This window comes from Panthera tigris, chromosome B2 (assembly GCF_018350195.1).
Source record: "Panthera tigris isolate Pti1 chromosome B2, P.tigris_Pti1_mat1.1, whole genome shotgun sequence".
NCBI classification, from domain to species: Eukaryota; Metazoa; Chordata; class Mammalia; order Carnivora; family Felidae; genus Panthera; species Panthera tigris.
In genome coordinates, this window is record NC_056664.1 from 70,001,667 (window position 1) to 70,073,755 (window position 72,089).

The following is a 72,089-nucleotide window of genomic DNA, read 5'->3' on the forward strand; positions in this document are numbered from 1 at the left end:
TAAATTTTTACCAATTACTAACATAATGGCATGAAATGCGATTTCAATGTGACTACAATTTATAGTTCCCTAATTATGGGTAATATTGAATTCTTATATTTTTGCCTGTTTTTGTTTCTATTCTATAAATTGCCCATTTTTCTATTTGGTTTTTGGTGTTCTCATATCGCTTTATAGAAATTAAAGATATTTTCAAGATTCTAAATTTGACATAATTTTTATTTTAATTGTTAAAATACACACCAATTTGTGGAAAACACAAATTTGAGACAACATGAATGGACCCTGAGGGCATTATGTGAAGTAAAACAAGCCAGACAGAGAAAGACAAATACCATGTAATCTCATTTATATGTGAAATCTAAAAAAAAAAAAAATCAAACTCAGAAAACAGATTGCTCATTGCCAGACAGGGAATTGGGAGGTTGGAGAAGTGAGTGAATGGGTCAAAGGGTACAAATTTCCAGTTATAAAATAAATAAGTGTTGGGGAGATAATGTACAGCATGGTGACAATAGTTAACAATCCTACATTGCATATTTGAAAGTTCTAAGTTCTATAAGAGCAGATCTTAAAATTTCTCATCCCAAGAAAAAAAATTCTGTAAGTATGTGTGGTGATGAATGATAACTAGACTTATTATAGTGATCATTTCCAAATTGCACAAATATCAAATCATTACGTTGTACACCTGAAATCAATATGTTTCATATCTACTATACCTCAATAAAAAAGATAAAATAAAAATATGTGTACAGAAAAAAAAGACTTAATGGTTTTCCAGTTCTCTCCAAACTTAAATCAAAATCTACTTTGCTGAAGAAAAATATATTTACTTTCTTTTCTCCATGATTTGAAAAACTCTGCTAAAGATAATTAAAGCTAACTGCACCTAATACTTTTTAGCAAATCAACTTGTCATATTGCAGTTTTTCTGAAATAAAAATGGTATGTAGTGCTTAGCATAATTAAGTTAGCTGAGGAACTGATGAATAGATGTAGCATGATCATATCTGTAATCATTTTTTTTTTTTTTTTTTTTTACCAAAGTCAAAATGCATATTCTTGCTCTGGCTTCAAAGAAAAAGCAACATCAATTGAAAATATTTTCAAACCATAACAAATTTTAGATTTTAATTTTAACAGAAATGGCATATACTTATTTGTCCAAGAAGTATTTAATCGCACATCTACTTTTGGTCAAGCATTGTACGAGGCAAAAAGCAGTCAACAGGATAGACATAGCTGTTACCACAGCATGTGAGTCTTACCATGTTTACGGACACAGGAGTATCAAGCAGGTGAATTATTCTATCTCCCTCCAGCTATTATATTATTTCTCTGCTGCCTTTGAAAGCAAAAATTCTCAAAAAAGTTGTTCATACTGTCCCCATATGTGTTTTCCATCCCCTGTTGAGGCTATTCTAATGAAGCTTTTATCTGCTATTTCAAATATGTTAGGACCTCCAATGACCTCCAGAGGGCTACACAATTGTATTCCCAGATGGGAATACACATCTGATCAATTCCCAGGTGACACCTTGCCTCGCCTATTAGCATGCCACGCAGCTAATCCTTCCCATCTTCTTAAAATACTCATTTACTTGGCTTCTCATCACTGCTCTTCTGGTTTTCCTCCCTGCCTAGTGCTTCCTCATTCTCTCAAAACTTAAATGCTGGAATTACCCAGAGCTGAGTCATCCAACTTCTGTTTGTTTGTTGTTGTTGTTGTTTTCATCCTGCAGATGGCTTTAAATATCATCTATATATTGATAATTCCCCTATTTGTATCTCTATCCTGGGCTTTTCCCTTTGGTTCCAGAATTGTATATACAGGTTCCAATTCAAAATCTCTATTTGGGTGTCCCATATCTCAACATGTCCAAAATCTGTATTCCCCCTAGTCATAGACCCTCTCCCTATGCTCCTCTATAGTCTTCCCATACTCAGGCCAGACCCTTGATTCATCATAGGCTGCTTTGTTTCTTTAACACCCTATATTCAATCTCTCATTTAATCCTGCGGGCTAAGTCTTCTAAATGTATCCATAATTTGACCACTTATCACTACCTTTCCTGCTACTACCCAGATCCCCACCATCGTCTGATCTGGTTTCTTTTAATTACTTTCTAACTAATTTCCCCTCTAACTCTACCTCCTACAAGAGAGCCTGTTGAAACTAAAATCTCTCCTGTGGCTTTAGTGTCTCAGAGTGAAAGCCAAAGTCTTTTTTTTTTTTTGATTTTTTATTTTTTAATATATGAAATTTACTGTCAAATTGGTTTCCATACAACACCCAGTGCTCATCCCAAAAGGTGCCCTCCTCAATACCCATCACCCACCCTGCCCTCCCTCCCACCCCCCATCAACCCTCAGTTTGTTCTCAGTTTTTAACAGTCTCTTATGCTTTGGCTCTCTCCCACTCTAACCTCTTTTTTTTTTTCCCTTCCCCTCCCCCATGGGTTTCTGTTACGTTTCTCAGGATCCACATAAGAGTGAAACCATATGGTATCTGTCTTTCTCTGTATGGCTTATTTCACTTAGCATCACACTCTCCAGTTCCATCCACGTTGCTACAAAAGGCCATATTTCATTCTTTATCATTGCCATGTAGTATTCCATTGTGTATATAAACCACAATTTCTTTATCCATTCATCAGTTGATGGACATTTAGGCTCTTTCCATAATTTGGCTATTGTTGAGAGTGCCGCTATAAACATTGGGGTACAAGTGCCCCTATGCATCAGTACTCCTGTATCCCTTGGATAAATTCCTAGCAGTGCTATTTCTGGGTCATAGGGTAGGTCTATTTTTAATTTTCTGAGGAACCTCCACACTGCTTTCCAGAGCGGCTGCACCAATTTGCATTCCCACCAACAGTGCAAGAGGGTTCCCGTTTCTCCACATCCTCTCCAGCATCTATAGTCTCCTGATTTGTTCATTTTGGCCACTCTGACTGGCGTGAGGTGATATCTGAGTGTGGTTTTGATTTGTATTTCCCTGATAAGGAGCGACGTTTTGCATCTTTTCATGTGCCTGTTGGCCATCCGGATGTCTTCTTTAGAGAAGTGTCTATTCATGTTTTCTGCCCATTTCTTCACTGGGTTATTTGTTTTTCGGGTGTGGAGTTTGATGAGCTCTTTATAGATTTTGGATACTAGCCCTTTGTCCGATATGTCATTTGCAAATATCTTTTCCCATTCCGTTGGTTGCCTTTTAGTTTTGTTGGTTGTTTCCTTTGGTGTGCAGAAGCTTTTTATCTTCATAAGGTCCAAGTAGTTCATTTTTGCTTTTAATTCCCTTGCTTTTGGGGATGTGCCGAGTAAGAGATTGCTACGGCTGAGGTCAGAGAGGTCTTTTCCTGCTTTCTCCTCTAAGGTTTTGATGGTTTCCTGTCTCACATTCAGGTCCTTTATCCATTTTGAGTTTATTTTTGTGAATGGTGTGAGAAAGTGGTCTAGTTTCAACCTTCTGCATGTTGCTGTCCAGTTCTCCCAGCACCATTTGTTAAAGAGACTGTCTTTTTTCCATTGGATGTTCTTTCCTGCTTTGTCAAAGATGAGTTGGCCATACGTTTGTGGGTCTAGTTCTGGGGTTTCTATTCTATTCCATTGGTCTGTGTGTCTGTTTTTATGCCAATACCATGCTGTCTTGTTGATGACAGCTTTGTAGTAGAGGCTAAAGTCTGGGATTGTGATGCCTCCTGCTTTGGTCTTCTTCTTCAAAATTACTTTGGCTATTCGGGGCCTTTTGTGGTTCCATATGAATTTTAGGATTGCTTGTTCTAGTTTCGAGAAGAATGTTGGTGCAATTTTGATTGGGATTGCATTGAATGTGTAGATAGCTTTGGGTAGTATTGACATTTTGACAATATTTATTTTTCCAATCCATGAGCAGGGAATGTCTTTCCATTTCTTTATATCTTCTTCAATTACCTGCATAAGCTTTCTATAGTTTTCAGCATACAGATCTTTTACATCGTTGGTTAGATTTATTCCTAGGTATTTTATGCTTCTTGGTGCAATTGTGAATGGGATCAGTTTCTTCATTTGTCTTTCTGTTGCTTCATTGTTAGTGTATAAGAATGCAACTGATTTCTGCACGTTGATTTTGTATCCTGCAACTTTGCTGAATTCATGTATCAGTTCTAGCAGACTTTTGGTGGAGTCTATCGGATTTTCCATGTATAATATCATGTCATCTGCAAAAAGCGAAAGCTTGACTTCATCTTTGCCAATTTTGATGCCTTTGATTTCCTTTTGTTGTCTGATTGCTGATGCTAGAACTTCCAGCACTATGTTAAACAACAGCGGTGAGAGTGGGCATCCCTGTCGTGTTCCTGATCTCAGGGAAAAAGCTCTCAGTTTTTCCCCGTTGAGGATGATGTTAGCTGTGGGCTTTTCATAAATGGCTTTTATGATCTTTAAGTATGTTCCTTCTATCCCGACTTTCTCGAGGGTTTTTATTAAGATAGGGTGCTGGATTTTGTCAAAGGCCTTTTCTGCATCGATTGACAGGATCATATGGTTCTTTTTTTTTTTGTTAATGTGATGTATCACGTTGATTGATTTGCGAATGTTGAACCAGCCCTGCATCCCAGGAATGAATCCCACTTGATCATGGTGAATAATTCTTTTTATATGCTGTTGAATTCGATTTGCTAGTATCTTATTGAGAATTTTTGCATCCATATTTATCAGAGATATTGGCCTGTAGTTCTCTTTTTTTACTGGGTCTCTGGTTTAGGAATCAAAGTAATACTGGCTTCATAGAATGAGTCTGGAAGTTTTCCTTCCCTTTCTATTTCTTGGAATAGCTTGAGAAGGATAGGTATTATCTCTGCTTTAAACGTCTGGTAGAACTCCCCTGGGAAGCCATCTGGTCCTGGACTCTTATTTGTTGGGAGATTTTTGATAACCGATTCAATTTCTTCGCTGGTTATGGGTCTGTTCAAGCTTTCTATTTCCTCCTGATTGAGTTTTGGAAGAGTGTGGGTGTTTAGGAATTTGTTCATTTCTTCCAGGTTGTCCAATTTGTTGGCATATAATTTTTCATAGTATTCCCTGATAATTGTTTGTATCTCTGAGGGATTGGTTGTAATAATTCCATTTTCATTCATGATTTTATCTATTTGGGTCATCTCCCTTTTCTTTTTGAGAAGCCTGGCTAGAGGTTTGTCAATTTTGTTTATTTTTTCAAAAAACCAACTCTTGGTTTCGTTGATCTGCTCTACAGTTTTTTTAGATTCTATATTGTTTATTTCTGCTCTGATCTTTATTATTTCTCTTCTTCTGCTGGGTTTAGGCTGCCTTTGCTGTTCTGCTTCTATTTCCTTTAGGTGTGCTGTTAGATTTTGTATTTGGGATTTTTCTTGTTTCTTGAGATAGGCCTAGACTGCAATGTATTTTCCTCTCAGGACTGCCTTCGCTGCGTCCCAAAGCGTTTGGATTGTTGTATTTTCATTTTCGTTTGTTTCCATATATTTTTTAATTTCTTCTCTAATTGCCTGGTTGACCCACTCATTTGTTAGTAGGGTGTTCTTTAACCTCCATGCTTTTGGAGGTTTTCCAGACTTTTTCCTGTGGTTGATTTCAAGCTTCATAGCATTGTGGTCTGAAAGTATGCATGGTATAATTTCAATTCTTGTAAACTTATGAAGGGCTGTTTTGTGACCCAGTATGTGATCTATCTTGGAGAATGTTCCATGTGCACTCGAGAAGAAAGTATATTCTGTTGCTTTGGGATGCAGAGTTCTAAATATATCTGTCAAGTCCATCTGATCCAATGTATCATTCAGGGCCCTTGTTTCTTTATTGACTGTGTGTCTAGATGATCTATCCATTTCTGTAAGTGGGGTGTTAAAGTCCCCTGCAATGACCACATTCTTATCAATAAGGTTGCTTATGTTTATGAGTAATTGTTCTATATATCTGGGGGCTCCGGTATTCGGTGCATAGACATTTATAATTGTTAGCTCTTCCTGATGGATAGACCCTGTAATTATTATATAATGCCCTTCTTCATCTCTTGTTACAGCCTTTAATTTAAAGTCTAGTTTGTCTGATATAAGTATGGCTACTCCAGCTTTCTTTTGGAAAAGCCAAAGTCTTTAAAGTAGCAAGTTTTAGCCTCATTCAATCTTTAGCTAAGAGCAGTGGCCTACCTTGAGTGCTCAGTTCAGCTCCACAAAAAACATCCACGTGATCTTCCAGGAGGTGGCAGAGATCGCCCTCAGCAGCCTCAGTTACAATGTCCAGCTATACAGCTTTTACGTGGTGACCTGACTGCTTGGGGCCTCCCTGCTCTAACCCTGCAGCAGCACAGAAAGGAGTGAGGTGACCTTCTGCTGAGTTGGCTGGGCTGTACACAGTCCCTGGGCTGTGACCACGGACCTGCACCCGGAACAGATGGGCACCACCGAGGACACACCCTGGACCCGGGGTCCAGGATCCTTGGACTGCAGAGAAACCCCTCTGGGAAGGGGGTTTCCGACCCCATCTGCCCTGTGAGGAGGGAGCCCCCTAGAATCACTATGACTCCCAGCTCCCAGCCCAGAACATCCCAGAGCTGCCTGGGCAGCCCAGCATCACCTTGTGGCTGTTCTTGAGACTACACCTTCAGAATCCTGTGTTCCTATGACCATCTGCCCCTTCCCCCCACCAATCTGTGTGACAACTGTATAAACTAAAATGACATCACTCGTCAAAAGAAATCCCAAAAAAGTCTCTGACTTCTCCCTTACTACCCCTTCCCTTGTTCGCTCTGCTCCAGCCACACTGGGCACCTTGCTGTTCCGAGAAAACTTTCAGAACATTATTGCTTCAAGGTGTTCACACTTGCTGTTTCCTCTGACCTGATCGCTTTTCCCAGTTATGCTCAGCTCAGGGCCAACCCCTCATTTACTTATAGATTCTCCTCTAAAACATCTAATGCATGAGGACTTACCTGGACCTCCATATAAAGGAGCCCCATCTAGTATTTTCTTGGCTCTCTCATCTCCCTAATCCTGGTTCATGTTTCCTCACACTGAGTTTAATTGTATGAAGTACTATGTACTTGTTTACTTCTTGTCTGCCCTCCAATCCCACTATACTAGATACAAACTTCACAAGAATTGAGATCATGTCTGTTGTGTTCACTACTGCATCCTTAGGGTCTAAAACAGGGATTAGAACTAGGCACTCAAATAATTGTTGAATGATTGATTGAGTGAATTTACAAAAGGAATTATAAAGTGCTATAGAAGCATAAAACACAGGGATCTAACATAGGCTGGAGAAGCAAGAAAAGATTTTTTTAGGAATCTGAAAACCAAATGCTAAAAAGACAAGTAGGTGTTTGCCAGGAAAAGGAAGAGGAAGGGAAGAGCTCATCCACAAAGGGAACAACATTGCCAAGCCCTCAAGTCTGTTTATTCAACAAATATTTATTAAATACCTAAAATGTACCAGGCTGTGTTATAGGCATGTGGGACATAAGGAGTAAAGGGGAAAGTGCATATACAAATAAATACAGGCATATGGTCATTTAATAAAAAAGCTATGAAAACAAATTATCCTAGGATAGAGAATAAAGAATGATGGGAATAGGGAAAGAAGACTAGAAATTTGAGGAAGTGCAATTTGGGTAGAGACTGAAGGAAGTTTTCCCTAATAAGAAGGAATAATTTACCTCCCGATAAGTTATTATTGGAGGACAAAGCAAAAAACACAAAGTACAAATCTATTATATCTTTATTTATTATTACCTTATTAATCTATCAGGTACTGAGAACTTTCTTTTAAAAACCTTTTACCTTTGGTGGGTTTATCAACACAATGGTTCAGTCAATTTTTACTTTCTATATTTCGAGACTATATTAGGTACATTTAAGCTTATAAGTGGTTTATATTCCTGCTGACTTTAATATTTTCTTTCTATATATGCTCCCTTTTTATGCTTAGTTGATTTTGGATTTTAAAATTCTTTTACAACTCTTCTTTTTTACTGCTATAATAGAAATACTACATGTTACTTCTTTTCTTTGAGCAATTTCTTGACATTTAATATGTACATATTTTACTTAAAGCTCAAAGTTAATGAAAATCTCAATTTTCTTCTTGGCAATACAAGGGCTTTAATTCAAAATTTGCCTTACTATTCAAATAATTTAGTTCTCTAGCTTTTATCCCCTAGGTTATTCAAAAATACTATTTTTATACAAAAATATTTAGTTAGAAATAACCACAAGTGTATCCATTTTTTGGTTTACCACTCCTTGCTCTCAGTGCTAACTTTTGGATTTGTCTTTTCCCTGAAGTACAATCTTGAAATATCCTTCAGCAAGGAAGAGTCTAGTAGAAACAAACTCTCTTCACATTTTTATGAAAATATATTTATTTCTTTCTTATTAAGTGAAACTGTTGGTGCAAAATGAACAAACCTTTTTTGAAATTTTAAAGAGAAAGGACAAGAGTTTCATTTGAACTTGAGGTAGAACAGTTCAAAGGTGTGGAACAGAGGTGGAACAGCTGCTCCAGATACATAATCTTCACAAAGAAGAGACAGCTCCAGAGAAGGAAGGCTTAATAGAGGGTTATATATGTTTTCTGTTACATCAAGAATTACAAATCATCATGACAGAAGACATTCCAGAAAATTACAAACTTCATCTTATGCTTTTGGTATGTACAAGGTTGCAGGCTTCAGAGGTATGAGACTTTAGGAGGTTTTTACTCTTATCTTTAGTTTGAAATGTTTCTGTTAGGTTATTTGCTAATGAAATAGATGTAAAGTGTATGCTCCGGGCAGAAATACAGCCCATGCTTTGAAGTTTGGTTAAGTCATTCTGACCTTGGCAAAAGTAAAAGTGTAGTTTCCCTGGGAGCCCAGAAGCACAGCCCACAACCATTAAAAGTTGAAATTTTTCTTTATTAAAAGTTCAATTAGGTATAGGATTAAGACTAAGTTATTTTTATTCTCAGTACTTTGATCACATTATTCCTCTTATTGTGACATATTTTACTGTTAAAATCAGATGTCATTCCACTTATTGTTCCTTTGTAGATGATTTGATTTTTCTTTCTCTTCTTAAATACTTGCATGAAACATCTCTTTGATTTTGATATACATAAACATGTTTCTATAGGTCCATTATTTTAAATTTATCTCACTGTAGGTTTTATTATGTTTCTTGAATCTGGGTATTCTGTGTCTTCTATCAATTCTGGATAATACTCATTTATATATTTAACCACTAGCTTTTTCCATTTCTACTCCTGTAAATAATAAGACATAGCATTGGCTCTTATATTCTGCCCACTCTGTCTACTAACCTTTTTTCTACATTAATCCACTTTGTATTTCTTCCCTGTTTCTAGAGAATTTCTTCATATATAAGATCCAGTTCACTAGCTTTCTCTTAACTTGTATCTAATTTTCTGCTTACTAATTCCACTGAGCTTTTAATTTGCATTATTTTTATTTCTGAACAATATATTTAGTTCTCTAAAATAAATTCCAGATAAATTTTGTTAGTCTCGCCCTCCTTGACCATATTTTCAATTCCTTTTTATTTGTTTAAATGTTTTAATAATATTTTATATTTTAAATTTGATACATCCCAATTATTTAAATCATGCTTTTTCCAGCTATGCTATTTATTGTTTCTATTAACTCTTGCTAATGGTGGACTATTTTCTCATCTTTTTGTGATTTGAAGTATAAAACTGATATGTTTATGACCTTAAAGTATGAGAACCAAGAGCGGTCTGAGCTGAGTAGAGATTTCTTCAAGGGGGATATGAGTTAGCTTTTGCCAGGCATAACAGCTTTATGGAAGTAGGGCCACTCTGACTGTATTTCTTAGAGTGAGATTTTCTGGGTCAAATGGGACAAAGTTTTGCTTTCCTCCTTGGAGCCAAGTCCAGCAAAGACCAGTTCCAATGTTATGTCCCTTTGTTATTTGGCGAATGTCTTTTTCAGTTTCACTAAGTTGTAGATTTTTGATGTAAACATCATTACAGGTCCCCTTCCCCTCTTCTGCTGGGGCCAAAGGTTATTTGTTTTTTCTCATGTACTCTTCAAAGACCTTAAGACCCAAAGATCTAAGGTCCTGGTATAGCCAAATGTCCTCAAGACACCCCAGTGTTCCGCTTGTGATTTTTAAACTATTTTGTAGTTGCCCACTTCTTTTTTATTAAGGGTTTTCTTCCTTTCTTTTAGGCACAAATTTATAATTTAAAAGTTGTATGTTGTATTTTTTCAACCTGTTGGTGTTTTGTAATGGGGAAATTAAAAAAAATTTAATGTTAATTTATTTTTGAGAGAGAGAGAGAAGCAGAGAGAGGGAGACACAGAATCCGAACAGAGCCCAACACTGGGCTCAAGCTCACAAACACGGGGCTCAAGCTCAGATCAGGACCTGAGCTGAGTCAGATGCTTAATCGACTGAGCCACCCCGGCACTCCGTGGAATGGGAAAATTTTTAAAGTGAATTGCTGGAAACATAAACCTATAACCTTGTCTATACATGACACAAAGTTACAGATTGAAGTTACTTACAGCGACCATCGTGGAAATCTATTCTTTTCCAGTGCAAAATAGAGGAAAGATTATGCTCCTATGCCTGACAGTGTACTCTGCTCTTCTCTTTTCTCTCTTGGCATAAAAGATAAGGAACAAAGTCATTATGTAATTAAATTACTTTACAACAAACATTTACCTAATCGATGTATTCCATGTATATCAATCAACAGAACTAGGACATAAATATTGTGAATTTTTAACATATTTGATTTGAAAAATAAGCAAATGTAAATTAATGCCAATTTTACTTCTGTTTTGGATTTCAGAAATCAAGTCTCCAAAAGAATATCCAGCAGACTAACTCCGTGGAGACTCTCTCCTCCATGCAAAATTCATAAACGTTAAAAAAACCACCTCTGCCCTTGGTTATTTTCAATTAATATATTTCAACACTTTGCCAAGATAAATGATGACAAGTATTTTTCCCTTGTTTACAGGGAGAGAGAAGATAACCTCATATGATTTTTCTTCAAGAGAAAGAAAGTATTTCCATCAAACAAGTTTTGTTACTTTTAATCAAAATGACAGGATGAACACTCTTGACAGCTAATGATTGACAAGACAAGTCTCAGAGATATGACAGGGATCTGCTACTCTACATTACTTTTGTTGCACATCTCAATGTAAGGTCATTTCTCTTCTTTTTCAGATATGGATTATAATTTCATTACCTAATAAAACTAAGCAAAAATCATTCAAAACATGTTGCTACTCTTCTGTTTGCCTTAACGACGAAATAAAACATTAGAAGAGTTTTTATTTCTTTGTTGAGATAGTAAAAAATACACACAATATAATCAAGTGGAGTACTTTCTGTTTTTCTAGTGTAACGTAAAGAGAAGTAAAATCTGATCTACCTTAACCTGTGTTGCAGAGATCAACATGAAATAGCATGATGAAATAGAAATGTAATAGACTTAGACATTTACTCCTGGCTCTGCTATTCACTACTTAGGTGTCCTGGGAAAATACTGAACCTGTTACTACCTGAAGTTCCTCAATTATAAAAATTATTTTAAAAAGTTAAAATACCAAACTGATAGAATTGTGGTGAGAGTTGACTAGATAAATCACCTGGAAGGTAGACTCTTATCAGTTACCTTTTTCTATGAAAGGTGTTTACGGAGGGCAAAACATAAACACACATACACATACACATATACATGCGAATGTGTATTTATGCATATGGGTTTATGTATTCATATATGTATATATCTTTGTGGATATGTTTGTGTATGTATATATCCAGGAAGCATTTCACAAAGAAATGTTCAGTGACTCATGACATAATTAATGAACAAAAAATTGGAATAACTTGTAAGTCCCTGAATAAATCATTCCTTGGGGGAAAGGATGCTCACCCTGTTCAGAAGGATAGGGTGTTCACTAGGGTTAGGGAGAAATGACTTCAGTTCTGATGAAAATTAGAAAACACACTTACCACAATCAAGGCAAAATCTGGACTCCAAAAAGAATGGGGGAGGGGTGGAATGGAGAAAAGAAGAACCACAGGTGTTATTATTTGCAGTATAATTAAGCCTTCACAAATCATAGTTCAGATGGCAATTTGTGATTGAGGATTATTTGAAAGCATCTCAACTGCAATGATCATTAAGGTATACTCTATCATCAATCTATTTAACAATCTATATCTGGAAGAGTTTTTAACTGGAGACTTTATAAAATAGCAGAAGCATGTATTTAATATGCCTGTGGAATAGGAACTATATATACACTGTTCAATATTAATAGGATGAGTTAAACATAATTACATAGAACACACTACAAAGCATATCAATGATGCTTTTTTTAAATGATGCTTTGATATAAGCATCTCACTCTTCCTCTCATGAAACATATAAAAATACCTATGTCATGAGTTCAAATGCACACAGGAGCCATGCAGGTATCGTAAGTATATAAATGGGATGAATATTAGATAATAGAAAGTGACATAATAAGCTGGAAGTATTAATGCCACACTAAAGCATTTACATTCAAGTTTTTGAAACCTGTGCTAACTAAACAAACCAGTGTTGGGTGACATTTGGTAGAGGACCACCAATTGTTAGCCTGCTTTATTCAAACAGGGCTAGATTCTCCTGTTCAACTGATCTTCCCACATCCAACCTTTTTCTTGCCATAAGCTATCTTCTTTTGAAATGGTCACTCCTTTTATCCAAATCATTTGTGACTAACTGCAGGTGAATGAAGTTTTCAGTTGAATTAAGTTTGCTATTATGTAGAATCTTTCTTTTAACAGCCACAGTTATTTACCAATTGTGCACAATTTCTATCTCTTTCTGCAGTCTTTTTCTGGAGACACTTAACTGGCTGTCTCCATGCGTCCTTTCTGACTTTTCTCAGTGCTAGCAACACCAGAACCATTCTCTTTATAAAAGAAACAAAGAACTTCCCTGATTTGGCAATAACTCTACCCCATACAAGCCTTTCCACCCCCATCCTTTTCACAGAACTGTTCATAATGCACTGCTTTGGTTTACCACTGGTATACATTCTTGCTGACCATAGTGGACTGAAGTTTCAATAATATAGAGCTCGGTCTTCTAGGTAAGGCTCCTCTTGCTAAAATATATAGTCCTACATGAAAGTATGTATTTTCTTAGACATGTGAGAAAAAAGATAACTTGATTTGACAATGGAGGACTAGACTGTGGAGGACCTGAGTATAAAAGTTTGTCAGGGTTTATAAGGTGATTGGGAAATATTGCTGTGGTTTATTGTAGGATTTAAAATACTAACACTCTGGACTTCTGCAAGAGGGCAGCCTATGAAAATCCTGAAATCACCTCCTCCCACAGACACACCAAATATACCGCTACATATGAATAATTCCCTTTGAAAAAGATCTGAAAACTAGATGAACTGCTTCTCCACAATAAAGGATAAAAACCACATAGAGATGGGATAGGAGAGCCAGCACCAGTATCACAAAAACAAAAACAAAAACAAAAACAAAAAACAAAAAAAAAAACCTACCCCTGATACACAATAGTGAGGGATTTCACCAAGACGGTGCAAGAAGTTGGTGCCCCACACTGGATATCCCACACCCTGGGATCTGTACCAGACAGGTGAACCCCTAAAAAGTGTGGTTTGAAAAACTAATGGGGCTGATGTCGGAGTAATCCAACATGTTATAGAAAACTGACATTCCTCTTTCAAAGGAATCTTGTGCACCTCACTTGTCCAAGAATCAATGAAGAAGCAGCAGTTTGAAAAGTGCCTAGACTATTTGTTAAGGAGATTCATTTACTAATCTAAAATCATCTTGTGGAGGGGTGGGGGACAGTTGAAACTCCCCAGAGACAGAGATGCTGGCAGACATAATTTTTGCGCTCTCCACCTACCCTACTAGTACCGGTGTGAACTTGAACATACTAATAATGTGAGGAGTGGAATTTTCAAGCCACTGGGATATCAAAGGATGAGATTTCTCTCAGTCTCTGGGTAGCAAGAGAAGAGCGCTAAGCTAAGGGACAAGTAAGAACCCCCACAAAGTAACCAGGGCTGTTTATCTGTGCTAAGAGCATTTCTAACGTCAGGCTGTCTGCAAGGTATGTCTTAGAAGTTACTTTACTCATATTTAAAAAGTTCCTTTTACTAATTCAAAAAGCAAAACAACTCAAGTAATTCTCTCACAAACCAACACCAATTTATATGCTGCTAGTAATACTATGCAGCTGGAAGAAACAGCAACCCTGGGGACCAAAAGAACTTCAGGATGTTTTGTCTAAATGCCAGTTAGTTTTCCATGTTGAGCTAGTATCTAGAGACCAAGTTAAGAACCAAGGCTAACATTTCAAATACAATCTCAGTAATTTTTTTCCAATCCTTTTTTATTGTTTCCACATTTTTAATGTTATTTAGAGATATACAAAGCTGAAATTGCTCTCAAATTGACTAAAAAAATTGTTCCAAAAGTTTTACATTTTTTTCAAAAAGTGCAATTTAAATGTATATATCTCTATCTTGGCATAATCATGATAGGCTTATACACAGAGATTAAATCAAAAATGAAAATCTAACTTTGGGTGGAAACAGCCCCCAAAGTCACAAAGACATATACTACAGCTTTGCCTGTTTTTCATAGGCACTAAAGCTTCCAACAATGCTGTGCATTTCCAGGGTTTCTTCTTCTTCTTTCTTTAAATATTCTTTTAATGTTTATTTATTTTTGAGAGAGAGAGACAGACATACAGACAGAGCATGGATGAGGGAGGGGCAGAGAGAGAGGGAGACACAGAATCAGAAGCAGGCTCTAGGCTCCGAGCTGTCAGCATAGAGTCTAATGCAGGGCTTGAATTCATAAGCTGGGAGATCATGACCTGAGCCAAAGTTGGATGCCCAACTGACTAAGCCACCCAGGTGCCCCTCTCCCTCTTCTTGAAAGGTGCTGATATTTTTTGGATTGTATTTCTTTTAGACAGAGACTAAAAAGCAGCATAGTTGTTCATTTATTCATTTACTTATTCCTAATTTCCACCCATCTTTTTTGAGCTCTCACTAAATGCCAGGCACAGTGCTGGAGATACCAATATAGAAAGGACAACCTGCCTCAGAGAGTAGAAAACCTCTCCTTCCTGATTTCTCTTTTATGCCATACCGTGAAAAAGAAGCAGGGTTTGTTTTTTCCCCTCTTTCTTTCTTTCTTTCTTTCTTTCTTTCTTTCTTTCTTTTTCTTTCTTTTTTTCTGTCATTTTTCTTTTTTTTTCCTCTCTCTTCTTATTAATTCATTTTTGGTCATTCAACAAATATTAGAAACCAACAATGTACTAGACACTATGTAAGGCACCGAGTCACCTGCAGCATAAAATCAAGTCCCAGCTTTCCCGAGGATTTTGGGTTCAGGAGGATACTAGAACACACAGGGGATCAAGTGGCTAGCACAATTATATACTAGATTATCACTATAAAAGAGTTAGCTGTATTAGAGAATAATGAGGGTCCTAATTTGAATAGTCTGGTGAAGGTTGGTCTCATGAGATATTTTGCCTGAGATCGTGTGTGTGTGTGTGTGCATGTGGGTATGTGCTTATTGAAGTATAGTTGACACACAATGCTACATTCATTTCAGATGTACAATATAGTGATTCTACACGTCTATATGTTATGCTACTCTTACCACTGGTGCAGCTACTGTCTGTAGGTTAAGATTTGAAAAAAGAGACAGATCCATCTTTGGAAAGGATGTAGGAATAACTAGTCAATTTTTCCAGGCAGAAGAACAGGCAGCTACAAAGGCACTAAGCATGGAAACAATTTGGCATGTTTAAGAACCTAAAAGGGGAGAACAGTTGAAGCATAGTGGCCCAATGGGCAGTTTCAGAAGGAGGCAAAGACCAGATCATGTAAAAAGACATGTAGGCTACTGTAAGAAAGATAGATTTTGTTCTAATCAATGTGAAGCCACAAAACAGGTTCAAGCATGAAGTCAATTACAGTTATTAGCAATAAGAATACAAAAATACTAATAGTTTACATTTTCATATCACTTCTCACATAGTGGTAAGACAAAGAAAGGCAAGATACTGCTGATCCATTTCTTTGGATAATATATAACCATAATACTAACCCAAAAGATAATGTTTTGAGAAAGTGGAAGGAGGTTCCGACACATTTCTTTTAATATTTACAAACATATAGATTGATTTTAATTCTTTTTAAATGTGCAGAGCTCATGGCTGGTCAACAGTGTCCAAGATGACAGTACTTGTAAGTGTGATTGTATTGTTACTACAAGGACACTGGAAATGTCATAGGAATATAGGATCAGACCTCTCACTTCTTCTTCTTCTTTTTTTAATGTTTATTTATTCTTGAGACAGACAGACTGAGAGAGAGGGAGACAGAGGCAGAGCATGAGCAGGGAAGGAGCAGAGAGACAGAGAAAGAAAGAGGGAGACACAGAATCTAAAGCAGGCTCCAGGATCCAAGCTGTCAGCACAGAGCCCCACACGGGGCTCAAACCCACGAGCCGTGAGGTCATTACCTGAGCCAAAATTGGACGCTTAACCAACAGAGGCACCCCAGACCTCTGACTTCTTAAATCTTCCCCTTACACCTGCTCACTCACAACAGAGCTAAGCACATTGAAGGAGCCTCCTGACTGATCAAAGTTGCCTCTTGACTGGAAAAATAACACCAACAGGAAGACAAGCGGCTGCTAAATTCACTTCTTCAGAAGGTACAGCACACAGCATTTGATCAATTTTGCCTTTGTATGAAGCTAGTGTGGAGAGAGCCCGTAACACTGTACTGTTGATTTTGTCAGATATCAAAAGAACTATATGTTAGAAGAGAGGAATGTAGGAGTACGAGCTAAGGAAATGGGCCTTGGGAGTTTAAAAGAATACAGACTGAATGCCGGATGGGTAGGCACAAGTTATCGCTTTTAAACTCCCTTGGGAATTCTAGTCACAGTTTCACCATAGCTATCCTGAGAAGCTTTGGGCTTTTATTTTGCTGCTATGATCTCTGTGGAATTACTCTTCTCTATTGATAGATACATCAAAATACAATCCTTTCAGGTAAGAATTTAAATGTAGGAAGAACCTTACTGGACAGGGTGTTTGAATGGAAATGAAAACAGTGTATGTTTTTTAACATTCTGCCTTTGTCAAGTTATCAAAACAATCTAAAACCAATATAATTATTCCAGACCTGCAGCACATGGTAATATGTTCCATTTTAACTTTCCGGAAACATTGTAGAAAGGTTATAGCAGGACACAGATCTTTGGAAGCAGGGACCTCTCCACTGCAGCAGTTATTTGGAACTACATTTTCCCTACACAACAAAAACCCAGGTAGATCATAAAACAAGACACACACCCCCATTAAATTCATTGGTGGCCACGTATGTTCTACAGACCAACAAATAATCCTGAAAAATGAGAAAGCAAACCACAAACTACAAATGAAAGGAAAAAACTAAACAGTTACCTATACTTGTGAAATAAATGTACATAATTAGAAGCTTTATTGAAGTTAAGTACTCACCTTACTCTTTGATTATACCTAGAAGAGTAAATATTAAATTTGACCATACCCTAATATGGGCTGCTCAGTAGATTTGCTATGTGGTGTTATATAAGTAAACTGAGATTAAAAATTTTCATGAACACAATGCTAGAAACATATAAAGTCCCCCAAGATGTGTTTGGCGGCTGTATTAAAAGTAAAAACTAGCTTTAGAAATTGCGTCTATGATGTGTCATGGAAAATGCTTTAAAGTAAAAGTTAGAAATTTAGGTTTTTACCTGGATCTTTGACTTCTTTGTTGCACAACATTGGCAAGTTACATAATACATTTATATCACATTGAAAAAAATTTAACGCCATGGGTAAGAATCAAAGTCCTCAGATGTATGTGTTTAAGAAATAGATTTTATATATTTGTCTCCTGTAAGTCAATTTAATTTCTATTTCACTGGATTCATGGAAATTTAGTCTAATTATATTTATATTATATTCATATTAATATTCATATTATATTCCCCCTAGGTTGCACCTAAACTTCAAAAGTCTTACATAGATCAAGTCATGGAGTGTGTGTGTGTTGTGTGTATGTATGTGTGTGTGTGTGTATGATTTGGGGGAGAACGTGATATGGGGCCATGTTTTAGTCCATTTGGGCTGCTATGACACAATACCTTGGAGTGGGTGGATGTAAGTAACAGAACTTTATTTCTCACAGTTCTGAAGGCAGGAAAGTCCAAGGTCAAGGCTCCAGAAGATTTTATGTCTGGTGAAAACCTGCTTTGTGATTTATACATGGCTGTCTTTTGACATAATAGAAGGGGTGTGGGAGCTCTCTTGAGTATTTTTTATAAGGGCACTCATCCTACTCATGAGGGCCCTGCCATCAAGACCTAACCATCTCCCAAAGGCCCCACTTCCAAACGCCATCACATGGGGATATAGGCTTCAGAACATGAACATAGGAGAAACACAAACATTTAGTAGATAGTAAGATACATCAGAATCTTGATGTAAAGTGACCAAAAATTGTCTTTAATTACACGCACTCTTTTCAAAATGTATGTCCCTGTTTACAAGTCTTCCTAGCTTGCTGTAAGACCTCACGTGTTCACATTCATGAGACTATCTCTAGTATACAGGCTGCTGGCCACTTCTATGCCCTTCAAGGCTAGAGTGGAATCATTGCTATGTTGCCAGGCCACACTGGATCAATGGAATTCTGGGCGGCTTCATGATACAGGCCTTTGCTTGTTGATGTCTCATAGCTTCTGAGAGCTCTACCCATACAAATGGAGATCAGGTATCCATTACTATCAGCAACCTCAAATCCAAGCTGCAATTCAGCCTTCTTTGGGACTTAGCCCAAGTCGCAGAGCACAGAAAATCCCCCTCAGGGCCACCAAAATTTGTGCCTCCTGATGCTTTCCCCCTTCTGTACAAAGAGAATTATTGCTCTGCTCTTATTCATGATGCTTTCTTCCTAATGTTTACTCTTTATATTATTTCCATTTCTACTGGCTAGTGAAACAGTCTGAAAGGTACTTTTTCCCCTTATCTTTCTGCTCTTGTATGCCTTTCCTGAAACAATGAGTATATAATGGCCAAACATGAAGCGACTAAGTGATCTCTAAAGACCTTTAGTCTGTATTCAGAGTACAACCAATCTCTTTTTGCTAAATCTGGATAAACTGAAAAAAGAATTTTGGATGAATAGGAAAAGCCATTAAGATGACACAAAGATACTACTTTTTTAAAAAATACAAATAGTAAACTCTGTTATCCTATATAGTTAGTAAATGAGGTATGCTATTTAAGTATAAGTTTCTTCCACTATCCAGAAGTAGACCATTCCTATGAAAACTTATAAGCCAAAAGGGTATAAGGTAAAGTAATTACTACTTCATAAACATGAAAATACTCTTCAGATTTCTTTCAGTTAGTGAAAAATAGGTACCAATGTAGGTCTTTCATAAGAGCAGAGTGGAATGAAGTGAACTTTTGGATAGTGGGGGGAAACCTGTATATAATTTTGTTAATCTACAGTTCACATAATCTTCATAATATATGACTCTCCAATTTGCACAAAATAGATACAATACAGACACAATAAATATTGGTTTATGCAAAGTTTATATTTCTTAGTCACTCAGAGGCAATACAGAATCATCTGACTTTTAAGAATTATATTTAATATGTTACCTGAAACATAAAGAAATATTAGTTAAGTTCAAGTAGAATGACACAATACTTATTCTATAAACCAACTGAGTAATCCAACAACGAAAAATTATATTCATGAGATGTGAGCAATTTGGTTGAAAAGAATTCTATAATTGAATGGATCCACAATACATTGCTTGACACTTTAAAGTAAATAAAACTAGTCAGCCAACTAAAATCCTCTTTGTAAGAAAATTAGGATGCAAATTTGAAAAAATAACTGGAAGTATAGCAAATATGAACAGAAATTGACTTATTAACTCTAAGGAAAGAAAAGTTATACCCCAATCCATAGAGTTGAATAATAAAGTGGCAGAATAGGCCTATAAATCCTCTAGATAAGTTGAGTTTAAATTCATGAATTCTAAACAAACATTCAAAATGTTTAACAGATAACTGTATCCAGTAACATTGCTAGTTAATTATTCCATGAAAAAGCAAGTGTTATTTTTGCTGCACTCGGTCTATCAGTAAACTTGAACCACTACAGGTGTTTGACACTGTGGTAGGCGTCAGAAACACAAATACTCAGGACAAAATCACTTACTTTAAATGGCTGATTAAGAAAAACAATAGTGGTGGCATTCTGGAAAAGATGGTGGAGTAGGAGGACCCTAAGCTCACCTTATCCCACAAATACACCTAGATAACACCCACAGCACTGTACATAACCCAGAAAATGACCTGAAGTCTGGCAGAACAGACTCTCCACAGATAAACATAGAGAAAAGGCCATGTCAAAAATGGTAAAAAGGGCAGGCACACAATTGGGAACCAAACTGATCTGCAAGACTGTCTGCAGGAAGGAGGAACACTGCAAGTATGGTAAAGGGAGATGAGCAGATCCCATACTAGGTACTCCAAACATAGGGGACCTACACAGAGAAGACAAACTCCCACATTTGGGTTTGAACACCAGAGGAGCCTAATTTTTTGAGTCTTTATATACATGGGGTTTAATAGTGGGAAATTAAAAAATCAGGAGCTCAGCTCTGGGAGATCCAGGGGGCAATCAGAAACTGAGTACCCACCCTTAAAATGACAGCATAACAGCAACCCTGATGAGATACAGCATAGAAGCAGCAGTTTGAAAGGTGCCTGGGGTATAAAGGAAGGATATTTATTTACTAATTTCAGACCACGAGAAGGGGCACTGATCTTCAGGAGACTTCTCCAAAGACAAAAGAATTGTTGGGTGCCACTTCTCTCTCCTGACCCCATGCTCTCCTATGGACAAGCACCCTCCAATCCACCCTCATCTGGAGTCCATCCAAAGCAGCATCACAAGGTTGGCAGTGTGCAAATAGCTCCAACAAGGGTCAGCACCACTCCAAAGTGACTCCAGACCTGGGGAGAGGGGAAGATAAACACACATACAAGTTCTACTGTGACCTTGCAGTGGGATGGGGGAATAGAGATGGTCTGACTGCAGGCCCTGCCCACCAACAAAAGCTTCTCAGGGGACAGCTCAGGAAGAGCTCCCTGAGTTCAGTGCCACCACAGTTCTGGCAAACGCTTGGCCTGACCCAACTCAAGCCCAAGGTGGCCTCAGACTGGCCCATTAGCAGTACAGGAAACAAACCCTGCCCACAATAGGCAAAGAGAGCCATTGCAGATGACTGTGCTGAAGGCAAACATGGCTCAGCCACAAGAGTAGGGCATGTGCAACACATATTGGAGACACCCCTGAAGTGCCAGCTTCTGGTGAATAGGAGACATTATACCACAGGGCACTGCAGGACCTCTTCTTCATAAGGCCACCACTTTCAAGAGCAAGAGACCTATTTGACTTTCCTAAAACAAAGAAACAGATACAGAGGGACAAAATGAGGAGACAGAGGAATATGTACCAGATAAAAGAACATGACAAAATCACATCAAGGGACCTAAATAAAATGGAGATAATATGCCTAATAGAGAATTTAAAGTAATGATCATAAAGTTACACACTGAACTTTAGAAAAGAATGGAGGAATTCAGTGAGATGCTCAAGAAATAGAAAATATAAAAAAGAACCAATCATAGATGAAGAACTCAATCACTGAAATTAAAAATATAGTAGATGGAATAAATAGCAGAGTAGAGGAATAAAAAGAAATAGATCAGTAAGTTGGAAGACAGAAAATGGAAAATAATCAAGCTGAACAGGAGAGAGGAAAAAATAATAAAAATAGATAGGGAATTCAGCAACACCATCAATCATAACAACATTGGCATGATAGGGACCCATAAAGGAGAAGAGAGAGAAAAGGAGGCAGAAAATTTATTTTAAGAAATAATAGATGAAAACTTCTCTGATCTGGGGAAGAAAACAGAAATCCAATCTAGGAGGCACAGAAAGCTGCCAACAATATCAACTCAAGGAGGTCTACACCAAGACACATAGTAATTTAATGGCAAGAGGTAATGATAAAGCAGCAAGAGAAAAGAAAACAGTTACATACAAGGAAAACCCATAAGGCTGTTTTCGGCAGAAACTTGGCAGGCCAGAAGGGAGTGGCATGATATCACGATATATTCAAAGTGCTTTAAAAAAAAAAAAAGCCTCCAACCAAGAATACACTATCAAGCAAGGCTATCATTCAGGATAGAAGAAGAGATAAAGAGTTTCTAATACAAACAAAAGTTAAAGGAAATCATCACCCCTAAACCAGCCTTACAAGAAATATTAAAGAGGATTCTTTGAATGGTAAGGAAAGACCATAAGCAGAAGTAGGAAAAGTAGGAAGTACAAACACAGTAAAACTAACTATATCTATAAAAAATTAGTCCAGGGATTCACAAAATAAGAGGATTAAAGTGTGACACCAAATACCTAAAATGTGGGCAGGGGGGAGAGGAATAAAACTTTAGTGCTTTTAAAATGGGTTCAAACTTAAGCAACCGCCAACTTAATTTAGACTGCTATATGCATAAGATGTCATATATAAACCTAATGATAACCACAAATCAAAAACCAGCAATAGATATGCAAAATACAAAGAGAGAGGAGTCCAAGTATAATACTATAGAAAGCCAGCAAGGCTCAAAAGAAGAAAGCAAAAGAAGGTACAGAGAACAGCTACAAAAATACATGGAAGTCAAATAACATGCTTCTAAATAATGAATGGGTCAGTCAATAAATCAAAGAGGAAACTAGAAAATACATGGAGACAAATGAAAGTGAAAACACAACGGTCCTAAATCTTTGAGATGCAGTAAAAGCTTTTCTAAGAGGGAAGTTTATAGCAATGCAGGCCTACCCCAAGAAGCAAGAGAAATCTCAAATAAACAACCTAACCATACACCCAAAGGAGCTAGCAACAGAACAAACACAATACAAAACCAGTAGATGGAAGAAAATAATAAAGATTAGAGCAGAAATAAATGAAATAGAAACTAAAAAAAACAATAGAACAGATCAATGAAACCAGGAGCTGGTTCTTTGAAAAGATAAACCAAATTGATAAAATGTTATCCAGACTCATTGAGAGAGAGAGGACTCAAATTAACAAAATCAGAAATGAAAGGAGAAATAACAAACAACACCACAAAGATACAAAGGATTATAAGAGAAAATTATGAAAAATTTATGCCAAAAATTGGACAAACTAAAAGAAATGGATAAATTCCTAGATACATAATTTCCCAAAACTACATCAAGAAGAAATAGAAAATTTGAACAGACTAAGTAGTAGCAATGAAATTGAATCAGTAATTAAAAAGTTCCCAACAAACAAAAGTCCAGGACGAGATGGCTTCACAGATGAATTCTACCAAACATTTAAAGAAGAATTAATTCTATTCCCCCAAAACTATTATGAAAAAAATAGAAGAGGAAGGGAAGCTTCAAACTCATTTTATGAGACCAGCATTACCCTGATAAGAAAACCAGATAGACTATACCAAAAAGGAGAACTACAGGCCAATATCTCTGATGAACATAGATGCAAAATCCTCAACAAAACATTAACCCAACAAAACATTTAAAAATCTTTCACAAAAAAATAATAACAAATAAAAAATCATTCATCATGATCAAGTGGGATTTATTCCTAAGATGCAAGGGTGGGTCAATATTCACAATTCAATCAACATGATACATTACATCAATAAGAGAAAGTATAAAAACCATTTGATCATTTCAATAGGTGCAGAAAAAGCATTTGACAAATTACAACATCCATTCATGTTACAAACCCTCAACAAAGTAGGTTTAGAGAGAACATATATCAACATAATAAAGGTCATAAATAAAAAAGCCACCAATAACATCAAGCTCAATGGTGAAAAACTGAGAGCTTTTTTCCGAAGATCAAGAACAAGATAAAAATGTCCACTCTCAACACTTTTATTCAACATAGTACTGGAACACCTAGCCACAGCAGTCAGACAACAAAAAGAAATAAAAGGTATCCAAATTGGTAAGGAAGAAGTAAAACTTTCACTATTTGTAGATGACATGATACTATATAAAGAAAACCCTGAAGATTCCACCAAATATCTACTAGAACTGGTAAATGAAGTTAGTAGGTTGTAGGATACAAAATCAATGTACAGAAATCTGTTGCATTTCTATATACTAATAATGAAGCAGCAGAAAGAGAAATTAAGAAAACAATACCATTTATCAAAGAAACCCAAGTATCCTTTGATAGATGAATGAATAAAGAAGATATAAGAGAATATTACCCAGCCCTAAAAGAGAATGAAATCTTGCCATTTGCAACAATGTGAATGGATCTGAGAGTATAATGCTAAGTGAAATAAGTCAGAGAAAGACAAATGTCATATGATTTCACTCATGTCTGGAATTTAAGTAACAAAACAAATGAACAAGGAAAAAAAGAGACAAACAAACCAAAAAAAAAAAAAAAAAAACAACAAAAACCCAGACTCATAAATATAGAGAACAAACTGGTGGTTCAGAGGGGAGGCAGGTGGGGGGATGGTTGAAATAGGTGAAGGGGATTAAGAGCACACTTATTGTGATGATCACTGAGTAATGTACAAAACTATTGAATCATTATATTATATACCTGAAACTAATAATATTGTATGTTAATTATACTGGAATTTAGAAAAAGAAAGAAACTGCTAGTGGCTTACAACACAGTGGTTAGTCCTGTATCCATTCAATACATATTATTACTCTACTTAGTTTGAATCAGACACTAGGCTAAGTGCTATATTAAGGTACCTTCCTCTCCTAAAAGTTAGAGCCACTGGCCTACTAGGAGAGGTAACTTAGAAAATAATTATAATGCATATGCTTAGATAAGGCTCCAAGTTCTATGAGAAATCCAGGAAAGGCACCATTGACTCCATGAAGAGAGTACTTCTAGCTGAGATCTAAAAGAAGCATAGATAGAAGATATCCAAATTAAAAGAAAGAGGAGCATGGGATTTAAAAAACAGACACTTAGTCATCATAAGAAGCTATTTAACATGATAGGAATTTAGAAGGTATGAAAGGAAATGTTCATAATAGGGAATGGGAGTATAAGGGAGATAGATTATGATCAAAATTGAAGTTTGCCACAGCCAGAATAAAGGTCCTCAAAATATGGATGTGCTGATCTCCTGAACCTGTGAATATGTTAAACTGCATGCAGAAGGGATTTTGCAAATACTTAGTAGCTACTGATCTTAAAACGGAAATTCTCCCATTTGGGGTTATCTTGGTAAACCTGATCCAATCACATGAGCCCTTAAAGGCAGAGGACTATCTCTGGCCAGATGAAGAAAAAGGGGGACGACTGCAAGAGTCAATGCATGAGAAGGCCTCAACCAATCATTGTTAATTTTGAAGACAAAGGGGGCCACAAGCCAGGCAATGTGGTTTTAGAAGTTAAGAGCAGCCTTGACTGACAGCCAGCAAGAAAATGGGCACCTCGGTGCCACAACAGTAAGAAACTGATTTCAACTGACAACCGGAATGAACTTGAAATGGATTCTTTCCAAAGCTTCCAGATAGAGCCTAGCATGACTAATACTTTGATTTCCCTCTTGTGAAACCCAAGCAGAGAAACTAACTGAGTCAACCTGGATTTCAGATTTACAGACTGTGAGATAGTACATCTGTGTTGTTTTGAGAAAACTAATACAAGGTTAAAGTGTTAAGTACAGACTAAACTATACAGGCCTTCATATGCCTGATAGGCTATTAGAGAAGTTTTCTTCAAAACACAAAAAGGACTGGATTTTGCATGAAAAGTAAATTTTTCAGCAGTGTTTTGATCTAGTGTCTAGAGTAGACTAGTGTCTAGAGAAGAGGAAAGTAAAATCCTGTACCACAATGTAAGATCCAAAAGGCAGGGATTATTTTCTGTACAATGCTACATCTCCATTCCCTAAAACAGTTCCAGTACTTAACAGGTACTCCAAAAATATTTGCTGTTGAATGAATCATGCTATCCTGTAGTAGAAAGGATCAGTAAATTCGTGGTCAAATTTTGCCTATTGTAATTATGGGCATACTTGGGGAAAGGTGGTCAAAGTCTTCTTTATCTTTACTCACTATGTTCTGCCCACATTCTTTGCATTTTCACTAAAGAAATATTTAGGCAAAAAAGTCACAATAGGTTTAGAAAATAGCACTAAGGTGGCAGTGAATACCGAGATTGAACTTGCCATCTTGTAAAGGGTAAGAAGGACAAGAGATGCATGGTGGGGATTTGGCTTGGCAGGAGGCCCATCTGGAACCAGGACTAAATATACTAGGAAGCTCTCTTAATAAGGATTTCTTTTTATTCCCCTTCTCATAATAGCTACATGTTCTGGATTTCTCACTCCCTAAATGAGGTGAAAATAAAACTACATTTCCAAGTTAGTCTTTAGAGTGAAACATTCCAAATAGACACCATAAAATGCCCTTCGGCAAACAAAAATAAAATAAAAGCCTAGTGAAAGTGGTTACTCAGACTTACTGGTTTAGGCCTTGGTAGTAAAATAAATTCCGTTTTTGGAAAATTATGTTTATCTTGTGTATTTTTCATGTTTTTAACCCTGGCCATTGTTTATATTGCAATTTCCACAAAGGAAAAGATGGAGTAAATCTTCATGCATCTTTACAAACACAGTTCAATACTCTGCACATAATGAATGTTCACGAAATAGTAACATCTCTCCTATTTATTTTAAACAGTAGAAAACTAAAAACTAAAAACAGATCCCTCAGAAATTGGCAACTATACTTTCCCATAGTTATCTTAGATCTAGCTTTTCATTGTCCCATACTCAAAGACAGATAACAAGACAGTTCATTATTTTGATCATTTGATAATTAGTGAATACCTACCATGGGACAAGACACAATGCCACAGGGATGCAGTGATGATCAAATCAGATTTAGTGGGCCCCTGATAATACAGAGTTCACAGTCTACTTGGGGAAACAGGCTTGAATCAAGTAATCACACAAATATATACATCAATAAATTGAGTAACTGTTCTTAATATAAAGAACATTTCTCTTAGAAAAAAAAGATGGAAAATAACGCCAGGCAGATATTATTATGGAGTTCCTTGAAAGCATGACATTTTGGAGGAATTACAAGCTGTTTAGTAATGCTAGTACAGGAGGCTGGATATGCTGAGGAGCTGAAGTTGGAGTTGGAGAAGCAAGCAAGCCAGAACACGTCCTGCTGAGTTCTCTGGACTTTATTCTATAGATGATGAGCACGCCCACTGTCCTGGGCCTTCCCTTTAATAAAGTAATCATTTAAATTTGCCATATAACTTACAAAATTATACACATACAAATTTATATATTAATGAAATATTTACCTAAATAAATAATTGTATTAATAATAATTATGTCCCCTTTCCAGAAAAAATTATTGCACTTATATATTTCAGTTATACACACAGACACATATAGACACTCAGACAGACACGTACAGACACAAAGACACACACATATACGATCAATCTGGAAACTGCCCCCTTTGTTCCAGAACCCAAATTGTATAAATTGCGTAAACATTAAAAGGCAAGATTTTTTTCCATCCCCTTTTAGCCCACTTTTAAACTCAACAGAAAATAAAAAATTTGCCACTCTAATAAATACAAACTAAACATAGTTAAAGACACCAGCTAGAGAACACAAAAGCCATTTCCATTCTGTAGAGAATTACAAAATGTTACATTTTAAATGAGAAAATAAAACTGTTCTTTTATATCAACATAACACTAGAAAATAGAAATAAAGAAGATTTAAATTAGCCTTTGTTATTACAATGGTAATCAATCTTACCCTTTGCTCAAAATAAACAATTTTGATTAAAATATAAACACAATCCAGAGTTTGAATGAAGAAATTTTAGTCCCTGAATTCATAAAATTTCTATCATATTAGTTGCTACTTAGCTGATTTTTTTTTAAGTGGGGAAATATTGTTAGCCATTTTGTTTCATTTGCTTTTACTCTAACTCACTTTATTGTCCATGTAAGCAATACAAAATTGCAGTCTAAATATTTTCTAATAAAATATTTACGTGCTCAAATCACGTAACAGAAATGTGTGGAAGTTTGGGGTGGGGGCGTGTTGGAGAAAGAGGGACTTTTCACTGTTCTAAAATGGAACAGGTATTCTGCATTGGTTAGATAATGTTTCCTCTAATATTCTAAGATATCATCTATAAGGAAGCTGTTAAAGAATAGATTATTGTTTAAGCAAAGATTCATAAAAATGTGGAGCTGAGAGGACCTAAAAGTTGATCCCATCTACATTCTTATTATTCTTTGTGCTTCTTAATTTTTCCCAGACTCACTTGCACTTAGGTTGGAGCCTTGGGACTAGTTATAGTCAGTGGACTATGAACGAAAGTGATCCATTATTTGCCAGCTGAGCTCTTAAGATCTGTGCACTTCTTCCATCTCTCTCTTCTCTTCCTGTAGCTACCTACTAAACCATGGTTCCTCGTGCAACCTGGGTTCCCAAGTGACTAGCAGAGTGCCTTCTGCCATCTTGCATATTGGAAAAAAAAATGTGAGTAAGAAACCACTGTTGAACTACTGAGATTCTGGGGTTTGTCTGCTGTAGTAGTTAACATTATTTAATCCAACAGATATAGCATGAAATGTGCTTTGGTCTAACAAAGCCTAAAATATTTGACATTAACCTGAGATCAAAAGGCAAGGTAACTGATAGCAGCAAAGGAAGATACAATCATGCATAGGCTCTGTATTTGTTAATGCTAACAAAACAGAAGAGAGACCATGTACTATTTAACTTGTAACTGTTAGAGGAGGTCATGGAGAGGACATGATCTTCAGCTGACCTGTGAGCTATACCTGAACAATTGAGGCTCCTCATCCCCTTCCTTGTCCTTGGAATATACTGTTGCCATAGTGGAAGCTGTTCCAAGGACATAGCCTTAAGAGTAAGGTGTTGTTGAAACCATCTTCATGATGTATGTGATTGAACCCAGTTTGGGTCCTTATAAACTTTTAAGATTCTGGCAAGCAGGTGAGGAGATCTGGTCATTTTGTAGCCACCCAAGACAAGCCTTGTGTGTAAGTTTCAGGCTTATTAAAACCTGTCACCGGGGCACCCGGGTGGCTCAGTCGGTTAAGCGTCCGACTTCAGCTCAGGTCACGATCTCGCGGTCCGTGAGTTCGAGCCCCGCGTCAGGCTCTGGGTTGATGGCTCAGAGCCTGGAGCCTGCTTCCGATTCTGTGTCTCCCTCTCTCTGACCCTCCCCCGTTTATGCTCTGTCTCTCTCTGTCTCAAAATAAATAAACGTAAAAAAAAAAAAAAACCTGCCACCTACCAATCTGGAGTGGTCTGCCTCTTGCTTTGGTCTCTCCTTGCCCTCTGCATATCAAGGGGCCGATTTGAGAACCAACAGTAGTTCCAGGGAGAGGATGGTCTATTAATCGGTACTGGCTGTGTTTCATAATATATTATGAGAAAGTTATTGGCATAGGAAGAATTAGCCAGTTTAAAAACAGCAATTTGGGCCTTGCATGATCGGAAAAACTGACAGCTTTCAGATTCTAATAGTAAGAGAACGGATTGAAATTGCCTTTGAGAGATCAAAACCAATATACCTTTTCTACTAAATAAAAAGAAACAGGAAAAGATCAGATTACAGGTGTAGCTGACATATGTTCCAGAGAACTTCAAGTTAGCATCCAATATTTGGGGGAGATTCATGGAATAAGAAAACAAAAAAGTAAAGAAGACTCCAAAATCATAACTCATGGAATTGACTGGAAGCAAATAAATCAGAAGTCTACTGCATTTTCAAAGGGATGCTTATAAGTTTGGACTATAGAACACCTCAGAATGTTCCAGGCTTAAACAGACAAACAAGAAAATACTGTGGGCCTTCAAAGTTATGTGGGAAAAAGTGGTTTTCTTGAGAAATCTTTTTATTGAGCAGAGTTTCCAATTCCTACTTCAGATGAACCAAGAATAATAGAAAAGAAGAAACATCCCAGAAGGCATAGCCAAAGAATAGGAAGAAAAATAGATATAGAAAATCTTCTGGAACATAACAAGAAACTTAATCAAGGAATCTCTGCTACTCAGGGTAAAAGTTCTTAAAATGTCTGTTCAATGGGATTTCAGAATTTCTCACTTGCCACCCGGTTTTCTTTTTTCCCTGTAGGATTTGTTTATTACAGATATCCTGGTCCTATTCCATTGTTAATATATAAAATGAGAAATTAATTCATAGCTAATTGATCCATAAGGAATATTTTTTGTTATCAACTATATTTAATATTTAAATTAATATGTATTTTTTGTAAAATATTAGCTGGTAAACTTTTCTGAGGTTTCAACAAAGGCACTCTATTTAAAAGTCAAAGTTTCTCCTTCAGAGCATGACAAAGATAATGACATCCTCAGAATATAAGTCAGCATGAATGCCCCAGAAGCCCTTCTTAGTTTTACTGCATTTAAAGGCCAGCCATCTGAAATTAGGATGTTAGATTTGAAATCTAAGCCAGGATAGCAGAGTGAATTGATGATATTCACTGAACATAGTTTTTGAAGTCTAATTGTATTAGTTCAAATTCTGTCTCTGACAATAACTAGTACAATCTCTTAAACTTCTCTATGTCCCATTTTCCTCATTTTCTTCCATTTCTTAATATGGAGATAATAGTACTGACACATAGGATTATAAGGATTAAATATGATAATATATAACATATGGTAAATGCTCAATAGTTAGCTTGATTTATACAAAGAATAACTACTATAAATTCTCTTATTGAAAAAGAGAGACAATGGGAGACTTATAGGAGCTTGTCCCACAAGGCACATGTTAGAAATAAAAGCCAGGCCATGGTTCTTTGCTCTACACTCTGGGCCCTTAGTTCTGACCTTCTAGTCCTTCTTTCTTTGTCAGGAAATATAAACTGTGTTTATGGCTGAGTAATATTATCAGTTTAATTCCTGTATGTAAAATGGGGATCCAAATCCTCTTCTTATTCTGTACTGTTTCTGTCCCTTTCCGATCAAGCTAGCAGTGTTTCTGACTGTATAATGCTCTTAAAATTTCTTTGGTCCCTTATGAATCATATTGGGGTTCATTTCATTAGATAAAAGTCACACTCCTGGGCATCTTCAAGATGTTTTCTACCTTAGGCGGAAGCTGAGGCTACGAGAACAAAGCACCATTGTTCAACTGAATAGTTCTCTGAGTTATATCTTTCTGAGGTTTCAACACAGGATGTAATAGTTACATTTATGGATTTGTTTTTAAATCATAATTTCCTGACTTAAAAAAAAAGCATTTATCATCTCTTACAGTTTCTGAGAATCACATATTCAGGGGCAACTCACCTGGATGATTTTGACTAAGTGTCTCTTATGAGGTTTTAGTCAAATGGGGGCCAGAGATACAGTTACCAGAAGCCATGACTGGCTTTGGAAAATCCACTCTCAAGGTAGATCACTCACTCAATCACTTGGCTGGCAAGTTGTTTCTCATTATTATGAAGAAGCCTCAGTTCATTCTCATACATCCCTTTCCATAAGGCTACTTGAATGTCCTTACAATAGGACAGATGGCTTTATCCAGAGTAAATGATCCAAGAGAGGACAAAGTAGAAACTGAAGTATTTTTTATGACCTAGTTTTGAGAATTATACAAAACCAATTCTACAGTATTCTATTTTTCACACAGACCACACACGATTCAAAGCGGGGAGAGTACCACAGCCAGATGCAAATACTAGAACTGGAACATAGGGGGCCATCTTGGAAGCTAGCTCCCACACTGCCTTCTAGTGATAGAAAATAGATATTAAACACAAGAAGTATAAATAAAGTACACAGTATGGTCAAAGATGTTAAGTGCTATGAATGAGAGGAAAGAAAAAAAGACCACAGTTAGGGAATGGAGAGAGCAGTTTGCAGTGATAGTCAGTGTTGGCCTTATTAAAAAGATGATAGTTTTGTAAAGACCTGAAGAAAGGAATTTTATAATGCTGATATTCTAATAATATACTGCCATGTTTTATTTATTTCAAAGGGTATCATATTTTCAAGCACAGAATCAATTTGATGTATTAAGAAAACATATTTCTTATTATGTCTAAGGCTACATACAAAGCTTATAAAAGCCTCTTTCCAAGGATTTGGTGTTCACAGGCCTTGTATAAGAGGATTACAAGTTAGTAGTAAAAGGATTTACAGTGATTCTTAGTGATGTTATTTATCTGTAAATTCTTAACCATTTTTAAAAGTCATTGAGCTATTCCTCTTAAAAAGCAGCATCTAATATTTGAGGCATACAAAACAATGTATTTAACTAATAAAGTATAATAACACTTTATAAGATTTATTATATTTACTTTCTAATATTTACTCATATTTTTGTATATACTGTTTTTCACTCAAATTTACTTTATGTACCATATTCCATTATGTGGAGAGAGCACAATTCATACTTTCTCTGGTCAATAAATACATAGTTCCAGTCATCCTTGCCATTAAAAATAATCATTCTAGGAAAATTCTTAGACAAGCTTTTATTTTTTTTTAATATAATATATTGACAAGTTAGCTAACATACAGTGTATACAGTGTGCTCTTGGATTTGGGAGAAGATTCCCATGATTCATCACTTACATACAACACCCAGTGCTCATCCCAACAAGTGCCCTCCTCAATGCCCATCACCCATTTTCCTGTCTCCCTCTCTCCCTGTCATCAGCCTTTAGTTTGTTCTCTGTATTTAAGAGTTTGTTATGGTTTGTCTCTCTCTCTGTTTGAAACTATTTTTCCCCCTTCTCTTCCCCCATGGTCTTCTGTTAAGTTTCTCAAATTCCACATATGAGTGAAAATATATGATATCTGACTTTGACTGACTTATTTTACTTAGCATTATATCCTCAAGTTCCATCCACATTGTTGCAAATGGCAGGATTTCATTCCTTCTCATTGCCAAGTAGCATTCCACTGTATATATAAATCACATCTTTATCCATTCATCAGTTGATGGATATAATTTGGCTATTGTTGAAAGTGCTGCTATAAACATTGGGGTACATGTGCCCCTATGAATCAGCACTCCTGTATCCTTTAAATAAATTCCTAGTAGTGCTATTGCTGGATTGTAGGGTAATTGTATTTTTAATTTTTTGAGGAAACTTCACACTGTTTTCCAGAGTGGCTGTACCAGTTTGCATTCCCACCAACAATGCAAGAGGGTTCCTGTTTCTCCATATCCTCATCAACATCTGTTGTTTCTTAAGTTGTTAATTTCAGTCACTCTGGCCAGTGTGAGGTGGTATCTCAATGTGGTTTTGATTTGTATTTCCCTGATGATGAGTGATGTTGAGCATCTCTTCATGTGTCTGTTGGCCATCTGAATGTCTTCTTTGGAAAGGCACTAGACAGGCTTTTCTAAGGTAGACATGAAGTAGGTCAAAACACCATTTATAGTAATAATAATAATAATAAAGATAGATACCAGGAACAAATTTAACAAATATTTTACACCTTTCTGTAGACAAATATAAATCCTTATTGAGACAAATAGAGATGTATACCATATTCATCAGTTGACACAAAATTTCAATTCTTTTTAAATTAATGCTCTTTAATTGTAATTTCAATAAAAATCTTACATAGTTTCGAAGAAATTTCACAGCTGATTATAAATTAATTTGAATGTATGAAAAAATAAGAACAGCTAAAAATTCTTTTAAAATATTTATTTAATTAGTTTTGATAGAGAAAGAGAGACTGCGTGCACAGAGATGGGGCAGAAAGGATCCAAAGCAGGCTCCATGCTGACAGCAGAGAGCCTGATGCAGGGCTCAAACTCATGAACCGTGATATCATGACCTGAGCTAAAGTTGGACGCTTAACTGACTGAGCCACCCAGGTGCCCCAACAGCTAAAAAATTCTTAACAAAGAAAACAAGTAAGTTTTGGGAACTTTTCCTATCCAGATACAGTAGAGTTCAAAACCACCTGATTTTCATTATATATAATGATTACTTTTTTCCTTAGGTAGATTTATCATTCTGGAAGAAACAATCAATATCAAATGCATGTCAACATCTTAGTCTCATTGTATATCAAAATTGCAACTAAAAACTATTAAAACTCATTGTTAGTGTGTAAATTTTCCCTTGCTGGGACTAAATAACTACAAAGTAAAATTATTAAATTAATTTTATGTATAGGTTTTAATGATTTTTATCAGGGATATTTGTTTAATTTACAATAATAATTGACTGATGGTATTCTGATAGCATTCCCATAGACTCGTCAGAATCTTTTCTCTGAGGTGACTGTCAGTTTCAAACTGTGTGGTTTGAGAGACCTAAATGTCTTTGATCACATCCCTAAAGGATGTGGGAATAAGAACAAAGCCTAAATTTCCTATACACGGATGCCAGGTCCAACAGGAGCTCTATCACTTCACCTGATACATGCTTTGTTCTCTTCCCACCATAATAGGATCAGAGATTGTACTAAAATATTTTTATTTCTCCTCTAGCCAGGCACAAATTCAATATGGTTGCTTAATAAAATTAATTGTACACACTAATTTATAATAAAGGAAATTTTCAATCAGAATATAGCTTTCAAATATACACAAATGGACATGAAAATGACACATTTTCCATTGGCTTACAGGAAGAACATAATAACTAATGTTCCACTTCACACATTACCCATCTTAAATTTTATAATTTATGGTAGTAATATTTGTTTTTTGCCTCAAAAATGTTTCCCCTTTTTCTTGATTTAATTACTTTTTCTAGGAAGCCTTTATAGGAACTCACTACCCTCTCTTTGTGTGATGCTTTTGTAGTTCCTTATTCCACTAAATTGTTCACATGACTGTTTTTCCTTACAGATTGTAATCTTTTGAGAACAGAGATGGCATCTTATTCATCTGTGTACACAACCAACTGGAAAGTAAAGGGCCTTCCTCACAAGGAATGTCAAATCCTTGAACTGTTATTTCCGCTACCACATCAACCATGATGTGTTTACTTTCACAATCAATTCTTTCACAGCTTCCATCTAGTTTTACTTACAGCCTTTTGAGGGTTGTTTTTCAGAAAATTATTGCATAACCTTTTGTTCACACCAATTTATGATGTCATTGGCCCATGCTACATTTTACTTAATGTTTCTCATATGTCAAGCACAGTGCTAAGTACTAGGTATATAAACATGAAGAAGACATAGCCTACTCTTAAATAATTCAAAGACCAGTCATACAGAATACAAAAACTAATAATTACAGTGCAATACAGTGCTATAACATAGACAGGAACAGAGTGATCTAGAAACACATTTAGTGACTGGTTCTGGCTACTTGAGAACAGATTCAAAGAGCTTAACAGATTGGCAGATGTTGCTACATAAAGAAGAAGGAAGCAAATTTTAGGAAGAATGTATGCAAAGATATGCAATCAAGAAAGGATGAGGCAGGTCTCGTGAATATGGAGCTGCTGTCAATGTTTGGAACACAGGGTATCTGATGTGGAGAGAAGAAATGTTGGGAAGTTGGTCAGTAAACTAGAACAAATCTTAGGGGCCATGTTGTCCTTGCACAGGAGCCATGCTAATCTTCTTTATATTGTTCTAATTTTACTGTATGTGCTGCTGAAGCAAGCACTTAGAAGCAATGTTAAGGAATGTATGTTTTATCTGTGGTAACATAATGCTGGAGGCAGGATGAGGACAGGTTTGGAGGTGAGGAAGTTTGTGGCAGAAGGACCAATCAGGAGGCTTTTAAATCTTCTAGAGAAAACACGAGGTGACCTTTCAAATGGTGGAGGCATTGTGGGGCACAAAGATTAATTTGGTTGATGTTAATGAAATAAACTCAAATGAGCAAAATAGAAAGAAGAATCAGTAGGATAGAGAAGCTAAGGGTGATTCCTTGTTTCTTCTATGAAACACTGAACATGAGAAGAATCTCTCTAGGTTTAAATAATGTTTGGAGTGCCTGGAAGACAAACAGGCAGACATGTCTAGTAGATAAATGCATCTAGAATTCAAGAGTAAATTTGCGACTCACTGATTAGAAGTTTTCCCCTTATATCTGGTAATGAAAACCATGAAAGTAGATCAGATCACCCAAAGTTTAAATGGTAAATAAAAACTAAAGACAGAAAAGAGTAGAACTTGAGTCATCCACCAATATATAAATAGTGACCAGACAGAGGAAAAGGATCCTATGAAGAATCCCAAATAGACTAATCGAAATGATAAGTAGAAGCTGTGAGAGAATAGGAAATTACTGTTGAAAACTGCAAATCCCTCATATGAGAGAAAAGCTTAGTTAAATTTGTCAAATAAGAAGAAACTGCCATGAAGGTTGGAAAAGCCATTCAGGGGAGGGCAGGAGTCAGAGACTCAATAACCAAAGTTTGAGGACATTAAGTATTTCTTAATAAGAGTGATACTGAAAGGAAGGAGAGATATAAGTGCAGTCATTTGAGCAGGATAATGGAAGCCTGTTTGTTTTTGTTTTTGTTTTTTACAACCTGAAAAGAAAGAGGTAAAAGAATAGGCAAATTTTTGGTAGAGAAAATAGACAAGATAATGGGATAAAATCTCTTTATAAGTGATGGGAACTGAGATACTGGTGTATTAGTTTCATACTGATGTTGTATCTTGGTAGCCTACAACAACAAAAATTATTATCTTACAGTTCTGGAGGTCAGAAGTCCAAAATGGGTTTTATCAGGATAAAAAAATCAAGATGTTAGTAGGGCTGAGCTCCTTTCTGGAGGCTATAGAGGATGATCCATTTGCTTGCCTTTTGAAGCTTCTAGAAGCTATCTGCATTCCTTCGTTTATAGCTTCATCTCCATCTTTAAAGCCAGCAGCATGAGATCTTCAAATCTCTCTCTCTCTGTCTCTCTCTCTCTCTCTCTCTCTCTCTGTCTCTCTGTCTCTCTCTCTCTCTCTCTCTCTCACACACACACACACACACACACACACACACACACCTCAACTTCTGTTGTCAAATCTTCATATGGCCTCTGACTCTGACCTTGTATTTCCTTTTTACAAGGATTTTGTGAGCAAAGTGGGCCAACTCAGATAATCCAGAACAATCTCCTTATCTCAAGATTCTATACTTAATCATCTGCAAAGTCTCTTTTGTCATATAATTTTTTTTTTAACTTTTATTTATTTTTGAGACAGAGAGAGACAGAGCATGAACGGGGGAGGGTCAGAGAGAGGGAGACACAGAATCTGAAACAGGCTCCAGGCTCTGAGCTGTCAGCACAGAGCCCGAGACAGGGCTCGAACTCACGGACCGCGAGATCATGACCTGAGCCGAAGTCGGCCGCTTAACCGACTAAGCCACCCAGGCGCCACCTCTTTTGTCATATAAAGTAAAATATTTACAAGGGCCATATATGAAGATGTTGACATTTTGGGGGGAGCATTATTCTGTTTACCACACCGAGTAAGAGTGAGTGATTAAACTAGGAAAGGAAAATCAACTCCTCTTCTTTTAATAGGAAACAAGAAGGAGACCAGAGTATATGATGTCATATTCAAGTCAGAAACAAAGTTTGGAACTGGTCCTGTCTAATGGCCATATTTTCTTCTTGGCAGCATTGGGAGGGTGAAGTATGCCATTGACAAGAGGAACACATTTTTGGAAAACCCAGTAAAGTCAGTTGCAGAGAACACGATAAAAAAAGGGGAAGAGACCATGAAGAAGCATGCAGGAACTCCAGTGGAGCTAGAAAGCATAAGACCTATGTGGAGCTTATTGACTTAACTTGGAGATTTGTCCAGCAACACTTTGCAGCCTGGGAACAGAATCAAAGAAATGAATAGTTGGATTCATCAAGTGATGATGTCTGAAGGGTGGCTGTAGTTGGGAAAATAAGGATAAATGGAAGCAAGGATCCTGGTGAATATATATTATCATTGAAACCACTGATCCTAGCATTAGTCTTGGTCAGATTCATTCTTCCCTGATTTTGAAATTTTGTAAAAATGTATTTAATATACAAGCTATGTGTGTGTTTGTGTATGTGTGTATGTGTGTGTGTGTATGTGTATATGGGTGTGTGTGTGTGTATGAGAGACAGAGAGATTCCCAAGCCTTGGAAATGCAAATTTCTTAGCTATAGCATTGACAGATCAATATCCTTATGTATTCAAATTACAAAATCATGTCAGTAACCAAAGTAACTTGGTGGAAGCTGAAACATAAAAGTAGATTAGGATGATTAATAAAACCGTCCTCATTCTTCTAGTACATCATATTAAATTTTTCTGAAATCAGTTTTTGACTGGCTGATTAATTTTACTGAAAGTTTGTTTAACAAAGTTTAAAGCAAATCAGCAAATAGAGTTTTCCCACTGGTACAGATAAAAATATAATTTACTACATAATTATTTTGTAATTACTTTGTCATCAGATATCTTTTATGAGAAATTTAACTCTATCTCCCATGTAATCTGTTCCATTTAGTTTAACTCTGGGTGTCATTATTCACATTTTATCAGTTATAATTCATTAAAATATTATGCCAATTTCATTAGCAGGTCAAAGCCTGTCAGTCAACATTCTAGAAAGCTACAATCATTTCATTATTGAACATTTTAATTCTAAATTTCCCTAACTAGGAATATACTGGCAAGCTCTTCACCCAGTATGAAAAATATTTGTGTTTAATTTGTGTTTTTTCCTTAAAATATTACATTATGTTTTGTTTATTTAACTACCCTACTACTTTCCCATTGTTCTTTTCTTGGCCTCATTTGCACAGACAACCAAGTGGATCTAATTAATTTAGAATATTTTAAACCACTTAGAAAATTAGGTGCATGTTAAAGTCACATAAAGAACTTTACAAAAATACAGATAGTGATGAGATCATTAAATGTTTTTGAAGATAAGAAACGCCATATTCAGTGCCCTAGATCAAGATTACTCTTATAGCAGCTGGCAGTAGATCAGAGGCAGGGACTCCAGACAGGAGCACATTCCCATAGCTAGTGTGCTAAGTAATGTAGTCCTAAACCAAGACTATGGCCATAATCATGACAAGATTATTAGAAATGGAAGAGAAATAGATAAAATAGGTCTCAAAGAAGCTGCCCTAACCATCCCACAGAGTTGTTCTGGAAACAGTGTGAAATTACAAAGGGAAAAAGTTAGAAAAGTCACAATTCTTTACATGTCTAAGTCCTCACATTATTCATTATGTAGGAACCCATTTCTCTCTCAGGGCTCTGTGCTTCACCGGAAAGGTTTTGTGAGAGAAGAGTTCATGGAAGCCACAACAAACTTCTGTAGTCAGTATTTATAGCCTGCTTTTGCAATGGGATATTAAGTATTTTTATTACTTCCTTAGAAAAATTATCTACATATTATCTTTTTAAAAATGAAAGCTGTTTGGGAAAAAATATTTGTGTTGTTTAAATGTTTACATATATAACATCCAGTATTATGCTCTGAGCCATTGTCTTTTTTTTTGGAATAAAATTATGTGCCAGTATTCATAAATTTTGATAAATCAGAAAAGTAGCATTTCTCATTTTTTCTGCCATTTTATCCAAATGAATTAGTAATAAATTCAAGTTAATAAAATTTTAAAATGCAGCATAATAATAAAAGTATTCAATATTTAAATGTAACATCGATTTTTACTATTAGAGAATAAAGAAATGAAAATATACCAAAATTAGTTGTATCTAATGTCCGTGTTAGTTTTTCATCAAGTTTCCATGTCATGGAATTTTCCTTATTGTCCCTTGTTAGTGCTTATATCTAAGAATAATCTACTGAGTAACTATGACTTTAGAAGTTTGAAACTGAATGAGGGATAGTTAAAACATAAGGCATTAAATTTTGTGAACGATTAGTCAACAGATAATTAGTCATATTGGCAACAACTGCATTCACAGGGTATAAATGCCAGACAATGGCTGAAATAAGTGTGTTTCAGAGAATATCAGCTACAGGCAATCATTGTTACTATAGTAAACAAGAAAAATAAAACTGTATCACATTGCAATGCTTATTCCCAGAGGAAAAAAATACCTCTTATATGCTTATATACATATCAGATATCAAACCCAAATACGCTACTTTTAAATGGGCACTCAGGATTCGCTTTTAATTCAGCAAGAAGGTGCCACTGCAACATTAATATACAAAATATTTACTCACCTCTGCATACATTAATCTTTTAAAATTTTGATAAACATCACTCATCATCAGGGAAATACAAATCAAAACCACCATGAGATACCACCTTACACCTGTCAGAATGGCTAACATTAACAACTCAGGCAACAGCAGATGTTGGCGAGGATGCGGAGAAAGAGGATCTGTTTTGCATTGTTGGTGGGAATGCAAGCTGGTGCAGCCACTCTGGAAAACAGTATGGAGGTTCCTCAAAAAATTAAAAATAGAACTACCCTGTGACCCAGCAATTGCACTACTAGGCATTTATCCATGGGATACAGGTGTTTTGTTTCAAAGGGACACATGCACCCCTTGTTTATAGCAGCACTATCAACAATAGCCAAAGTATGGAAAGACCCCAAATGTCCATCAATGGATGAATGGATAAAGAAGATGTGGTATTTATACATAATGGAGTATTATTCGTCAATCAAAAAGAATGAAATCTTGCCATTTGCAACTACATGGATGGAACTGGAGGGTATTATGCTAAATGAAATTGGAGAAAGACATATGACTTCACTCATATGAAGACTTTAAGAGACAAAACAGATGAACATAAGGGAAGGGAAACAAAAATAACATAAAAACAGGGAGGGGGACAAATCAGAAAAGACTCATAAATATGGAGAACAAACTGAGGGTTGCTGGAGGGGTTGTGGGAGGGGGGATGGGCTGAATGGGTAAGGGGCATTAAGGAATCTACTCCTAAAATCGTTTCACTATATGCTAACTAATTTGGATGTAAATTAAAAAAATAAATAAATAAAATTTAAAAAAATAAGTAAAACCGTAAAAATAAAATAAAATAAAAATAAACTATTATGAAACTATAAAAGAAGATAAATTATAATAACAAAAGAATATGGGTCATTTTAAGTTAATTTTTATATATATATATAAACAGTGGTGCCTGAGTGGCTCAGTCGGTTAAGCATCCGACTTTGCTCAGGTCATGATCTCACTGTTCCTGGGTTCAAGCACCACATCTGGCTCTGTGCTGACAGCTCAGAGCCTGCAGCCTACTTCGGATTCTGTGTCTCCTCTCTCTGCTCCGCCCCCAATTGTGCTTTGTCTCTCTCTCTCTCTCAGAAGTAAATAAACATTAAAAAACTTAGAAAAACATAAACTAAATAAATTCAGAAAGTAATTTTCTTATTTTACTAAGGAGTCACCATCGGTTTCCTTTGAGTAGCCTCTCCATTAGTACATTTAAAATATAATAAACAGGGGTCCCTGGGTAGCTCAGTCAGGTAAACGTCAGACTCTTGATTTTGGCTCAGGTCATGATCGCACAGTTCATGATTTCAGGCCCCACACTGGCCTCTGTGCTGGCAGCAAGGAGCCTGCTTGAGATTCTCTGTGTCCTGTCTCCCTCTCTCTGCCCCTCCCCTGATCATGCTCTCAACAACAAATAAAGAAACTGAAAAAATATAATAAACAATAAATATGTATATATAATAAACAAAAATTTGACTAATATTTTCAGAAGTATCTATTCCAAAATGAGTTTATTTATTCTATTCTATTATATTTAGAATATAATTATATTATAGAGTTTATATATTCTATTTATTGTGTAAGTCCCTTTTAAACTGAGGAAATGAAGAACATGTTTTCCTAAAATATTTTTTGCTGATTTTTTCCCAATCAAATTAAGATTCAGCTATATTGAGAAGATAACTCTTACTTCAACATATTTCAAAATGGACACCAGAGACAATATCCATAATCCTGTTGGGTTTCACATCAGTTTATACTTTCAAGATTATCTCATGACTTTAAAGTTGAGGTAAACCTGTGTAATACATACCTCACACTTAAAAATTGGTGATTCAATCATAAATGTCTTCATTTTCCTGATTTTCATTTTGCTGTTTACTACCTAATTAACCAATAGCATTGCATGAAATATTTAACATAATTACTTCTATAAAATACCTCAGCCTAAAGTAAATCAACCTAATTTACAATTCCAACTTCATCCTAAACTGGGTATTTGTGAACTTGAATTATTTTAAAAACTTTTTCTAAATCCTAATTGGTTTCATTGTAGATAGCAAGGGAATAGAAGTTAAATTCCTTATATTTCTACTTTCCTCAGTCTCTCTCTTTAGCTACAACTCAATCTTTCTCTCTTGAGATAGTCCTAGAAATGATACAGAGATGAGATAATAATAGAGCTTTCCTTCTATTCCCAGAGGTGGTTATATTCTGACCCAAGAGAAATAGGAGAGTTATCACAATAATTCTGACTTTTTCCAAACTTCTTTTAAACTCTGAAGAGAATGACAAATAATAAACTCAACAACTCCAGAAGCCAACTTAGTTTACCTAATCTTCGATAATCAACTTGACAAATGGTATTTTCAGTATATTTAATTGTATAATTATGGTACCTTTTTTTCCATTTACAAGTCAATGCATTCAGCGAGCATGTGCATTTTTCTTTCCAAAATATTTAGTTACTCTAAAGAAAAAAGGAGACGTATTAGTGTATGAATTCCCTCTGAAATTTTTATTGCTTTTCCCATTACTCTTCTTAGTTATAGCTCCAAGTATGAAATTATCTACTCATCAATATATTAGGCAAAATTCAACCTAACTGGCACATTGAGAATAATTCACAATCTGTTGGATTAAATCACTGAAACTTTTGAGCAAATAATAATTAATTCTCTTGCTACAAAGAAGCACAAAACACACTTTCCATTATAAACATAAAGGAAAGAATATGGTTTTAGATCTAGCCAGACTTGGGCAGTGACTTTAGGCAGTTTACTTGATTTTTTTGGACATCAGTTTTTTCATCTTTAAAATAGGGATAAAATGTCTACCTCGTAGGACTAAATAAAAATACACCTTGTGTCTGACCCATAATCATATTCAATAAATAAGAGCAGAAGAGGGGGAGGAAAAGGAGATGATTATTATGATGCAGCCATTACTATCTGAAGTCAAACAATCCCATTCCCTCCCTTAACCTCTCCTTCATTCACTCCCCTATCACTAAAAGTACCTACTTTCCTCAAGCTTGGCCTTTCTCACATAACTGTAGAGTTTCTCAAAACTAGTGGAGTCTCTCTAGATTTGTAGACTCTTGACTTAGCCTGATACGTAGTCAAGAATTTGGCAGATTCCAAAGGGTCCAACTATTTTTAGTTAGAGATGGAGGCCACATTAATAGAGTTCAGCCGGCTTCACCTCCTCCCTAATATGATTTAGTGCTAATATTTGGGGTGCAATGATTCAAAATGACTGACAATATGGTGCGCCTGGGTGGCTCAGTCAGTTAAGCGTCCAACTTCAGCTCAGGTCCTGATCTCGCGGTTTGTGAGTTCGAGCCCCGCGTCGGGCTCTGTGCTACAGCTCAGAGCCTGAAGTCTGCTTCAGATTCTGTGTCTCCCTCTCCCCCTGCCCCTCCCCTGCTCATGCCCTGACTCTGTCTTTAAATAATAAATAAACATTTTTTAAAAATTCAAAATGACTGACAATATGAACCAAGTCTAGTTCCCTAGAAAAGGTCAAGCTGACTATGTGTATTGTAATATTTTATTTGTTCTAGCTTCCTCCTAGACTCAGAGAAGTAGGATTCTTTGTTTTCCACAAGGAATAAATTCCCTCTACAAAAGCATTTTGGTTGCCACACTGTAGGTGGATATTAATTACTTTTAGATGTTTTGACTACAGATATTTGTCTCAATAGACTCAGGTAGATATAAACTCAGCTTTACAAGGTCCATTCTTTTCCATGCTAGTGGACACTATGCAGGCCTACACTCCTCAAAATTACTATGGCCTAAGTCAGATCCATCAGGAAATAGTGAGACAGAGATGTGTTTGCAAGAAGTTTACTGAGCAAGGCTCTTGAGACTAATACCTTTGAAAAGAATGCAGGAGGCCACAGTGAGCAGAGGGAGAGGTTAAATCACCACGAATGTGAAATAAAGGGCTCAGCTGAATTGGCAGGGAGATTTGGAGGTAGACTAGCCTTTTAGAGTCATCCAGGATTAAAGCAGAATCTTGGCCTTTTTTCATCCTGCATTACTGGTTGCTTCCTTGGAAGAGGCTTTGCCCTGTGTTGCTGAAAGCAATTGCTGGGGAGGCACTCAGCTGTGAACAGTTGGTAGCCAACACACCTGGCAGTTTGAAGAATGCTTCATCGTAAAGGGAGGTGTGGATGGTGCACTGCAAAATTCACTACCTACTGCTAACCAACCATCATTTACTTTTAGTGCTTCAGAATAAAATATTTTATGGAAATTGGGGGGGAAAAGCATATATATTATGATGAAACAGTCTTTGTCATAGTGACATTTCAGTAACTTTACCAGGTGAAAATATAACAATCCTTTAAAGGGAGTATTTTTCTTTTATCCACACCACAAACTGGGGCTTCAGGGGCCAACCTGCAAATATAACAACTGATGATCACAGGCCTTGCTATTCTACAGCATTAAGGATTCCAGAGAGAATACTGACCAACTAACAGCAGTAAGAAGGCTGAGAATGGTGAATCATAGTAAGTTGAAGACGTGTGGAATAAATCAGGCCAGAAGTGCCTGAAAAATTGCAGGCAGTCTAGATTTTAGAAACTAATAAACCTAAAGACAATAGTGTAAACTGTGTCATAACTTGGTACTTACATTGGTATCTACAATCCTTATTCACCAGCAGCTCTTTCTACACCAGTGTTTCCCAGTGGACTCCTCCTGTGCACCAGTCTCAAAGGATAGTCATGAAAGGAAGTTCTAGGTCCAATGTGATTGGGAAACTCACCATTCGAAAATCCCCCTTTGAGGCTGCAGTGTTTGTTAGGATATTAAAGTCTCAAGAAGTCAGTCTGCCCACTTTTTTTCACCTCATCATTTTTCACATTCACACAGTTATACCATCTTTTTTCATGGAAACTTTATTATTCTAAAGAAATCATGTCCTGGAGAAATGAAGCTAGGTCATCCTTCTCCATATAATTCTAAAATGTATTATGGAAAAAAAATACTTCAATTAAGAAACAGTCTGCTTTGGGGCGCCTGGGTGGCTCAGTCGGTTGAGCCTCTGACTTTGGATCAGGTCATGATCTCGCGGTCTGTGAGTTCAAGCCCTGCGTCGGGCTCTGTGCTGACAACTCAGAGCCTGGAGCCTGCTTCGGATTCTGTGTCTCTCTCTCTCTCTCTCTCTGCCCCTCCCCCGCTCATGCTCTGTCTCTCTGTCAAAAATAGATAAACATTAAAAAAATTTTAAATAAATAGAAAAAGAACAGTCTGCTTTGGGGCACGTGGGTGACTCAGTTAAGCGTCTGATTTCAGCTCAGATCATTACCTTGCGGTTTGTGAGTTAAAGCCCCACATCAGGCTCTATGCTGACAGCTCAGAGCCTGGAGCCTGCTTTGGATTCTGTGACTTCCTCTCCCTCTGCCCCTCCCCGACTCTCACTCTGTCTCTCTCTCTCTCCCCTCTCTCTCTCTCTCTCTCTCTGTCACTCCCCCGCTTCATGCTCTGTCTCTCAAAAAGAGATAAACAAACAAAAAGAATTTGAAAAAAAAAAAAAAAAGAAAAGAAACAGCCTGCTTTGTCAGCACAATCAAAATATACTCTTGTGGATATCTTTTACTGAAATTCCTCTAGGAAATTTAGGCAAAACACATTGCAACTTCAGTGTTAACAAAATACTATTTCTGTCAGTGAGTCACATGTATCTACATACTTATTTTCTTACCTATTCAAAATAATCCAGTAAAACATGATTCACTTTTTCATATATACTAACATTAGAATGTCTATGTGTGTATCACTGCAGAAAAAGCCAGAAAAGCCAGAAAGGCCTTTCTTAGTTGAGATGGGATGCAGCCAAAATAAACTGACAAGACCTTTCTACATAACATGGCATGGGCAGAGAATATGTGTCACATGGAAGAAGCAGGGCTTTGCAGGGACACGATAAAGGGATCCAATTCCAATTTCATTCCCTATCCAGGTAACCTTGTCCAACTGGTTCACTCCTTTGATCCCAGGTTGCACACATGTAATACAAAGATGACATCATCTATTTTGAAAGTTATGCCGGAAATTAAACAAAATAACATTTGTATCGGGAAATAAACTCAATGAGATCTTGCTTAACAAACAGTACTGTTTTTTACCTAGCCCCTTTTCTTATTCCTGCTAGATGATTCAGAGGAATGAGAGGCAGATTTTTCCAAAAATTATTTTCTTCAAAACCTCCCTTTTCTTCAAGTTATTTTTTTATTAAAGTTTTTTACTAATTTATTTTGAGAGAGAGAGGGAGAGATACAGCGAGCACAAGTGGGGGAGGGTCAGAGAGGAGAGAAGAATCCCAATCAGGCTCTCCACCATCAGCACAGAGCCCAGTGTAGGGCTTGAACTCCGAACTGTGGGATCATGACCTAAGCTGAGATCGAGAGTTGGACACTTAACCTACCATGTTAAGGCACCCCCAAATTTTGTAAAGTCATGTTTTTATTGATAGTATAGGCAAATATAAGAACAGACATTGAAAGGAAAATTATCAGGATAGCATGAATCAGAAACATGATAATGGGAAGCTTAGAGACTAGAAAAGACAAAAGCCTTTATCCAAGGCTGTCCCTAACCTTCTGTCTCTTGAAGGTTTTTGTAAAAGGAGAAAGTCCTGTAACTACTTTATAATTTTGGTATTTTTCCTACAATTTAGACATTTTATCATTAATGGGTAGTTATAACTATTTCTACCTGCCAATTAACAATAAATCCATTGCGCAGTTTGAATGTCTGTACCCTGACAGCATGAGTGCTCATAATATAAAATGCAAATTAAAAGTTAAAAGTCAGTACTCTTCACTTACCACATTGGCAAAAATCAGAAAGTTTGATAACATGCTGTGTTTGCAAAGGTTGATGTAAACCAAAATTGGTACAACATAGGGAAGACAACTTGGTAACAGTCAGCAAAATCTGAAATGCATCCTTCTTGACTCAGCAATACCATTTCTAGCAATTTATTGTGTAAATATTCTCTTATGTGCAAAACAAAGTGTGTTCCAATGTATAGCACCATTGATTATAATAAAAGCCTAAAAACAGCCTAAATTGTTATTATTTAAGAACTATTTAAATAGTTTAGTACATCTATAAGATAGAGTAATATTTATAATTAACTGTATACCATTTATAATAATACTAGTCTTCAAGATACATTATAAAGTAAAAAAGCAAGTTAAAGAATATTGAAAAATATAAAATGTATCTACATCCAATAGGCATAGATTATCATCTCTGGAAAGACATCTAAGAACCTGACAGCAGTTGCCTTCAGGGAGGTATATAGTAACTAAGAAGGCCTTACAATTCCCTTAGCTTGACTACACCTTAGACAAGCTGATTCGTGACTCTAGACCCCTGACAACATTTTTCATAAAGCACTTACTTTAGAAAACTTATACTTGTAAATTCTTTATCCCTTTGAGAAGTAAATCTTTTAAAATGTCCTTTGCCTCTTTTTTAACCCAGAACCATCTTTCTCAAGGACCTGGGAGCCATCTCTTTGATATGTAACCATCAAGGAAGACAGCCCCTATCTCCCAGTTTCTATGGGAAGGTAGGAGACTAATACCTAGGGAGGTGACTTGCTCTGAGTTATGAAACTACTTCCTGTCATAAAGAAAAAGTTTAATTTTCCCTTGGGTAAGGTAAATTAGCAAATACAGGTGACCTATGATTTCTCCAGCCCAGATCCAAAAAACTCTCCTACTCCCCTCCCTGCTCCCTGCCTTTTTTTTTTTTTTTAGTAGAATTGGGCTCAGAGTTTTGGTATCTCTCCCTGTTGCAATAGCCTTGAATGAAGTCTTTGTTGCATGTTTATCAGCTGCAATTTTTGCTTTGACATTGGGATATAGGGTAACCTGATCAAGAGGGAGACTTACTTTCCACTTCAATATCTTTTTGTATATTTTTACATTTTTTCATAAGCATGGATTACCTACCTATTCAAAATGTTTCAATTAAACAACCTAACAAAATACTTACTGCAGTCTACAACCTTATAGGCTAAGTTATCCTGAAGAGATTCATCCAGCCACCATCGGTTTTGAGATACTACGCAAAATATTTTAATGGGAAAATAAAATTTCCAATTAAACAATGTGAACTGAAACTAAAATGGGAACATGTCCTTAATTCCCTCAAATAGTGTTCTTAATACAGAGAAAATGTTTTAGTTTAGTTGCATGAAAATTACAATGAGCTCTTCAATGAGAACTTAATATTTTCCAGAGATGCTACATAGACAAGTATTCTTTATATCTATTCTATTTGGGTCACCCTAAGCTCAATATATATTTTAACTATTGAAGCCTTCAAGCTACAGGTGTACATTCAATCAAGCCATTTACTTTGTGATGATTTGCATTCAAAGCAAAATAAGAAGGGATAAAGATTCATATTTACGAAGTCAATATAATCCATTTTTCAGAGACATATTCTGAAACATACAGTAAGAAAAAAAGTCCTCAGTTTTTATGGTCAGTTATGCTAGTCATGGTTTAAAAGTCCTTGGGGTGCCTGGGTGGCTCAGTCAGTTAAATTTCTGACTTCAGCTCAGGTCATGATCTCATGGTTGGTGGGTTTGAGTCCTGCATCAGGCTCTGTGCTGACAGCTCAGAGCCTAGAGCCTGCCTTGGAATCTGTGTCTCCCTCTCTCTCTGTCCCTCTCCTGCCTGTGCTCTGTCTCTGTCTCTCAAAATAAATAAATGTTAAAATTTTTTTTTAAAAAGTCAGGTCCTTCTTTAAGAGGTAAACTTCAAACTCAGAGAACTTAGTAAGCAATTAGTTTGTCAATATTGAGGTTGTTATGTGAGAGTATTTTAACACTACTCTCAGTGGAAAATGGCTTTTTCCTTGACTCTATATTATCATCATCTGTGCTGTGGTGTATTATTTTTTCCTTCCCATTATCGCTAATTTTGTTTTTAAAAAAAGAAAGGGTATAGGATAATTGAAAAAGACTTTTAAGTATAATTTAAGATAAGGGAAGAGACAGATGCCCTTTAAATATAATATAACCTTTAATGTTTGATGTGCATACCTTGGAAACCCTTCACAGTGAGAGACGGTTGATTTTTTTTCACTGTCTGGAATTGACTAAAACTGAAAGCAAGCTGCCAACTGGAATCTGCACTACCTCTGGGGCTTCATCCTTTACAACTTCCTCTGAATCCATCCTATATAAAGCATGTTCCGTGGATTAACAGCATTGGAATTACCTGGGAGCTTGTTAAAGAAGAAGAATCTCAGGCCCACCCCAAAATTCTTAATCAAAATCTGCACTTTAAACAAAATTTCCAGGTGATTTGTATGCACATTCAAGAATGAGAAGTAATACTCTAGATCTGAATGTCCTCTCCCCTCCTACTCAGCAAAGATTAGCTGTGATAGAGGCTTAAAGAGTTCTTAGACCAAAGAGGAAAAGATCCTATGGTCTCCTTGCCCACAGCCTCTCCCTTCTATTCTTACTGGCATGCCACTACCAAAATGGTCTTCCCAAAATATTGTTTGTGATATGTTCCTCATAACAACTACAATAACATACTCATTTGCAGTATTTTTTCAACTTACAAAGTGCTTTCAGGTAATTTGAGTTTTCATGCTGGACCATTACCCTGCCCTAACTTTCAATGATTCCTAATTGAATATTAAAGAAAATCCAATCTTCTGACCCAATCTGGCCCCACTGACCCCTCCTACCAACTATCTCAAAACCAATCCTTTAATTTGGCCTCACAACCCAGATGTACCCAGCTGGACTTCCTTGTTCACACATGTCTCTTTCTAAGAAATCAACACCATTCCAATTTCTTGAAATGCAGCTGAAAATCTAAAATAGTACCTTAATAGTTCCTTTAGAACTAGTAAAATTTCTGGTCCTTTCCTTCACATGTAAACCTCAAATTCAGAGAAATTAATAGGTAATTAGTTTGTCACTATTAATAAGTAATTGATTTGTCAATATTAAGACTAAGTTGTCTTAGTCTCTTTCAGCCACTATAACAAAATACTACAGACTGAGTTGTTTGTAAACAACAGAAAATTATTTCTCATAGTTGTGGAGGTTGGAAGTCCAAGAAAAGAAAAGTCCAAGAAAAGACTTCTCATTGTAACTTCACATGGTGAAAGAAGCTAGGGAGCTCCGTGGAGCCTCATTTGTAAGGGCATTAATATCACTCATGAGGGCTTTTCCTTCATGACCTAATCAACTCCCAAAGACTTCCACCTCTTAATTCCATCACCTTTGGGGTTTAAGATTTCAACAAATAAATGTGGGGGGGGGGGCACAAACATTCAGATGATAGAAAATACCAAATAAATTAATTATAAAATATTTTAAAAAGGCATTTACCATTCTTTGTGATCATGACTGTTGCCTGCTACTTATAAGCCAAATGTAAAATGGACAGAACGAAAACACTACAATATAAATAGAAAATGAAAACAAAATTCAAAATTATTAAAATAGTAAAAAATAGGTAAAAGGCAGCATGCCTTGGGTGTCTCAGTCAGTAGAGTGTCTGACTCTTGATTTGGACTCAGGTCATGATCTTATGGTTTATGGAATCGAGCCCTGTGTCAAGCTCTGTGCTGATAGTGCAAACCTGCTTCGGATTCTCTCTCTCCCTCTCTCTCTGCCCCTCACCCACTCATTCTCTCTCCCTCTCTCTCTCTCTCAAAATAAGTTAATGAACTTAAAAAAAAATAAAACATAAATAAAATTACATAATTAGCTTAAATGCTGGGGAGAAGAAATAAAAGTATAGTTTTTGTATGCAATTGAAGTTAAATGGCTAAAAATAGACTTAAAATAGATTAAAGTAGACTTTTACAACTGTGAGATGTTTTATGTAAGCCTTATGATAACTACAAAAAAGAAACCTTGAATATATGCACAACTATAACAAGAAAGGAATCAAAGCATACCACTACTAAAAAAATCAAGAAAGAAATCACAAAGGAAGACAGCAAAAAGAAAAGAGAAATTACAAACAGAAAATGACAATAGTGTACCCTTACCTATCAATAATTTGTTTAAATGTAAATGGATTGAGTTCAGTCAAAAGACACGGAGTGGCTAAATGGATTAAAAAACAGTAGGCAACAACATGCTACTAACATGAAACTCACTTTAAGGACACTCATGGACTGAAAGTAAAAGGATGCAGAAAGATTTTCCATGCAAATGGGAACCAAAAGAGAACAGAGTAGGCTATACTTACATCAGACAAAATAGACTTTCAGTCAAAATTGAACAAAAGAGACAAAAAGAAGTTCACTATATTATAAAGGGCCAATTCATCAAGATGATATAACAGTTGTAAATATACATGCACCCAACAATGAAGCATGTAAACATATTAAGCAAACATTATCAGAACTAAAGAAAAAAAAAATAGATAGCAGTAACAGAAGGGGACTTTAATACCAACTTGCATCAATGGATAGATCTTACAGACAGAAAAGCAATTAAAAAAAAAACAGCAGACTTGAATAACACTGTAAACTATATTGGCCTAACAGATATCTACAAAATATTCCATCCAAAATCATTAGAATATACATTCTTCTCAAGCACACATAGGATGTTATCCAGGATAAATCACATCCTGGGTCACAAAACAAGTCTTAATAATTTAAGAAAATTGAAATCATATCAAGTATCTTTTCTGATCACAATGATATAAAACTACAAATCAACTATAAAAAGGAAAACTGAAAAATTCACAAAAATATATGGAGATTAAACATGTTACTGAACAACCAGTGGATCAAAGAAGAAATTTTAAAAATTCCTAAAATATCTTGAGACAAATGAAAATGGAAATACAGTACACTAAATTTATGGGATGCAGCAAAAGCAGTTCTAAGAAGACTGTTCATAGCTGTAACTGCCTACATCCGTTCTGTTCCGTTCCCTTCCCTTCCGTTCCCTTCCATTCCCTTCTGTTCCCTTCCCTTCCTTCAGGAGCTCATAATCTCTTGATCTTTCCTGTGTCTGTCTGTGGTACTGCAGGTTCTCTACAGATGTCTCAAGCTGTCTTGCTTTCTTGTTCTCTGTAGCCTGAAGACTTCTAGAGTATGCCAGATCCCATCAGTACTCCAAGTGAGGCAAGACAGAAAGCAATCCCTTGGGAAGCCCCCACAAATCTAGAAGGTTTGATGCATGCATCACTGTCCCCTTTCCCATGAGGAAGAAGTCACCAAACTATATCATCTTTTGTCTGCTATCACATGGGTTCTCTGGAGTAGCAGCAAAATACCCAACTATCTTTTGTTTTTATCAGCTCCTAGCCATCTAGGTCATGCCAGGTTCCAAGAGCATTCCAAGATAGGTGAGGCAGAAAACAGTCCCCCAGTTGGCCCCCCAAAATCTGGAATGTTGGACATATAATCCAACTCTCCCTCCTGTGGGAGAAGTCATGAGTTGGGGGTTTTCTCCTACTTGTTCAATGCTGAATTGGGGAGAACTACAGCAAGTGAATGTGTGCTCAAAGGCACAAACCTTTGTTTTCAGTGACCCCCAATTTGCCCTTTCCTATCAGCACTTAGATTTAGGCAAGATAAACATCAGTCCCTGAGTAGCCCCCAGAAAAGTTTACAAGTTTGGTATATGTTCTAGTCTTCAGGAAAATGCTAGAAGCTGAGAGTGCTCTCAGGGTAACACTGCACTGAACTGGGGACAGGGATTATGGCAACTGATCACCAAGAATTTTCCTACTGGCTTTGATGTAGCTGGTTTTGTGTTCAGATGGAGTGTAAGAGCCTCTTAACTGGTAACTGTACTTCTCACGATGGGAATTTGTCTGTCTATTGTTATTGAATCCTTGTTTCCATGGGAGGAAGGAGAAACTGGAAACATGTTGCTGACATTACTACCCTAATATATTCTGTTATTATTCTACCTTTTAGACATGTTAACTGAATGTGAGGAGTTAGGACACTCCTCAGACCACTTGGGCTAATGGGCTGATTGCTAGAGCAGAGATTAAACCTAGGTCTTTGATTCCTAAGCTTTTACTCTCAAACCACTATGAACCACCATCACCATATACAGGGATGTATAAGAGGAAAAGACATGATTATAAAATTTATTTTAAAAAATAATTATTCAAATCATATCAAGGATGGAAAGGAAGGCAATGTTTGAGATTTCTCTAACCTTCCTCCATGACTTAGTACTCTCTTGCCTAGACTTGCCAATTATCAAAATTACAATAATTACTGGTCTATTTTTTAAACCACCTTTAATAAGCACAGCTCAAGGAAAAGTAATAACTTCAATGTTATTTTCAGTTATGGGGCCAAGGTTATTTTAAAATTATACTATTCACATATTCTTAAGAAAGGCTTCTTGCTTTGGAAATTACGACTGGAAAATATGAACCAAAATGTATCTTCCATCTGTTACTGCTAAGAGAAGATAGAACTATACCTCATTTCTCTCTGATGAGTGTCTTAATGACTGACAGGAAGCTCTATTGTTTATACACTACAACTCAAATTCATTTTTTAAAAGACTACCTGATGAGCCATTAGGATCAGAAAAATCTGAAAAATATACTACTTGCTGGAACAGATCATTAGATTCAGAGTGGTCTCCTGATATAGTCTCTTTCCTTAATTCAGGACAATGATTCTATTTTTTTTTTCCATATGTTGTCTCTGGAGCAAAATAAAGATAAATTATCTTATTTCAAATATCTCTAAGAATTTGAATGTAGCAATGTCACCACATTATCAGAATTATATGGAAGAATCATAGAAAACTTAAAAATATGCCAGAATGTATAGACAAAACAATTTTCTAACATATGTAATATTCAGAATTCATTTCAAATATATTTTAAACATTAAATTTTAATATTTTATTTTAAAATATTTTATCAGTGGGTTTACTCAGTGTTTTTCTACAGTAAAAGAAAATTTATAAAAACCAAGATAACTGGACAGTAAATGCTCATATCTTCATGCAAGATACATCTCAAATTTATTTGGCATTTTGAGTAGAATACAAAAATGGAAAATATTTCCTATAAAGTGAAAATTTTAATAAATCTGATAATAATTAAGAATTCAGTTACTCATTAACCTCAACCATCTAATCAGTACACAATTCATTGCCACATATAGTTCAAAGTTCCTCTTTTTTAAAGTTCTGATACCTAATATATCACTTTGATTATGCTCCACATTACAATTTTTTAAATACTAGAAGGCCTTGTTAGCAACATAGATCCCTGAGACCACTGTAAGAGGTATTGTGTCTTGGTCTTAAAGGACAAGCCAGGGACCAATTTTCATTAATTCAACATATACTTATTGAGCGTTTGCTATGTACCAGGCACTATTCGAAGCTTTTGGGGACACAGAAGTGAAATAAGAAACTAAGATCATGCTCTCATGGAGTTTACCTTCTAGAAGGGGAAGGTATACAATAAAAAACATAAGAACAAAAAAAACTTAATAGAGAATATGTCAATAATAAGTCTTATATAAAGAATTAAACCAGGGTAAAGGGGTTGAGGGGGTCAGAGGGAATCCTTCCCGATAAGGAAACATGGGAGTAGAGTTACAAAGGATGTGAAGGAGTGAGCCACACAGACCTCCAGAGGAAGAATATTACAGGTAGGAAATGGAGAAAGTCCACAGACACTGAGATGAGTTACGACTGACCTTTTCATAGGGAGTAGGAGTGAGTTAAGAGAGGTTTTAGGGGCTACACCGTGTACATTTTTGAGATCATAGTAAAGACTTCAGATTTTAATGTAAGAAGCAGATGAAAAATTTTAGCAGACAAAAATTTTGAAAAATTTCCTCCTTTTCCAAGAGTGGTGACAAGGATGCCATTGGAAACTACTGCAATAATCCAGACAAATGTTAATGGTGGCATGGACTAAGGTCCATTTCAGATATATATAGAGGGTAGAGCAGAAAGGATTTGCAAGGATGCCAGAAAAAAAAAAAGAGGGAGCTAAAGATTACACTAAGGTTTCTGATAAAGGCATCTGTAAATATAAGTTGTCATGTGGTGACATTGGTAAACTATAGAAAGAGCTAATGTATATTTTAGAGGGAAAGCATTGGAATCAGAAGTATTATTTTTCAATTTAAGTTTGAGGAGATACTTTTAAATGTTCACATACGAATGATGAATAGGCATTTCATGATCTGACTGATATTCAAGAAAGACATCAAATTAGAGATAAATATACTGGATTCATCAGCATATTACTGGTGTTTAAAGCACCATTAAGAGGTCAGGAAGATAATAAAGTAGCCAAGGAGGTTAGAGACAAACAAAGATAGTGTGTGTCCTGGAATCCAAGTAAAGAAAGAGTTTCAAGGATGAAGTTGTGATTGTTTGAGCCAAATGCTGCTGATAGGTAATCTAGGATAAGAACTTGGAAAAGATTTACCAGATTTGGTAACTTGGAGGCCATTGATAAACTCCACAAGAGTAGTTTCAATGGAATGGTTGAGACAACATTCTGAGTAGAGTAGGTTCAAAAGAGAATAGGAGGGGAAGCAGTAGAGGCAATCAGTATGGATAACTCTTCAGGGTGATTTCAATTTAAATGGATCTGAGAAATGAGATAAGTACATGGGCTAAGACATGAGATCTAAAAGGGTAGGTGGTTTGTAAATATTTCATTGGGAATGATCTAGTCGGGTAGGGGAAAGTAAAGATGAGAGGAGAGAAGGGAGAATGGTAGGAGCAATGTAGGTTAGAGAAGATGGGCACCAGTGTACAGAAAAGGGGTGAGCCTTAGATGGAGCATAGTTCATTCATATTTAAAAGACTGAAGGCAGAGCTTGAGAGCACAAATTATATAAGTGCATGTAGTTTTGCTTTTAGAAGATGAAACTTTTCTTTCCTGCCTTTTTTTTCTTTGTAAAATAACAAAGTTATTAACTGAGAGTGAAGAGGTGAAAGTGGAGTTGGAGACTTGATGAAAGAGGAGAAGGTACAGACTAATTGTCTAGAAAAGTGGAAAAGTGAATTGATTAGGGGAAAGTGGTAGGATTTCTAGGTAGCACTAAGGACCTCTTTATAGTTAGTCATAAATTTTTATCAATTTTTTCCCCAGCCATGCTGAGTTTGTGTGATGACATAGAGAATGTCAGGCGGAGACAGAAACAGAGGTTGTATGATTCATCTACAAGCCAAGGAATACCAAAGGTTACTAGCCCTCACAAGAAACTGAGAAGCACATAATGGATTCTCTCTCATAGTCCTCAGAAGAAACCAACTCTGCCAACAATGTGATTTTGGACTTCTAGCTTTCAGAATTGTGAGAAAATTACTTTCTGTTCTTTTAGGCCACCCAGCTTGTGATACTTTGCTATGGCAGCCTCGTGAAATATAGGTGGTAAGGACAAACATCAGTGAGTTCATAAATTTGGATTGGATTTTTCTCTGAACATATGAATTTTCACTTGCAGGTACAAAATTTTGCTCATCAAGTGCTTATCCTAAATGCAGCCTGAAGAATGCCCCAATCATCTTAAGAGAACTATTATTTGTAAATTCAAATTTCACTGTGTGCTTTCTCTTTTGGATCTTTTCATAACAATGTATTATAAAGCATCATTCCCATCCCTGAAGTACCTCACTGCAAACACTTTTTTATTCTTCTTATTCTCACTGTTTGCCTCCTGTCTTCTCACTGTTTACTTCCTGTCTTCAAATCTGTTTTCTATACTTGATGAAGCATTTCCTTACATGACTTTTAAAAAACTAAAATGATTCAATTAATAAAATATGATCATGCATTTACATAAGAGCATTAAACTTATGTATGCATTACCAGTAGAATTCATATGTTATTAAAATAAAGTTACTGAGGCTAATAATCTAATAGAGATGAAAAATTTCTATTAACAACACATAATTCAAAGTGATACTCTAAAATCCAGAGTGCAAATTCTAATTAGCATCCTGTAATTCTGCTACAAAATCATTGGCTTATTAAATTCAGATATCAGCTTCATCTTGCTAACAATTCATGCAATAAATTTTGAGAAGCAAGATGTATAAATTCAGGCTGATATATCCTCTATTTTTCTAGCATATATGCATATATCTATCACATATGTTAGATAGCATATATCTAACACAAAATTAACATATGTGAAAGTCTCACTTAGCTGATAAATGACAATTTTCTTGTTGCAAATGTTCATTGAAGAGGTGTGACTATGGCCTTGCATCTAAAATTTGACTTTGATGATTGTGCTCCATATTTAATAAGCATCAAAGTTAAATGAAGGCAAATTTTACTCAACACAATGAAAAGAACCCAACTTCTAATATTCTCTAATGACTATGTTATAGTAAGTACTATTTTCAGTTTGTAAATAATAAGATCTCTTCTTTTTTCTGCAGGACTCTTAGACCTAATTATTTTCTTAGAAGCTAATACTATTCTATAACAGTATTTTTAAAAAAGTTATCAAGTTTAGTCAATGAGCTCTAACTTAATCATCTGGTTTTACCAAAAGATAAAAAGATTATCTTTAATTTTAATTATAACTAAGTACATTATAACAATAACAAAATCTACATGAAGTGACTATTTAACTAACATGGTAATTCATATTTATAACAAAACATCTCTATCCATCTTCTATTAAAAAGGAATACTATTCAGTGATGAAAAAAATGAAATCTTGCCATTTGCAACAACACGGTTGGAACTAGAGGGTATTATGCTCAGTGAAATAAGTCAGCCAGAGAAAGACAGATACATGATTTCACTCATAAATGGAATTTGAGAAACTTAACAGAAGATCATAGGGGAAGGGAAGGAAAAATAAGTTACAAACAGAAAAGGAGGCAAACCATAAAAGACTCTTAAATACAGAAAACAAACTGAGGGTTGATGGGGTAAGGGGTTAAGGGGATGAGGGAGGTGGTTGATGGCCATTGAGGAGGACACTTGTTGGGATGAGCACTGGGTGTTGTATGTAAGTGATGAATCACAGGAACCTACTCCTGAAGCCAAGGCTACACTGTATGTTAGCTAACTTGACAATAAATTTTTTAAAAGGGGGGGGGGAATTTATGAGCACAGGATAGTGGGTGAAGAAGAGAAAGAAGTAATTTTCAATATTTACTATTTCAATGGAAAGTAGCCCTTGAGTAACCCAAACTAACAATCAGTTAAAATTACTTCTCTAGTTGTATTCAGCAAACAAGTGCAACTGAAGATTAAATTTACAACTTTTTATCAAGTTCTTCCTGAATGATTTGTCTTAAATACTCTTCTCTGTATATAATTAACAAAAGCGTAACTATTCTGGAGATTTGTCAGATAGTCAGTATTATAATCCTGCAAAATATACAGAAGTTTAGATAGGAACACTTTGCATTAATGACATGAGTTATTGAAAGAGAAAGAATCTCCTCTTCAGGGGACAGTTTTAAGACAGTGCATATTCTATTTAACTTGAGAGTGAAATCCTAAAAATTCTTAATAACTTCTGAAGATTTTTTTCAACCTTGTAATAATCTCCAATAATTTTTACCTATAGTTATATATAACAGAGAAAGTTATGTCATTTAATAGCTTATTAAAACCAAAATTTGAGCACTTACATGATTACATAGATAAGAATTATACCAACTTTCCAAAATTGCAATATATCAAACCACATATTTAGGGAAATAATGCTTCTCTTCAAGTATTTGACCCCTCACCCTCTTATTCCCCAAATTTGCAGAGCTACACATGACATACAAAAAATTGCACATAATTAATGCATACAACTTGGTGGATTTGAGCATATGTATGCACTTATATTACTATCACCATAATAAAATAAGATACCCATCAACTCCAAGTTTCCTTGTGCCATTTTGTTTTGTTTTGCTAAGAACACTTAGTATGATACCTGTCCTTTAAAAATTTTAAGTGTACAGGGCACCTTGGTGACTCAGTCAGTTAAGCGTCCGACTTCAGCTCAGGGCATGATCTCACTGCTCATGAGTCGGAGCCCCGTGTCCAGCTCTGTGTTGACAGTTCCAAGCCTGGAGTCTGCTTCAGATTCTGTCTCCATCTCTCTGCCCCTTCCCTGCTCATGCTCTGTCTCTCTCTCAAATATAAAATAAAAAACATTTTAAGTGTATAATACCTTATTGTTAATTATGGGTACTTTATTGTACAGCAGATCTCTGGAACGTACTCATGTTGTATAACTGTAACTTTATACCCATTTAACAACAATTCTTCAATACCTCTCCCTGCCATCTTTGAGTAACTACCATTGTATTGTTTACTTCTATATGGTTGGCCATTATAGATGCCTCATTTAAGAGCAATAATGCAGTATTTACCCTTGTGTGACTGATGTAATTCACTTAGCACAATGTCTTCCAGGTCCATCAATGTTATTGTAAATGGTAGGATTTCCTTCTTTTTAAAGGCGGAATAAATTCTAGTGTGTGTATATACCACATTTTCTTTATGCATGCATCTTGTCAATTGACATTTGAGTGGTTTTTATATCCTAGATACTATGAATGATGCTGCAATGAACATGAAGTTTCAAATACTTCTCTAAGATCCTGATTTCAATTCTTTTGGGGATTTACCCAGAAGTGGCATTGCTGGATCATATTCTGGTTCTATTGTTAATTTTTTGAGGAACTGCCATACTGTTTTCCATAGTGGCTATACCATTTTACACTAGAACCTGGAACTTCCAATTTCTCTAAAACATCATCAATACTTTTTTTTTTTTTTTTTTTTTCTCTTTGAAAATAACCATCCTAACAGATGTGTGGGGATATCTTTTGATTTGCATTTTCCTGACATTTAGTAATGTTGAGAATATTTTCATATACCTGTTGGCCATTTATATGTCTTCTTTGTAGAAGTGCCTATTCAACTCCTCTCCCCAATTTTTTAATCAAATTATTTGTTTTGAGTTTTGGGGGGGGTTGTTTTTGTCTTTTTGTGTGTTTGGTTTTGCTTTTTTTTTTTTTTTTTTGCTATTGAGTTTTAGGAGTTTCTTACATATTTTGGAAATTACTCCCCTTTCAGATATTTGGCTTGCAGAGATTTTCTTTCCTTTTATAGACTGCCTTCTCATATTATTGGTTGTTTTCCTTTGCTGTGCAAAAGCTTTAAGTTTGATAGACTCTTTTCACTTAATTTTGCTTTGGTTGTTTGTACTTTTGGCATCATATCCAAAAAATCATTGTCAAAATAAACATTGAGAAGGTTTTACCTACATTTTTTCTTTTTTTTTTTAATTTTAATTCAAGTGTAGTTAACAGTGTTATATTAGCTTCAGGTGTACAATATAGTGAATCAGCAATTCCATACATTACTCAGTGCTCATCATGATCAGTGTACTTTTAGTCCCCTTCACCTATTTCACCCATCACCTCACCCATCTCCCCTCTGGTAACCCTCTGTTTGTTCTCTATAGTTAAGAATCTGTTTTTTGGTTTGTCTTTTCCCCCTTTGTTCATTTGTTTTAGTACTTAAATTCCACATATGAGTGAAATCATATGGTATTTTTCTTTCTTTGACTGACTTGTGCTTAGTATTATACTCTCTAGATCCATCCATGTTGTTGAAAATGACTAGATTTCATTCTCTTTTATTAGCTGAGTAATATTCCATTGTATATGTATACCACATCTTTTTTATCCATTCATCTATCAACGAACACTTGGACTGCTTCCATAATTTGGCTACTGTAATTAATGCTGCAATAAACATCAGGGCACATATATCCCTTCAAATTAGTGTTTTTACATTTTTGAGTAAATATCCAGTAGTGCAATTACTGGATCGTGAAGAAAAGTAATAACAATTTTTTTAATGTTTTATTTATTTTTGAGAGAGAGAGGGAGACAGAGAGTGAACAGGGGAGGGGAAGAGAGAGAGGGAGATGCAGAATCAGAGACAGGCTCCAGGCTCCGAACTGTCAGCACAGAGTCTGACGTAGGGCTTGAACTCACAAACCGGGAGATCATGACCTGAGCTGAAGTCGGATGCTTAACCAACTGAGCCACCCAGGCACCCCTAATTTTTTGAGGAAACTTCATACTGTCTTCCATAATGGCTCCACCAGTTTGCATTCCCACCAATAGTGTACAAGGGTTCTTTTTCTCCACATCCTCACCAACACTTATGATTTCTTGTGTTTTTGATTTTAGCCCTTCTAATAGGTGAAGATGGTATCTCATTGTAGTTTTGATTTGCGTTTTCCTGATGATGAGTGATGTTGGGCACCTTTTCTGTCTGTTGGCCATCTGTATGTCTTCTTTAGAGAAATGTCTGTCCATGTCTTCTGCCATTTTTAATTGGATTATTTTGGGCGGGGGGGTGTTGAGTTGCATAAGTTCTTTATGTATTTTGGAGACTAACCCTTTATCAGGTATGTCATTTGCAAATATCTTTTCCCACGCTGTAAGTTGTCTTTTAGGTGTTTTTGTTTTGTTTTGCTTTGTTTCCTGTGCTGTGCAAAAGCTTTTTATTTTGATGTAGTCCCAATAGTTTATTTTTGCTTTTGTTTTCCTGGTCTCAGGAGATATGTCTAGAAAATACAGCCAATGTCAGAGAAATTACTGCCTATGCTTTCTTCAAGGATATTTATAGTTTCAGCTTTCACATTTACGTCCTTAATCCTTTGAGTTTATTTTTGTGTATGGTGTAAGAAAGCAGTCCAATTTCATTCTTTTGCAAGTAGCTGTCCAGTTTTCCTAACACCATTTATTAAAGAGACTATCTTTTTCCCAATGCATATTCTTGTCTCCTGAGTGAAAGATTATCCCTATGTTTTCTTCTAGGAGTTTTATGGTTTCATGTCTCATGTTTAAGTCTTTAATCCATTTAAAGTTCGTTTTCCTTTGACCTCTGACCAGATTCTTCAGCTGTAACATCAAATAGAATTTCTCCAATGGCAGGTCAACCAAATTGGAATTTTCCAAAACACTGTAGATTAGGTAGACAGAAATCTAATTTTTTTTCATCTCTTACTTGCTGTATTAATTAGCAAATATTTTCTTGCATATAACTACTAAATAGAAGATAAATAATAGAGATTAAGTTATTTGTTCAATAAACAGTAAATAAGGCCTTTGTCTTCAGTGTAGAGTTGGATCATTTCCATGAAAAAGGCCATTAAATTTTCAAGCTATCAAGTCTCCGTACCCAGTTTCCACAGTGACAGAAATATATTTCTTACTCTTGTTGGTCTCCAAACCAATTTAAAAACATAGCAAGTGTATAGGACACCAAAAATACTCCACAATTTTCTGTTACAGTTTAACCAATTTTCAGTTAAAAAGAATATCAACTACTCTACATTTAGATTTTCTTGTGTTTATTTCCATTAACTGAGGAATTATATTTGTTACTCAATTAATCTTTGTACAAATTATGTTAAATGTTGGTTACAGAAATATGGAAATAAAGAGCAATTCTAAATTTCATAAAGTCCACTTGTAATACATCTTGGAAACAGTTTAATGAGCTCATCGTGCTCTATTGAACTGTATCATCAATTGAAATTTGGTAGGATGAAGATTTATAATTTGAGTTGGGAAGTTTTTATATTGATTTGGGAAGTTTTTATATTGAACCAATGGGATATATTTATGTAAAGATTTTTCTCAGTCCAGTTGTTGAATTATTTTCATATTCTGTGCATAACTTTGTATTTATGTTTTAAATAAAACCATGCTTTTAAATCTCAGAAATTTAGCTGTAGTTGTCATTATCTTACAACTCAGATAATAGTTATTATTGTCTGAGAGAGGCGGAATTATTTGATGGTTGGGTAGGGGTTGAGAAAGCTGCATGTGAAAATTATAGCATTTACATCATTTATTAGAAGACTTAAAAATAAAACTGGCCATCTAAAATCTGTACCCACTGAATATGTCATATCTAACGCTTCAAAAAGTGTTGTCTTTGTACTGGATGATTATAAAAAGACCAAAATGAAGAAAGTCTGAATGAGTACCTAAGGAAAGCATGAAAATAATGAGGGCTATATGGAAGGTTGAAGGTAGTAATGGGTCACTGGACTTCGATGAATGATCATCAACCCACAATTAATATCAAAATGGGAGTGAGTTCTATAAGGTAGATTCCTTTTACTAGGAGTTCTAACAGTTCTGTTTTCTTCGTCCAAGGGAAACCAAACAATGTTATAGTAACAAAGTTGAAAAACTAAATTGCAATTAAACAAACATATAGCAAAATACTCTGTAAAATGTGCGCCCCCCCCCAACACACAAAATATTTTACAGGAAGAGAAAGTATGTAGACTTTTAAAAAATAATTAGAGTTACCAGGGAGATGATGCATTCAAGACAAACACCACACAAACCCTTGGCTTTTAAGTAAAAATGATGCCTTAAATTACACACAATCAGGGTTATTTAAAAAGAGGCCTCAAACACAGCCTTCCTTCTAGTCAAAAACTCAGAAAACTCCATCTGTTTTGCATTTGTTTTCATCTCTGGGACCAAATTGTGGACTGTTGACTCTCACTTCAGTTAGAGTTCTGATTTTTTATGTCTTAAACACTCTTCAGTTGACTTTCTTTATCATAGCTTTCTCGTACAATTTTAGCTATAGTTTCTTTATTTATCATTTCACTGGTTGTTGTTTGGGCTAAGAACTTCCCAATTCAACTCTCGGGCCTGAGAAATCCCAACTTTACTGGATTTTGCCCCAAGACCCTGACAAAGGGAAAGGACAGATCAGAGATTTTAAAAGATTATATTTGAGAGTAGGCAACATAAAGGACACATGCATTTGGAAAGAAGACAACTCAGCAAGGGATTTCATATTTACCTACCCAACTACCAATGGGGTAACCATCTATCTTATCATCCAAACTGGGATACCATTGAGAATAAAAAGAAGCACTAACTAAACAAGATGCCAGATAGAATGTATAAACAGAAGCCTCTAGGGCAAACTGAGAATGAATGGTTACCTTAGCTTGAAATTAATCTAAGACCACACCAATGATCCCAGAAAGGAAAACCAAGATGGGGGAAGAGACTGCAGAGAGTAACCCACTGTCATTGTTAAGGAAGCCAGACATGGTTTCACATTACAACTTGACAGAATCTTAGGCATTAAAATATCTTTGGTGGTGTGCTCTTCAAAAATCTGTAAGAAGGAAGCACACTCAAAAGTTAGGGCTCAAGCTAAGAAAAATGTAATAACTTCCAAGAATGTGATCCAAGTCACTGGAGATACAGGGATCTTTGATAGATGAATTCAACCATAGATTACATGTTATAAAAATACATTTTTATAAAAGGATAACCATATCCCACATAAATCCATTATGTTTCATATAATGAAACATAAATGGAAATTTGATTTTAGAAGTTATGAGAGGCATTATTGAAAGTGGAAGACTTGTGATATTTCAAAATTTCTCCTTCACTAGTTTTTAAATTACTGATGGGCTGTGTCTACTGGTAAGACAGACAAATCATAATGTTTCCTGTAAGCCAGATGTTGAAGTAATATAGAAAAATGGATATGTCAGTAATAATTCCTAAAGCTGCAATAATGAGAGGAACTGTGTTCTTGTGATTGAAGCTTCCTGCCATTGTTGCTGATTCTATAATATCAGTAGACTGTTTTTCACTTTTCTTTTGACATTCAACTAAATCTTAAACTCGATTATAACAGTCATAAGAAAAAGCGATTTCAAATTTTGTCAAAATGGTTTTGTCTTTAAGGTTTTCTCCTAAAATAAAGCTCACATTTAGTGAAACTTAATTTTCATCAAGATAAACCATTATTAGAGATATATGTGAGGTAGAGCTTCCTTGTATTCCATGTCCCCATAATGTAATTTTAATCTTAGGTACTGAAGTGCTGGGTGACTTTGACCACAAGTGAAATTGTCAAATGTCAGTTGACCTCTTAAATAGAGGTCTGTGCTGAAGATCCAAATTTAGACATATTAGCATATCATTATTACTTAGAAGAAGTGAGGATGGACAAGACTTGACCAGGAAGTATATATATAGAATGAATAGCAGCTTAAAAAATGGAACACCAAGGAACTAAGCAACAAAGAATGTTAACACTTAGATATCAGATACAGGAAGATAAGCTGGCAAAGGAAAGGAAAATAAATTTTCTTTTTTTTTAAATATAACTTATTGTCAAATTGGCTTCCATACAACACCCATGCTCATCCCAATAAGTGCCCTCCTCAATGCCCACCACCCACTCCCCCGCCACCCATCATCAACCTTCAGTTGTTCTCTGTATTTAAGAGTATCTTATGGTTTGCCTCCCTCCTTCTCTGTTTGTAACTTTTTTTTTCCCCTTCCCCTCCTCCATGGTCTTCTGTTAAGTTTCTCAAGATCCACATATGAGTGAAAACATATGGTATCTGTCTTTCTCTGACTGACTTATTTCACTTAGCATAATACCCTCCAGTTCCATCCACATTGCTGCAAATGGCAAGATTTCATTCATTCTCATTGCCAAGTAGTATTCCATTGTATATATAAGCCACATCTTCTTTATCCATTCATCAGTTGATGGACATTTAGACTCTTTCCATAATTTCGATATTGTTGAAAGTGCTGCTATAAACATTGGGGTACATGTGCCCCTATGCATCAGCACTCCTGTATCCCTTGGGTAAATTCCTAGCAGGGCTATTACTGGGTCATGGGGTAGTTCTATTTTTAATTTTTTGAGGAACCTCCACCCTGTTTTCCAGAGCAGCTGCACCAGTTTGCATTCCTACCAACAGTGCAAGAGGGTTCCCATTTCTCCACATCCTCTCCAGCATCTATAGTCTCCTGATTTGTTCATTTGAGCCACTCTGACTGGCGTGAGGTGGTATCTCATTATGGTTTTGATTTGTATTTCCCTGAAAAGAAATTTTCAAAGAGAAAAGGAAAGCCAAAAGAGAAAGTATTTGCTTCAAGGAGAACAGAGTGGAAAACTGTGTCAAATGTTGTTAAACAGTCAAGAAAGCTAAGAACAGAAATGTGTTCTCTGGATTTGGCAACAGGGGATTAGTTTGTAACTAATGGCAAAAGCTCTTTCAAAGAATGATTGTAGAGAAGAAGTCAGAGGGAGGGGAAGTGTGAAGTGAATGAAGGTTGGGGAAGTAGAAACAGATGAGTAGACACTTTCAAGAAGCAGGACTATGAAACCTACTGGAAAAATTGAGTGGAGAAATGGAGAAAAGAGCTGGAGAGGGTTGAAGGGGCTGAGATTCTTCTTTAAGATGATAGCTTTTGAACATATGTGTATAATAAAAATCCAGTAGAGAAAAGATGATAATACAAAGGTGATAGGAAATCTATGAAAGAGAAAAGTCTTTCTGAAAACAAGAAAGGATCAGATTTACCCAGGACACAAATGGAAGAGCAGGTCTTGGGTAGGAAAAAGGAGTTCCCTGTAATTTTAGGGGAGGACAAAGAAACTTGTGGCATCATTACATTTGTGAGTTTGCAATTGGAACACCTTTTGGAGCTACCATTGAATGTTTTCTACTTTCTTAAAGGCAACAAAACAAAGTCACCTGCAGAGGTTGGTAAAAGTGAGAGAGAGTATGAGGAACAAAGAAAAAATATAAAATCACCATAAAAACCAATGAAGATTAGTGCTTAAACAAACAAAAAAACTGCAAAACAAAACAAACAAACAAACAAAACAAACAATAATTCAATGAACTACTCTCTTCCCCTCATAGTCTCCAATTGACCCCTCCTTCAGCCTAGAGGTGCTGAGAAAAAAAATAAAGTGGGGAAAAAGCACATTCAGGACCTATACTGATTTGGGTCACTTAGCAGAGAATTCAGAATCCTGAGCATATGGAATGTGACCCAGGGTTGAGGCAGGAGATCACAGGTTCCAAAATGACATGACTTCTTGACTCCAACAACTCTCCAGCCCATAGGGAAAGGTAATCAGGGTCGAGTGCTCTGAAGAACAGAGCCCAGAGCAGAGCCTGCTGTGACCCAAATCCAAGGGCAATACTGACTGCAAAGTCATACATTCATTTCTAGAACATGGATCCCTAAAAGTGGAATTGCTGGGTAAAAAATAATATCATTTTTTATTTGAAAAAAAAATCCTATCAGATGCATCAAGCATTGCTGGTTATTTATATTCAACTGACAATGTATAAGAATTTGTTTTTTGTTTTTATTTTTGTTTTTTTTCCAGCGTGCCTGGGTGGCTGTCAGTTGGGCATCCGACTTCGGCTCAGGTCATGATCTTACCGTCCGTAACTTCGAGCTCTGCGTTGGGCTCTGTGCTGACAGCTCAGAGCCTGGAGCCTGCTTTGGATTCTGTGTCTCCCTCTTTCTCTGCTCCTCCCCTGCTCATGCTCTGTATATTCTCTTTTGATTGCCTATTCACATTCTTTGTCTTTCTTGAGAGAAATATTGTTTTTGTTTAGCCAATAATTCTTACTCTTTCACTTTATGTTCCATTAATTTCAGCATTTATCTTTACTGATTCTGTTCTCCAAATTTTAGTTGTACTACATTTAATGTTTCTAATTTCTTAAGGTTTGTTTCAATCTTGTTTTCAATTTTGTTTTCAATCTTTGTTTTCAATCTTGTTTTTTTAATTAAAGTTTTTATGTTTTAATGTTTATTTATTTTGAGAGAGAGAGACAGAGAGCACAAGTAAGGGAGGGAAAGTCGGGGGGTGGGGGGAGAGAGAGAGAATCCCAGTCAGGCTCTGTGCTGTCAGTGCAGAGTCTGACATGGAGCTCAATCTCACAAACCATGAGATTCTGACCTGAGTTGAAATCAAGAGTGGGACACTTAATTGACTGAGCCACCAAGGTGCCCCTTAATTAAAACTTTTAAAGTCATACATTTTAACCTAAATACAAGCATTATCTATGTTATATTGGTATTCATCAAATTATTCATATTTTCATTAATTTCTATATAACTGACATTTCATTTCAGTTGATTTTTGATCCACAGATTTAATTTTAAAGGGGTTAATGTTTTCTAACTTATTCATTCTTTGTACTAACTGAATTATTGTGACCAGAGACTATGACTTGTGAAAGTCCTACTTTGGTAATTTATCATAATGCTTTTTTGACATAGTACCTGATTAATTTTAGTAAATATTCCATTGGCAAAAGATCCAATATGGACTATGGATAGGAAATGTGTGTGTTTGGGCACAAGATACTAAATGTATACACAGCAAAAAAGTAAGCGTAGAAGACTGCTATTCCAAAGAAAGGCCACTGAGGTGTAACTATAAAAATTGGGTTTGTGACAGATCAGCTTAAAAGAATAGAAAAGAACAAATAAGCAGATATCAAAGCAGCATCTAAGATTTTAGCATGTATATCCAAAAAGGAAAGAAACCTATAATCAATATACACAAACAATAGAGTTGACTGGACTTAGGAATCAAGGATTCTCCCAATGGGAAAATTAGATTTCAGAGACAGAAAACTCCCTGATAAAATACAGAGTGTAAGTCAGCAAAGCTCAAAGCAGAAAGACAGACTTATTCTGAGTTAGTAATAGGAAGCTTCTTGTATTTCTCCCATTTATAGCATAATTATTCCTAGAAAAGCTAGTAGAAATAACATGATCTTTTTCTCATTTTTCTTATTTGAAACTATTTTTAAAATCTTTATCTTTAAAGAGTATAGTTATGTTTACTTCAATTCCAAAACTTTCAGTATGTTCCTTACCACATATGTGTAACACAAGAGTTGATATTGAGCCTATTCAACAGAACAACTGTTAAACTTGAATTTTATGAGAGACAGGAAGGACCAGGAAAATTGTTCAGTTACCATATGGAACACTCTTCAATGAAAACACTCAAAGAACAGACTATAGTAACAAGAAGTTCCAAAGTTCCTAGCCTTAGGTATAGACAGACCTAGATTTCAATATCATTCTGCCAATTTGAATATTTTTCTCTATGTAGAAATCTCCTATAAATATTTGGCTAGTGACAGGAAACCTTTATCTATGGCACATATGATGAAAACATACTTCCTGCCCCTTCTCCATATAGTACATTGAGAACTCTCTCCTCCTCTCCTTTACCTCCTTCTTCTCTTCCCCTTCTCCTTCTCCAGGTCACCTTTTTTTTCCCTTTTGCTCTCCTAGACCCTTTAACTCTTCTGTAACCAACATCCTACTTGAAATCCCAAGGGAAGTTTTGTTTTCAAAATTGTTCTCACAAGCTTTGACATGAATTCTAATCATAATTGGGCCAATATTAAATCACACAATTTTTTTTAAATTACAAATAAAGAGAAATTCCTTTGTTCCCTTGATTCATGTATTTAATCAACATATATTTACTGAGAAATTGTGAGAGTTGGATTGCTGATAGGTCTTATATAAGTTCATAAGGATAAAAAGACTTGAACTAAAGAAGAGTAAGAAACAGAATTGAGCAAATGGTAAAAACTTAAATTTCCCAAGTCACAGGTCTTTCATCAATAATATGAGGATAAATATAAAAACTCATAGGACTACTATGAGGATTTAGTTTATTAAAATGCATCATTCTAGAAAATTCTCATTTGTCCTTCTCTTCTCTCATGCTTCCCTACACGCTGTTTCATCTGTCTCTGATGCCAGTCCTTTCTTTATTATACTTTTTTCCTACATACAAAATTTTTGTTCATTTTTTAAGGCTCAGCTGAGGAATTATCAATTCAAGTAAGGTTTTGCCAACTTCTCTAGGCAGGTTTAGTGTTCTATGGGTTTAACATTCTTCTAATCTACCACTCTTACAGGACTTAGTTGCACTTTCAATATCTATCACATTCCTATCTCAAGAACTGTACCTTCTTTATCTCTCTATTTCATACCATGTCTTTCATATTGCCTGGTAGGTTACCAATAAATGTTACCCGAATAAATGAATAAACAGAGCTTTGGTACTATCCATCTAGATTTTTGATGAAATATTAGACCTAATAAAAATTCAGTGAGTTTCAGATCCTGGAAGAATTGAGAAATAGTATAAAAAGGACAATTGTGGTAATAGTGAAAATGTAGATTTCAGAGATTATTATCAGAATGAGTTTGCTTTTTTTCCAAAGATTTCCCAAGTGGTATAAATGATATCTTCTTTAGAATAAGAAATTACTTCAAAGAAACTTTCTATGAATGCTTACTTGGAAGAGATTCTTAGTATTGTAGTTTCATATTTTTCATCCATGGATAGCACGGAATGAGACTCAAAGGAATGACAAGCAAAATACAAATATTGAGTGCTAAAAGCAATTAACCTAAGCACACTCTGATTCTAAGTTTACTATTATTACTTATTCAAAAAACATTTAAGTTTTAAGAAAAACTAAACAGACATTTTGCTTTGGAAGGCAGTTTTTAACCTCTGTATTCTTTTTAGCTTCTTTTGTTTTAATGTTTATTTTTGAGAGGGAGAGAGAGAGCACATGCACAAGTGGGGGAGGGGCAGAGAGAGAAGGAGGACAGAATCCAAAGCAGGCTCCAGGCTCTGAGCTGTCAGCACAGAGCACCACGCAGGGCTCGAACTCATGAACTGTGAGATCATGACCTGAGCTGAAGGTGGACACTTTGACTGAGCCACCCAGGTGCACCAAATTCTTTTCAGCTTCTAAAGAGCAGATGGAAATTGGGTACCTTAAAACATGTATTTTCTAGGTGACCACTATATCGCTGTGTTTGGCTCTGAGGTTTCCTTCATCTATGATTCTGCTAACATTTTGGACATTTTGTTTATATCATGTTTTCCAAATCAATAATGTTGTACATATATGTTTAAGCACCATTTTGTTCTCAAATTCAAATACTCACAGGCAATGAAAAAACTAGACATTTTGGGTAATTAAGCATATACTTGACTTGTCAGGGAAGGCTGGGAATTGAGAATTACCTGAAGAGAAACTAAAGCTTTAGTTTGTATTTTGTTCTAAGAACAGCATACGAATTTTAAAAGGGAGCTCTCTCAAATCAGACCAACATGAGTGCTATGAAAATGCAATCTAGGGATACAAAGCTTGAACTCTAGAGTCTAACAGACATGGATTAATATCCTATATCAACCTCCCTTATTCACTATGTATGCTGTGAAATGTCCTTAACTTTTGCATCTGTAAGCTGGCAGCAAGAATACCCACCTAGTAAGGCTAGCATAGGGATCTAGTATATGTAAAACATTAGCGCAGGGCTTGAACATAGTATCAGAGAATAATACTGTTGTTGCTGTTGTTATTACTGATTACAGAGAGCCTCATTACCAGTCACATACCAGGTTCTGACTGGTAAAATGGTTTTAAACCTGAGTCTACTATCGGCAGACTCTGGAATCCAGACGTTGTCTATTAGGAAGTGTTCAGCAACAAAAATGAAACTTCTGACTCAATTCAGATAAGATAAAATAAAATAAAATAAAATAAAATAAAATAAAATAAAATAAAATAAAATAAAATAAAATAATAAAATAAAATAAAATATAAAATAAAATAAAATAAAATAAAATAAAATAAAATAAAATAAACAAAAATTTTGCTGCATCATAATTAAGTTCAGAGGTAGAACTGTTTTGGGCTTGATTAATTAAGATGCTCAACTTTATCATCAAGAACTCAGGTTC

General features: G+C 35.8%; 1 non-coding gene across 1 annotated transcript; it reads right to left on the reverse strand.

Annotated features, from left to right (window-relative positions):
* Window positions 1-35,772: 35,772 nt before the first annotated feature.
* LOC122238915 lies at window positions 35,773-35,878 on the reverse strand. Its single transcript, XR_006218062.1, has one exon. It is a non-coding gene; the product is annotated as a U6 spliceosomal RNA (small nuclear RNA).
* Between the last annotated feature and the right edge of the window lie 36,211 nt (window positions 35,879-72,089).